The 72,089-nt window shown below is 36.4% G+C and overlaps 1 protein-coding gene across 1 annotated transcript; it reads right to left on the bottom strand.

Annotated features, from left to right (window-relative positions):
* Positions 1–1,522: 1,522 nt before the first annotated feature.
* LOC105219307 (carbonic anhydrase-related protein 10) lies at positions 1,523–47,373 on the bottom strand. The gene is made up of 8 exons (XM_011195350.3): positions 45,242–47,373; positions 13,461–13,508; positions 8,875–9,011; positions 8,003–8,194; positions 7,700–7,862; positions 5,807–5,961; positions 1,770–1,901; positions 1,523–1,662 (listed from the first exon to the last, which is right to left on the bottom strand). Exons 1-8 carry the CDS (start codon positions 45,324–45,326, stop codon positions 1,576–1,578), a joined length of 999 nt encoding a protein of 332 aa, XP_011193652.1. The 5' UTR covers positions 45,327–47,373; the 3' UTR covers positions 1,523–1,575.
* Positions 47,374–72,089: the final 24,716 nt, after the last annotated feature.

Genomic DNA, 72,089 nt, shown 5'->3' on the forward strand with positions numbered 1-72,089 from the left:
TTTGAAATAACTGTTGCATTACTGATAAATTAGCTGCATTACCACTTTAAAATGAGTACATTACTTTTTAATTACTTCGCATTACATTTGAGGTGTGGGTAAAATAACGTAGATTTTGAAATAACTGTAGCATTACTGCTAAATTAGCTGCATTACCACCTAAAAAGGGGTGCATTACTTTTAGATTACCTCGCATTACATTTTGTTGTATGGGTGATAGTGAGTATAGGTCAAGCAGAAGCGGTTAATTATACATAATTATAGTTCTGACTAATGAGTAGATTTATTATTGAGTATATAAGTAAGTATGCGTAGTGCACTGTTTATTGGAGCATTTTTTATCATTTTACTTGCTTTTTTTTATCTTATACTTCATATATGTATGTATGTATGTGACTATATATGCATGTTTGTATGTATGTTCTATATGTATTTACGGTGTCCATTAATTAATTTTTGCTAGTTATTTTGTAGTTATTGTCCGCCCATACAGTTTGCATATTAATTTATTATTATGACTTCTATTTAGCTATAATTATTGTATATTTTAGCTGTGTGTGAGTGAGTGTGATTCAAGTACACACTCACACTCATACGCACAGTTGCTGCTTGGTATTCATTTATCTTGTTTTTTTTTCACATTTTAATGTATGAAGCTTTGAGTGGCGCGTAGTATACCTGATTCCAGAACATATTTTTTCATGTCTATAATTTGTTAATTTTTTTTTTTCGTTTTTTCCTTTACACACTGTTGCCAAACTGAATCGAATTACAATTTAATTTAATAACGAAAAGCTTGGCGAATACATTTAAATCGGTTTTACACAAGGCAGACATATGCGCAACCACACCACACACACACATGTATATATATATATATATGCAATTGCATCTGCATTTGTATGTGTTTGTGTGTGTGTCCGTTTGCATATCGCCAATAATAATGACAAATGTGTGAAATTAAGCATGGAAAAGCGCGAATTCGGTGCGTGCGCTGGGCAACGCTGCAATTGGCAGCAACAGTTGCAGCTGCCGCACTGGCGCATTACCGCTTGTATCTTCGCGATGGCTTTCGTAATAACGAATTCGATTATTCTGGTGTACATTTATTGCCGGGCGCAAATTGCCGCCACTCACCGCAGCGCAGCGCAAATATATTGTTGTTGTTGTTGTTGCTGCTGGTGCTGGTGGTCGTTTGCCATTGTTGCTACAATTAAAGTTGTCACTTGCCATTGCCGTGTTGTCGGTGTTGTTGTTGTGACCACAACTGCTGTGTTCGTAATTATTTTGCATACATTTGCAAGCTCGCAGCGCCGCACCACTGCTGCTGTTGTTGTTGTTATTATCAGTGTTCGCACCATTGCCGCTGTTGTTGTTGTACACCACACGATGCTTGTAGTAGTGTTTATTACCGTTGTCTTTACACTTATCGCAAATGTAGTTACTCTTGCCACTCTGACTATTACAATCACTAACGTTATGATTACCATTACCATTACGATTACGATTACGATTACGATTACCATTATTATTATTAATATTATTGTAATTTATTTGCATGTGCCCTGTATTGGGTCAACGAATCAATAAGCCAGTGTCCGGTGACCAGCGATTCGCGCGGTAATACATATCCTTGTACATGGTCGGACATGAATTTTGATTCTGCAAAGAGTGGTAAGCAAAAATTGTGGCAATTGCATTAATATTTCATCGCTTTAAATATATTTATTGCAGTATTTGCGTGTATTTGTTGTTGTTATGTTGCTCACCTTATTACGCTTAAAGTCTATATTTGTCCTTACTGTTCTATGGTGTAGTCCTTGCACGGGCCGCGCATTATTACCTAGTGGCGCTTTCGGTGTACTCTCGGAGCCTTGCATCAGTCGTCGGAGTTGGTATAACTGCAATGAAAAACCAGAAGTGTAGTTATAGTAAAATTTTAAATTTTTTTTCAAAAAGTTATAATCTTTCTGGAGATATTATATATTCTATCTTCGATATATTTATAGTCAATTGTCAATTAATGGGTTGTTTCTTTGATAACTATATCTCAAAGAAACTGAAAATGTTCAGATTTTCGTATTTTGTTAGCTATAAAAAATGATATAAAAATCTTGACAATGTGTCTTAAGAATCTATAATTAAGTTGACATCAGCTTGGAAACCATAAGCTTGGATTAAATCTTAAGCAATGATCGATCGTGATTAAAACGGGTTGCTGCGATGGTTTTTATGTGTTCCAAAAAGATTTTGAAATTAAAAAATAAAAAATAAAAATGTTTGTTAAGTGTAGAGCTTATTTAGGTTGGGTTACATTGGGAAGTTGATCGGTTGATTGTTTTAATCGATTCAGAAAGCATTCAAATACTGGGCAAAAGCAAGTAACAATCATTTGAAGTCTGCTCAAAGCTTGCAGTTCCCAGAATCTATGGGTCACACCGTGTGTTCAACATCGAGACAGACACCACAAAAGGAAGGAGGGGTTGTGTTGACAAGTGTTTAGTGGTGGTCTAAGCGTCAATGCCTTTCTTTGAGTGTCGACTAACATCTGCAGTCAGAAGTTGTCAATATTAAAAAAAAAAAAAACAAGTAAAGAAGGACTAAGTTCGGGTTATAACCGAACATTTTATACTATCGCAATTTATTTATTTAACTTTATTTATATTATATAATACACAATTTGACCCACATATTCATCATATATATTGTATAAAGTCCATTGAAAGTTGGAAACCATAATATTAGGTTAGAAGCACCGAGGTCCTCGTGTTCGATATATGGGGCCTTAAAAACCTATGGTCCGATTACGGCGATTTTTAGAATGGGGCTGCCACACTATTAACATAGTATTTGTGCAAAGTTCTGCACCGATATCTTCACTAGTACTTACTTTATATTGTATTCATATTGTATTCTTATAACGATTCAGATCGTCTTCAAAGTTCTGGTATATAGGAAGTAGGCGTAGTTGTGAAGCGATTTGGCCTATTACATATCATATGGATGTAAGGAAACTATTACAAACCAAGTTTCATTGAAATCGGTCGAGTAGTTCCTGAGATATGGTTTTTGACCCATAAGTGGGCGACGCCACGCCCATTTTCCATTTTGTAAAAAAATCTGAGTGCAGCTTTCATCTGGCATTTCTTATGTGAAATTTAGTGTTTCTGACGTTTTTCCTTAGAGAGTTAACCCACTTTTAGTAATTTTCAACCTAACTTTTGTATGGGAGGTGGGCGTGGTTATGATCCGATTTCTTTCATTTTTGGACTGTGTTAGGACGTGGCTAAAAAAACGACTGCAGAAAGTTTGGTTTATATACCTCTATTGGTTTGCGAGATATATACAAAAAACTTAGTAGGGGGCGGGGCCACGCCCACTTTCCCAAAAAAATTACATCCAAATATGCCCCTTCATAGTACGATCCTTCATACCAAATTTTATTTCCATAGCTTTATTTATGGCTTAGTTATGGCACTTTGTGTGTTTTCGGTTTTCGCCATTTTGTGGGCGTGGCAGTGGTCCGATTTTGCTCATTCGAAAGCAACCTTCCTATGGTGCCAAGAAATAAGTGTGCCAAGTTTCATCAAGATATCTTAATTCTTACTCAAGTTACAGCTTGCACAGACGGACGGACGGATGGACAGACAGACAATTGGATTTGAACTCCACTCTTCACCCTGATCACTTTGGTATATATAACCCTATATCTAACTCGTTAAGTTTTGGGTGTTACAAACAACCGTTATGTGAACAAAACTGTAATACTCTCTTTAGCAACATTTGTTGCGAGAGTATAAAAAAATATACATATATACAATAGTCAATTTACTTAAACATCCATTTAAATAGTTTAAACATAAAATTCAACTTAAAAGTGAATTATATGACACACATTTTTAAAGCAAATACAGCTCATATACAATTATTTAAATTTTTTATTGCTTCGTTAGGTGCATAATTTATTCATTACGATTGTTTTTTTTCTCGAACTGTTCGAATCACTACCGAAAGTGTAAATATTTAATTTTGAGCTTTTATCGGCCTATACCCCACCAACAACAAGCACTTTTTTGCCAATAACTTAATTTCCATTTAAACACGTGTGTGCTCATTGGTCTGTGCTTCTGTGTAAGTGTGAGTGTATTTTGCTGATTGTAAACATTATTGAAATTGTAATTGTTGAGACGAAAGTATGAAAAAATCCGCAATAAAACGCTTTAAACAAATTACAAGCACTTAACACGTAATTACGTTTATATTAAGCGCCAGCGTTGATGTGGTGAGTGTGAGAGAGAGCACACAGAGTGTGCCACTACACGGACACACTTCCCGCCACTTCACCACTTGGGCTACCCTCGAACGGTTCTGGTCACAACTGTTCGATTTACCTACTGAATTGGCATCTTTTATTCATCGCAAAAATTTTTGCTGCAATAATGCAATTGGAAATATTATATAAAGTATATAAACATACAGTTACGGACCTATTGAAGTAGAAAATGGTTGATTGAAAGCGAAAATACTTCCACGAACCAATGAAGGTTCGGTGAGGACATGGTTATACGTGTCTTCAGGTATTCTTTTCAGATGTAAAAAATATGTTAAAAGTATTTTACAGTGTTTTGGATAAAGCTTTCTTAGCAGAGCTTTCGAGCAATGCAATCGATTATGAAACGTTCAACTCTAGAACCTTGAACTCAATCAGCTTACATCGAAAACTGTAGTAATTTTCGAATATGAATTTCAACTTAGATTTCATAGACCTATTGAGCTACGAAATAGACCTTATCTCGGCAATACAAAAGGTTTAATATCACAAAATTCAAATATTTTAGAGCTGACACTTGAAAATGTATTTCCCGATTGTTCCATAAAATTTATGTCCAATCTTAGGAACAAAATAACTGGTATAGAGCTAACAGAACACATCTACCATATCTTTATGGATTATTGCTGAGAATTCTTTTCTGAAAGTTTATGGAATAATAATGGTGTGCCGACATAGACAAAATACAACTTTCTTCGGGATGTAATGTAGCTCTTATGTATTCGAAATAATCCGATCCGAATTTGCATCTCGGGAGTCCAAAACAGTATGTCGAACTCAGAGGTCGGTTTATAATCTATTGGCTAATACGATGGATATAGACTTAAAATGGATCTTTAAGAGCTCTCAAATGCTAACATGACGAATACGGAACTATGTATTTATCTAAAACCACGTCTGTATTTCTTCGTCTTTTTCAGATTTTTTTACAACTGAAATAAATATTTTTCCAGCAAAAAGAGTGAGTTCCATTTTCAGGCAATTCAAAATAATTGTATTTCCATCAACCAGCTTAAAACCAACTAATTTATCGAGCCACAGCTGACATTAGTATTAAGTAAATTAAAAACATGATATTATATTAAGTATGATACAAAAATAATTGCATTTACTCGCTCAACACCATATAAACACCATATACATACATACATGAGCACGCACGTAGCAATTCGTAGTTGCATTTATCGCCAATTTATTTCCAATGCGACAATTAAAATTATACGCAGAATTCAATTTGTAATTTAACCACCGAAATAAACAAATTCGCTGATGCGGTTAATTAAGTTCAATTAGGTTGTAATTATGCCTTCATTGCTCTTTTCCCCACATACATACAAAAACTCACACATACATGCTTGTTTTTTTGCGGCGCTAGGTTTTGCCATGAAATTATTCAATTTAGCGTAAATTGCATACATATTTAGCGTTAATTATCGAACTAGTGTAGTTTTTGGGGTGCTCAAAGGGCATGCTCACCTCTTGCTTTGTAATATAAATAGGTTTGTTTACAATTATCCATACGGTGCTCTCCCAGCAGCCGGGATGCGTTGTGGACCCCTCGTAGGTGATGTAGTGATCCGTATTTGGCAACAGTGATCGCACGGATATGTGCCGGATGGGTGTGGAGAACCCTGTAAAATATATAAGATAAATAATGATTAATTTAAGAGATAAAGCAATTGTTTCATTGCTCAGAGGAAAATCAGTTGATATAGCGAAATATTTTTATACACTGGAAGAGTCGATATTTAATTTAATTATATAAGAATACAATCTCACAATTAATTAATTAAGATAATACATAATTCGTCCCATATATTCGGTATAGACTAATGAAAATCCTTATATATAGAATATGGGGGCCAGCTTGACCTATTTCACTCCTATTATAACGAATATCGAATAATACCTAACTTATTAACCGATATGTTAAAAAGTTCACCGGAAGTATGAAAACCTAATATTTGGAATATTGAAGCCTGGGCCCACTTTGGGGTTCTCTAGCGATTTTCCTTAGTGAATTAATGCACTTTTAATGGTTGGAGGCTAGGTGGTTATTATCCGATTTAGATATACACTTACATATGTATTAGTTCAAGTTCAGGTTAATTTTTGGGTCGGAAAATAAGTACGGTCTCGGATTTTCATCCGCCCATGGACTGTCAAGTCGGAATCTTCTTGAAAATTATTTGGAGAATATGAACAATCTTCGTCACACAGCTAGTTTCTTAAGAATATTTATTGCTATTTTATTTTATTTTTTTGTAGTTTTCATACGTCGGTGTTGCCTGGCGTGACGGTGACTGTGTGGCAAGATTGGTGTTATAGAAAAATTTAACTGCCACTTTGCTGTTTGCAATTCTTAAAAAAAAACAACAACAACAGGCCGACTATTATCGTTGATTGGCTTTTCTCGCTTCTTCCCGTTTTTACTTTCCACTTTATTGCCACTGAAGCCAAGCTAACGCTTGCAAATGACGCGAGACGCTATGCTAGACCAGCCAGAAGACGAACGCGGACTTGCCAGCCGTTTGAGTGGCAAAATGCACAGCGGAAGGCCGAGTGGCAATTGCAATTGTTGCTGGCCCTGTTATTACATTATGAGCGGGCGTTTTTATTGCATTTGGCAGCGCATAATTTTGCGCCAGCTCTCGAGGTGGTCAAAGGTGAACGAGCGTTAAGACGGTGTTGTTGCTATATTTTGCGCTGTTGTTGCGGTTCTTCTATTTACACAGGCGTTTAGGGATGGCGAAGTGTATTCGTAATACAACCGAGACTTGAAGCTTTGCTTGTTGTAGTTGTTGTTGTGTGTTGTGTGTTGCTTTGAACACCGAAGAGGCAAAAACAAATATACGCGTGGAAACATGCATAGAATTGTCGCTTTGATTTATTTTTAGTATTTTATTTCCTTTAAAAGCCGACTTGTTTGCTTTTTCACTGCGGGTCGCCTGCAGTGAGCCGCGTCGTTTACGGATCGTAATGGCTGCGGTTCAGGCCGTTGGTATCCACCGCCACCATGATGATTTAACCTACGAGAAATGGGAAAGTAAAATTGCCTACAGAAATAATAACTGCTACCGGCCGGCCTATATTTGGCGCCGACCACCTCACACCCACGCTCAACACACTCCTGTGGCTGCCGTAGGGGGAATGCTTGCACTCGTTCGTACTCGTATTTGAATTTGCCTTTGCACTTTGTTGACCGGAAATAACTTCCATGTCTTGTTAATTTCTTTTTTCGACACGCACACTTACACACACACGGTCGCTGCGACCGGTGGCGGCGGCACATTTGAAGTGCATGTCGTTGACATTTGAAATCCACACACACCGCCGAGGCAGTGGCAAACACAAATAGAACACACTTACCTCGGTACAAAACCTTGTTGAAGGTGGTGGTAATAATTCGTAGTTCGGGGTTTGGCGTATCACCAATTTGCACCATGAGCGAGAGCGCCACAATGCCCTGCGACTTGTGCTGCGCCTCGGACATATTGTGATAGAGTTCCTTGTTGAAGCCGTAGATTTGTATCTGTGGAAGAGAAAGCGCATGGATTAGCGGTAAAGTGAAAAATGCTTGCGTAAACCAACAAGTTGTCACTAGTCAACTGTCAGCTGTCAGTGGTCTCAGTGTCTCATTTACATATACGTTACTTGTATATATGTACTTACCTCGCCGGGGAAACTGTAACCCTGTATGTAGTGCTCTGACCCCCGACTGTTCTCGGTGCCGTAGTGTATGTAAATCTCCTCGAATTGATAGCGATAGGCGAGTGGGCCTCCGGTGATGTTCACCGGCTGCTTTGTGTCCTTGTCCACGCGGAAGACGAGCGATTGACCTGTGTTGTGTAGTGTACCGGAAACCTGTGCGATAACAGCCAACCAAAGAATCAACGAACAAACGAATCGACCGATGCCAAGAACACCCGCAATCGGTTAGCCAAACAAGCAGTCAGTCCAAACAGTCAACCGGCGAATCAGTCAACAAAGTAAAACATTCAAACAATCAGCCAGTCGAGCGCGCAGGCAGTCAGCAAACGATGCGACGAAAATGGAAAAACGAGAAAGAAGACAACTTTGAGATATTGATTGTACACATGGTTTTTGAACGATTAGCAGGTTGTGTCTCTGTATCTGTATGCAGTATGTGTTTGCCTTTATGGGAAACAAAATGGAGAGGATATCACCATGTTTATTTCTCAAATATATGCATATGTTGAACTGGTAGAAGAGTAGGAAGACTTCAAAAAGAGGCTGTACAATTTTAGGATCTTTTAGAAGGAAAATTATGTTGCACGAATTTGAGATTGGTAAGTGACTTTGGTATTACGTTTTGCGAATTTCGCTTTGGCTAATGTGTTGCCATTGGTTTCGACTTTATCACAGTATATATTGACGTTTTGTTATGAACGATGAATAAATAAATATCTAAATTATATCACCTTTTGGTGTTGAACGAAATGCATTAAACTCGAGTTTATGTCGAGGCGTGAACGGATGATATATGTATGTGTTTGATGGACCAACTCCAAAACTGATCTTACCTTGTGCTTATCGATGTGTAATGGCCGCAAATATGGATCGAAGAGTAATTTGTCGGGCACTATGTCTATTGGGGACTGACGCCGCCCTTTGTTGCACATATTCCATTGTGGATTGATAAGGCCCCAAAAACTTGGTCCTACAAAAAAAAATGAAATAAATATGATGTAGGTAATTAGAGTTCTTTCGTGTAATATAAAAATATTTAAAATAATTTTGATTTGATAAAACACGAAATTGAAGCGAACATTTCTCAATCGCTGCGGAGCTCTTCCAAAGACCTCATTGGATTTCAAAATGAACAGAACAATTAGTACAATGCGGAAACCTCCGTTAATCATGAGATAAGATGAAGATTCCGTTGAGATCAGAGCTTCGAGCTTTGAAAGTGCTTAATGCGGTATCATTTGATGATAGTAGCGGTAGAGGAAGGTTTCCTATCTTTTTGGAAAACTGTGGCGGAGATGGACCTGACTTTATTTGAAACACCGAATCGGCGTCAATATTTTAAACGAAGTAACGACTGATGAGTTTTTGTGGACCCGACTAAAATTTCTGAAACCATTATAACGCCAAAAGAAAGAGGGAGGGAGAGGGCCTCTCTTCTCAATAATGCCAAGAGTTTTCAAAATATTAATTCAAAATGTATGAAAATAAATACTATCTCTCACATCAGAATTCGTATTCATAAATTTAGTACTTTAAACCAAAAACACAAAAGCACAAAAAGCAGAAATGGAAGCCATATTTTAAATTCTTATCAGAGCGAATTAAAGTGAATTCGCCTTTAAATAACCACTTTTAATTACTTCCAGTTTAAATGCAGTCAATGGCAATTTCAATGGCGGCGGACATGTCAAGGCGGCAATGTGAAAGTCAGTCACTCGCACGGCGCGGAAGTTTGTCCAATGTCAGTTGCCGGATTTGCAGGCCACGAACTGCAATTCACTCGCAACACCGCTAACTCCCAACTTCGGTGACATCGGTTAGGTGAATGAAAAGCGCGGCTATATTTTATCCGATGCCATCAAAGTGAACACGCGCTCGGCAAATAGAATGCTGCGTGAGTGTAGTGGTGGGAATGTATGTATAGCGCTGCGATGGAAAAGTTTGGTTATATGCCGATTGGACAGGGTTTTTCAATTGGGATGTGCTGATCTTCGATATTTGACTGAATCATTTTCGAATAAGTAGCCTCTTCTCAGTCATTGAAGTTTTTTGAGAAACTTTTCAGCATCGAAAAGACTAGCTGGTGTCTTCAAGTGGCAAACTCAAACACTAGCTCAATCATATCAAACTATCAATGTTCCATAGCCATACCAAAAAAGCCCTAATACAACACCCTTTATTTAAATATATATAACTCCGTTTCGGCCTTTCAGTGTGAATTTACACGAATGCATTTTTGTTCTTTTATGCCGGAAATATTAATTTTTTTATTCATTGCACGCATATCCAGCTGTCATTTCTATATGAATCCAGCGACATTTGTCGCTCATATTTTCGTCAGTCTCTGCACTCCACCACTCAAATGGCCCACCTGCCACGTTGTGTTGCTCTTTCACTTTTAAACACACCCTCACACAGAGGTATACACACAGGAGCGCAAGTAAACAAATAATTTTGTCTGCACGCAAACTTTGCGACAGGTCACATGTCACTCACGTCAATTCAGCTGTGGCTTAGCTCAATTGTGGCAAATGCAACTGCAACTCATATACATACAAACAAACTTGCTCATACATACATAGATGTAGCAGCATTCACAAACAGTCGCTTATATTTACCATTGTAGGAGGCAACTTGCCGCTATAGTGACTTGTCAAAATGCGGTTGAATCAGTCGCTTAGCATACCGTTGTACGGCACATAGTGCGGGCGTGCGGAATGTCGCATTGGGCGGTTGTTGTGGTGCATGCAACAATCTGGTATGCAACAATTTCGAGTTGCCGCGCTTATTACTTCACGTTTGTTTATATGTAAGTATATATTTATAGATTTCACTTTGACTTCTGCCGGCGGTTTAAATTTACAAGCTATTAGTATGTGTATGTATTGGTTTTTTAATATTTCCTGTTATGTAAGGCCTGTTTTAGCACGGTGGAGGGAGTGTATTTCTTAAAAATCGATTTTGTATTTTAAATATACCAGCTTCGGCTGTAGGTATTCTAGTTCAAATATATTTCGAATTCAAATCAAATCTGATCTCAGCACCATCTACTTATAAAGGAACTAAAATTATTTTTTTTTTTTTTAGTATGGGAGTTGTATTTATATTTATATATTTAATTCTCACTTAAACATTTTAAGTTTTTCTAAAAAGTTTTTATAATTTTTTTTATAGAAAATTTTTAAAGTATTGTTAATGAAAATATTCGAAGACAATCGATGTTATTATATCATTTAATCTATATTATGCACGAGACTACAACTGTATTCAATTCAGATATATCGACCTTATATTTTACTTGTTGAAATTGAATTTTTTGATGAGGAAAACTTACTGTCTTCCCTAAATAAAAGCGTTGGCGGAACGTTTTTTACCGCTCAGCGTTAACGTCGTTGCGCCATCCCTAAATAAAAGCGCAACTTTACGTCAAATATCAAAATGTTTACTTGAATTGTTGTTGTGACATTTTATTGTACAGAGAAACTTCGTTTTTCGTAGCCATTTCAACCGCTCAGCGTCGCCGTCGCGTTATTTCGGTATGCGCCATACAAATTGTATGGGCATGAGAATTTTTTGACAGTCATTTGCCGCTGACGCTTTTATTTAGGGAAGGCAGTTAACGAGAAAATATGATTTTGAGAAATTTTTTGAATATACATATATTTTTTTATAATTTATTAGGTCTACAACTTTGCTTCCGCCGTTTTTGTTTTTGTAAATTTAAGGCTTTTTTCATTTAGGACAGCCTCACCGTACGTATCCGAAAGCATTCAATTAGCCTCAGCACTTTTCTTGGAATTGAAAAAGAAAAGCTCAACGCGGCTCAAAAAGTGACATTTTCAGTTGAGAATAAGTTTGGAATGCAAACAGATCTCTACAAATATTTTATTGGGTTAATGTTGACACAAATGTCCAAGATCGATATAAAAAAATCGATTTAATCGACCAGAAATGGCGGAAGCAAAGTTGTAGACCTATCATGTCTGATTCGAGTGTCGTAACAATTGTCTTCTGCTGAAATTCTCGACGCTCATCCCTCTCTCATGATGGTGCTGAGGATGTGATTTAGATGGTTTGTTGTATAAACATAAAATCTGTAAGCATTTGAGTTATAAATCTTTAACAAAACCTTTATATTATATAACAACCGACTACTGCTCATAAGCAACAGCCCAATTCAGTATATTTGAGAATATACACTCAGGGTTGTTAACTGTGTTTTCAAGTACAAGTAATATCAACAGCAATACGCAATATAAAATCCTGCTATAGTCATGCCTAGTAAATCAGCAACTATACACCAATTTCCTTACATAATAGGGTAGCAAAATTTATCGATTTATATACATTAAATAATTTTTAGACAATATTTTTTGATTTGATTTTGATTCATTAGCTACTACATTCAATAAATAATACAAATTTTGTTTCAATTCTCAAAATAATTGGGATTTTATTGAAACCCTCTTGGAAGCTTTCCCTTTCCTTTCCTTTCCATTCATCATCATTTCAAAGGTTTGTACATGTATACAACAACTGCCAATATTCGCTCCGCTAGTTGGCGAGCTGTCCCGCTTGATTGGTAATTTTTGTAACCGCACATGCAGGTTGTGATTATTCTCAATAACTGTCGCTTTGGATTGGACGTTAATTGATTTTGTGAAATTTGCGCGAATGCAAGCGACAGCAAGTCCGTTATAAGTATCGCTCACCTATATATTTATGAGTATTATGAGTATTTCTAGATACAAAAGGGAACAGAAAGCGCCGGCGGTCAATGGACTTTGGACACATTGACATTCCTAATTGATTGAATGGCAAAATTGTTTGTAAATTTAAATAAATGGATATATGTAGACATATAATATATATAGTGTGTGTTGTTTGAATAGAAATAGTTTCAATATTTACATGTGTTTGACTAAATTTACTTTACGATCAGATAACTAATATTACTCTGTATGACTTCATTTAAAAATGTTGCTGATTTACATTCATTTTTCATTTGAGGCGAATTATATGTGCAATATTTGTTGAATGACGATGAGTGATGATTGTATTTAATTACAAGTTTGTTTTTATAAAATTTCAATAAATGTAATAACAAGTTTTTTTTTAGATTTTCAATGAAGGTGAAGTAAAATTATCTCTTTCCGCTAAAAAAAAACCTTCTAATGTTTTGAAGGTACACTGTACAACACTCGGCTGGGTATTGGACTAAACTATTTTTCCGGCAGATTGAGTCATATTAAAAAAAAATTTATACTCCGATTTTCGCCTCAAAAACGAAATATTTGAATTCGAGCGCGAATTTTTTTTTATTGTTAATAGCTTGATTCAGTACCCAGAAAAAAAGTAAATATTGCCATATAGTGTTATTATTCTCATATTTCTATGAGCTATCTTTAATTTTACTTACCGGATATGCCATCATATGTCCACCATTCTTCCCAACTGGCTTTGATTCCTGCAAATGAAAGTGAAACAAATTTCAAATAAAATATTGCAAATATTTTTTTATGGTTTTGTATTGGATTTTTGGTAGAAAATTGGTTTTAAAGCGAAAGTATATATGATATCAAAAAAATCGACAACAAATGCCATCGGAAGGTTAAATACTTTTCTGAGTCACTAAATAGCGCATAGAAGCTACCAAATTCTTATTTAAATTATCGAAATATTCGAATTATTGAACTATCTTTATATTGAAAAATCTGAGTTATTTTTATCTGCGATTTCCTTAATCTTCTTTTCTTGTTACAAATAAGCGGAAATTCACTTGAAGCCACAATAAAACCGCAGTGCGCTCTGTCTCATCCGCAGTCATAATAAAGAGTCGTAATAAAGAAATCCATTTAAAATTAATGCCCCCCACCGCTTCGCGCTCACTGCATTTGCACACAAGCGTGTCAACAAGATCATTAATGAAGTACAGTGCTCTGCACCGTATGAAAAATGAAATCAAAATGGGCAAAAAATAAAAATAAAATTTAAATAAATATAAAACCGAACGCAAAGCGAAACGAACTTCAGCGAAAGCCAATTACACTATACGAGTACGGCGAGTATTGCTGTCACAGGGCGATAAAGTAAGAAATAAATATTATGCAACTTTTTTCCATTTTTTCCTCTTTTTATTAATTTGTAAAACTCATTTTCAACAAGCGCGCGCGCGCCTTTCAACGCTTGCAACGCTTTTAATGACAAATTTTACTTCAGTGTGTGTGTGTGTGTTTGTTTGTGCGCTATTTGTTTGTGCACTTTTGCCGGCTGTGATTGCATGCGTTATTGCCAGCCGGAATTACAAAAGCGAAAGTAATCAGACAAAAGTACGCGCGTTTGTGTGTGTATGTCTGTCTGTCCGCTTGTCAATTGTGAAAGTGAACAGACGGCAGCTGAAGTTGGCGGCGCAGCTGAAGTGCAGCTTAATTTTAATGCCGAAATGAATTGCAGAAAATTATTTTCACAAGCAGCAAGTTATTCGCGTGTTAACAACTATGTGTGAGTGTGTGTAATTTGTCATGTTTACGACGCTAAATATAATTTATGGACCGCTTTTTACAGCCGCCGCAATGCCATAGCTTAAAGCTTGCTCAATAAAAACACTTTAAAGTGGCGCTGTGAGTGCTGATAAGTGAAAAAATGCGCATAAAAATTTAGATTTTTTTGAAATTGATTAAAAACATAGAAAAAAAAATAATGAAAAATAAAAATTGAAAAAAACCGTTGACAGCAAACACAGCAAAAAAGCGTGCGCAATTTTTTCCAAAAATCATTTATTATTTCATTAATTATTAAATATTTGCATTTTTCAACAACTTTTTTCTGTTGTTGCAATTTTCTAGCTGCTCGCGTAAGTGGCGTGAATGCTTTAATTCAATTCAAGCGCCCGCGGTGCGCACAATAACAACGCGGCGCGCAGTGACACTATGGCGTATGAGTGACGAAAGCAAACACACCGACATACTGGCATACAGCTGCCGTGCGCTGGGCGTGCGCTGCGACGAACATTTGCATTCTTTGTTTGTCCGCTGTCATTGTTGTTGTTGCTGATGCAAATGGAGTCGATTGTAAAACCAAATATTTGCACAGATTTTGTGAAAATTCAACTGCATGTAATTCATAGCGCAAAGCCAATAATAAAAACAAAAAGAAAAATTAAAAATAAAAAAACACGTTTTGATTTCATTGTCTGTCGGGTTCAAGCGCTTTCGTCGCTTGTGAGTTTTACACATGAGTTTGCAATTTAAATAATCTATTTTTGGCTTTGTTGTGTTTTTTTCGCTTTTGCACTCAGTTCAGTTTGTTTTTGTTGCTGTGTCGTTGTCGTTTCGAAAATCAAAGCGAAATTAATATTTTATAATTTCGCTGTACTGACATTGAATGCGGAAATGAAAGTGTTTACACAGTCATAAACGCCAACAACAACAAATAGTGTTGTCATTGTGGCTTAAAGCATTTGGGTATATTTTCGTGTATTAGAAATGCGTTTGTTGTTGCTGTAGTCATATCAGTTGCATTTCAATTAAAGCTAATGGCACTTCAATGTCCAGTTGACAATTAATGTTCAAACTTCAATGACAACTTGTTGTTTTGATAAGTGCTTTCACATGGAAATTGTCAAAAAATTCAATGAAAACATTTTGAAATGAAAACAAATTGTTACTAAAAAAGCTTAAAAAAACTTATGGTGAAATAAAAAGTTAAGCAAACACTTTGCTATTGTTTTATGGTATATAATATGAGTATTGATACAGGCTGTAGCCGAGAATAAAACATTAATCAGGCCGCCAACAAGATTCAACCGCCAACAACAATCAGCTCAGCTCTTTCCTGTCTAAAAGAAGATGGTCTTGTATTGAACAAGGGTAAGACCAAGTACCTGGAGGCCCCCTACAGAGATTGCTCGCGTCTTGGGAACTACGTCACTGTTGACAGCTATAAATTTGCAAATGTCCACCAACAGTCTAAGCCTGGAGATCAAGTTCAAGTAACTCTTTTCAAAGGGTTCAACTTTGGAATTGCTAGGCAATTGAGAAACTTATCCATCTGAGCTCTCTAAGTTACTTATCATTCCGGTCCCATTAAATAGCGTTGATATATGAAGGATGACGAACAGATATAAGAAAGAACTGTTTGCCACAAGGTCTTTGGCATGAAACGATTGTGAGTCGTTAAAGCAGTAGTCTGCTTTACAGGCTTCAAAAATTCGATTTTTTTGTTTTGTTTTAAATCTCTTCCAAAACTATCCAAGAATATGTCTTTAAAATTCCAGAGGCCAATTCGACATATTTTCGAAGCTAGAGCAGTTTTAGTGGCCGACCGCCGAGCAGGTGCGAATGCTCAGGCAGACCTTTAAAGCGCGTTTTCTCGAGTTTTCATTTTCACAAGTGTTAGAAAACGGTGCCGGCGATAGCAAAAAGAATATATACTGTGCCCAAAAAATAAGGTGACATTTGAATTTAAACTGCGCGCGTCGAAGGATTTTGAGAATTATTTTTTTTTTTTAGGTTGGTAGTACTGTCAGTCACATTTATGTGAAATTTCAACAAACTTCGAAAAAATTTGGAATTTCATAACTTCTTCTTAGTTTACAAAGAAAAGAAACCTATAAAAATTAAAAAAAAAAAAATTGGTTCGACTGTTTCAGATGCATCGCACGATCTCCATCACCAGCACTGTACAAATGCAGACTCCAGGCGCTCCAGAAAAATACTTACAACTTTGAAAAAACTTCAATATTTTTTAATAATAAATATTGTTTTTTAAGCCTTAAACATAGTACACTATCGTCTTAAAATTCCGTTTACCGCAATAATTTCCTTCCCTTTAAACAAAAATTGCTAATAAACGATTTTTTCGGCTTCTAAAGCAGACTACTGCCTTAAACATTTAAAAATCCAACTAATGCGTTGGTTAGGCCACATTACGCATGGAAGACGATGTTCCAGCGAAAAGCTGATTTATTTTCTAGATCCCATCCAATGGATGGAATAAGTGCTTTTGATATTTACAACTGGAGTGACCTCACACAGTGTGAAGGCAACTAGCGTAGTTTTGTGTTCTCGGATCAGACCGACAGATGGTTGTAGTACCTAAGTAGAAGAAGAAGAATATATACTCATGCTTTATGAAACTGCATTGTATGATAACGAGGTCTAGGCATAAAGCGGCGTTTCCGGCAAAATTATAATTGAAAAAAAAAATTAGGTTTTCATGGTTACTGCTTTCGACAAGACGACCAGTCGTTAATCAAAGAGTGATTTTATTAACTGGGCATATATATCTCCAGATATGACTCCCACCCAATTTATTTGCGGGGTTATTTCAATAAAAAAGAGAAGTCAGAATTCTTCGGGCGTCTGCCAAATTATCGAAAAGTAATCTAAAAAGCTTCAAAAAGAACTAATTTTGTTGAGGTTAATACATGGACCTCCGTATGTATGTTGTATTCTACAAATTATCCAAATGAAATGTGAACAGTTAAAATCCATAGCAATTTTTCTTAAATGAAAGGGATTTTTTCTTTTATTTTTCAATATTTTTGTACTGCCATAAAAGATGGAGACAGTCCTAAAACCATATACATATGTATATTTTGTTTCTTTATTCGCATTTATTGTCTTCGCATCAGCTGATCAGCTTTAAACATCCACTCAGCACTTCGCCAGCTTTAAGCCAAGCAAATAGTTAATGCATGAATTATTAGTTCAGAAAAACAGAGAAAACCCCGAAATAAAAACTAACTGTACTAAAAGTAAGCACTGCATTATTTACGCTGATGACAAGAATCGTCAAAAAACAGTTAGTCAGCCAGTCACCCAGCCAAAGAAGAAACTCTGAAATACACTTCCATTCATTGCGAATATTTCACTGAATTTGGCAACAACAACATGAGTTTAACTTCGCAAAAAAAAGAGAATATAATAAAAAGGAAAAACAATCAATTTCAGGAAGATGTTGCCAAAGACAGCAGCCAGCCCGGCAGCATGGCAGCTCAGCAAAGTGACGCGTCAGAAAGTCTGGCGCCAGGGAAGTTTTTAAGTTCTTCCGCACAGAGCCATCGACAGCGGTGTGGAAGGAGAGATACAATTGCGGCAATAATACAAAAGCACTTAAACACACACAAACAAAATGTGGATATAACCTGGCAGTAAGACTTCGACATTCTCAGTAGATGGTGGTGACTTGTCGAACGGACATTTGTAGAGAGTATTCGTTTTTTCATAACTGTAGTGAGTTGAAGTATACCGTTCTTATATTTCACTTATAGAAATTTAAATTTTTGGATGAGGAAAACTTAATAAGGCCTCAAAACCTCGATACAATCACAATGGTTCAAATGATGTAGGTCCATGTAGAGGGTTTATTAGTCAGGTATCGGTATAATTTTAGAATATGAGATTGGTCGATTTACCACCATTGTATCCATGAGTCCTCCGCATTAATCCATATTCAATACACATTCATATATATATCTACTACAGCAGGGAACCACACATTACCTCGATTAGTTGGCAAGCGAACCCTAAAACTATACTAAACAAGTAGGAATGTTGTAAACTAGAAAATGGCAGCGCTGCTTTCGTGTTAGAAAACTAAAGAAGAAAACAGCAGCAAATGACAAATAAGTAGTAGCGACAAAAATTTAGCAGTTGAAATATTAATAGCGACGAGATGTAGCGCACGACAAAGTAGTGAAATCTAAAAATTGCACAAACGGAAACACAAACATCGTCGGTGGCACTTCCGCAACCGGCAGCACACAGCAGCCGACTTGTCACCCGACTGACTGCGGTGGCACTATGCTTTTGTTGTTGTCATAGCACGCAATTGTGGCGCCTACTGTTGACGCAAACACACTGTGGATTTGCGCCGCTGGCTGCACTTGGCTGGCAGTGAAGCCGGGAGCCACAGATAAAAACAAAAACATTTTCCTCGCTCGGCTTGTGTAGGAAGCTTTGTCGCTATTGAACAGTGGTTGCTATTGTTTTCGCATGGCATAGCGGCGGTGTTGTGATTGTTTTTGTTTTGCTTTGCTTTGAACACACATTCTTTCTCACTTTGTGCCTGGCTGCTTAGCGCTGAAAAGTATGCTATTAAATTGGCGACTAACTGACTGAGGAAAATAAAAAAGAAGAAGTGAAAGAAGATGCTGCGCCAGAAGCAAGAAAACAAACACGCTCCACACACCAACAACAACAACAATGTTGCAAAAATAATAAAAATTTATCAGCGTCGAAATTGCTGTGAAATGGCACTTAGAGAAGCCATGCGAAGAAGGGCGAAACGGACGCTGATAAGGAAGGGCGCCGGGAAAGGTCAACTCGTAAAAGCGAACAGACGTTTAGTCTGCGCGACGTTGAGCACTGGTTGGGGGAGGGGAATTGGTTGCAGGGGGTTTACATTCGTCATCAATTGCTGCTTCTTCTTCTCCGCCGCTTCTCCGCACATATTTTATTTCTATTTTATCCTGCACACACACACACACACAGACAGCTGAGTATTTGTTGTTGTTTGTCTTAGTCTAGTTATCATTTAAGCGCTCGTATCGCCTCGTCTAATGGCAGCATCGATGGCTGACGATAGCTGGCTGAATGGCTGGCAGAGTTGCTATTTTATTATTGCTGTTGCTGTTGTTGTTGTTGCCGCTATTTATTTGAGTGTATCAGGTTGCACACTCCATTCAATTGCTTAAATGCATTGCGTTTATTTATGTTCTCGTACGCCCTGTTTGTTGTTGCTTTTCTGTTTTTGTGTGTTTTCGACATTTTCAGCCATTTGGCTTAGAGTGTGCGCCAGCAACGATGACGCCAATGACGCGCCGATTTGGTGGCATCGATTGCTTAGCGCCGCGCCGCCGAGTGTTGGGGCCGAACGGTGAATGGGAGCTGACGCCTCTGTGGCGCCACTTTTCCGGTTATTGATGTTTTTCTATTTTGCAATCGTCAACAGTGTGACTCCGTTCATTGGCGCGTTATTTGCCACATTTGGCTGCAGCAGCAGCATTTGTTGTTGTTGTTGTTGCACACATCGCTCGTTTGCGGCATCGGGCGCACCACACACCAATAGTTGCAATCGGTTTGCGCTGCCAAATCGGTTTTATTTGTCGCCGGCAATATATTTTCACAACAACAACAACTCTAGTGTCGACAATCATTTGTTGTTGTTGCACTTTTTTTTGCGTTTGTGAAAATGGTAAATACTTAAAGCGCAGCGATGATTACGCCATATACTCGTAGTGCTCTTTATATTTGCAGACTATCATTTAAATAAATTTAAATGCGAGTTTTATGAAGTGGCCGCGGACTGCATAAATGGAGCGCTTGACGCGAAAGCAATTAATTAGTTTTTATTCCGAATTTGTGTCAATTTGAGTGTCGTTATGCTGGTGAGTGATTGACGCTATTATTTTGCGTAAAATATTTTATTAATTGGAAAATTATGTGAAATAGCGAGCAATATTTTGTAAAAATTTAATAAAATCTTTTTTTGTTAATTTTGAGGTTATGTTAATGCATGGAGAAACAAATTGTCAGCAGTTAACTTCATTCATATTTTTAGTGAAAATGTCAAGATTTCATCTTTTTTATAAGATTTCGAAATTGTTATACAAAAAAAAAACAAAGTTTATAACTCTAGAAAGATTTGACTGACTTTATTCGAAATGTAATCCGAAATAGACAGAAAAAAGTCCAAAAATAATCAAATCGTTTAATCTTAGTGATAAAATTTGTTAGATGGTCACTGGGCCAGGTAATGTTGTATGGAAGAGTAGATCAATCTGCAAAAAAAATCAAAACTTATTCGCCTACCATCGGTCAACCGGTTATCCTTTGACAAAGCGCTTGAAGCAAATGTGGATGTTTACAGATGCAAGCGGTTTCTTTAGTGGCACGCAATCAATGGCCATGAATATAATTTTTACAGATGAAAAAACGTTGACCTTTGAACAAGTTTTTAATAAGCAAAACGTCATTAATTTCCACAAAAAATCTTATTTAAAAGGTTCAACGTGGTCACCATCCAGTTGCTCTAATGGTTTGGTTGGGAGTCTCCTGTAAACACGTTACTCCTCTATACTTCTGTGAAAACGTGTTAAAACTGAGGCAAAAGTGTACAGCACAGGATATTTTAGAAGGCGTGGTAACTCAGTTAATTAATACTGCTCCTGGAGAGCATTGATGGAGAGCATTGGATGATTTTCGGTCTAAAGTCCAGATTCATTGGACTACAGTTTGTGGTTAGAGCTGGAGAACATGATCTGGCGAATACCCAACAAAGAGTTTCATTGAATCTTTAGTTCGAGCACCGTCTTGCAAACCTATAAAAACTGTGTCTGCAACTATTGATCAACGATTGAATAGTTTGAAGGCTTTTAAGAAAGCAAAATTTTACCATTTCGAATAAAATTGTGTACATCACTCATTTAATAGTTTCATTTTTATAGCGGCTTGAACATTTTACAGAACTTGTGTCTTGGACTAAGTATTCGTTATTTTGTTAATTGTTTTCAATAAGTTATTTTAAAATTTAATAATTGAGAACTTCGAACTCTTTCTTCAACAGATATTTCTGTATCTTATTGGTAATTCGACTATACCTCCTAACAACAGCACATTATTTTGAAAGAACTCAACATTCAGGCGACTGAGATTATCTTACACAATATTCCTTACACAACGTTGAGATTATGAGAAACGAAAGAAACTTATACATTTTATTAAGAGGAGCAAATATTACGAGTAAAGAACTTAGTTGTGTTTGGGAGAGTCGAACTGGCCACAACTTTCAGTGGCACATCTAATGTATAGGCACTGAGATGCTACAAAACAAGAAGATAAAATACTAATTTGGACTGGCGCGGAAGGAAAGTTTCAGTACTGCTAGTATGAGCAATTTTGAATGTTTGTGATTGGCGTTGCAACCGTTTAGCCGGTTATAGCCGAATCGACGATAGTGCGCCACCTCTCTCTCTCCTTCGCAGTTCGGCGTCAGTTGGAGATCCCAAGTGTAACCAGGTCGCTCTCCACCTGGTCCCTCCAACGGAGTGGAGGCCTTCTCCTTCCTCGGCTTCCTCTGGCGGGTACTGATACATCAAACACTTTCAGGGCTGGAGTGTTTTCGTCCATTCGGACAACATGACCTAGCCAGCGTAGCCGCTGTCTTTTTATTCGCTGAACTATGTCAATGTCGTCGTATAACTCGTACAGCTCATCGTTCCATCGTCTGCGGTATTCGCCGTTGCCAATGTTATGAGGACCATAAATCTTGCGCAAAATTTTCCTCTCGAAAACTCCTAGTGTCGTCTCATCTGATGTTGACATCGTCCAAGCTTCTGCACCGTAAAGCAGGACGGGAATGATAAGCGACTTGTAGAGCTTGATTTTGGTTCGTCGAGAGAGGACTTTACTGTTCAATTGCCTACTCAGTCCAAAGTAGCACCTGTTGGCAAGAGTTATTCTGCGCTGGATTTCGAGGCTGACATTGTTCGTGTTGTTGATGCTGGTTCCCAGGTATACGAAATTATCTACGACCTCGAAGTTATGACTGTCAACTGTGACGTGGGAGCCAAGACGCGAATGCGCCGACTGTTTGCTTGATGACAGGAGATATTTCGTCTTGTCCTCATTCACCTCCAGACCCATTCGCTTCGCCTCCTTATCCATGCGGGAAAAAGCAGAACAAACGGCGCGGTTGTTGCTTCCGATGATATCAATATCATCGGCGTATCGGAGCAATTTTGTATGTACATAAATAAGACTCTATTGTCTTCTTTATATATTAGACATTAACACACATATAAATATAAAGATATTTAACGCTTCATATATGCGTTGTCTGTATAATACAATATTAATGAGCATCTGCTCTTGCCCTCACAATCTCCACACGCTTTGTGCAAAGTTCATAACTCATTTTCGTACCCAAAAATAATTAGTATGCAAAAAAATTAAGGCTTTCCTCCTAGACAGACAGAAAGACAGATAACGTGCTAGAAGTAAGGAAGAACAACTCCACAGACGAAGCTTAATAGAATAACACAGTGGAAGCCGACGACTAGCAGAGAGGAAATGGCAGCGACGAGAAACCAAATGCGACTAAAGAATTAAAAACCAAAGCGAAAATGAAATTAAAATTCAGCAGACAAGCATGGACACAGATACATACACGCGCAGCACTGCATAATGCAAATGCACAAACAAACATAGAAACATGGAAACATATATAAAAGTACGAATATATATGTAAATGCTGTCGCAGCGCGGAAGTCTGAAGAAGCGATTAAGAAATGCAAAATGAATTAAGCCACTGCTGCGACGACGGCGACGCTGGCGACGGCAGGAAACGCGTCTGTCTGCAGAGGTAGAAGCGTCTCAACTTCTGCAGACGTGATTATCTTTGAAAACAAGCAGCGACGCTGCGACAAAAATACACAGCAACAAAAGAAAGAAGTCAATGAAAACACACAGACACACACATAGATGCATACTTATTCACACATACACTCACAGACAAATAGCGCCTGAAGGCTGCGATTCATAAGTCGCAGCAAAAGTCAACAAAGTAATTCATCACCCACTTTGGAGTTGCGTTAAGGCGCTTGCGATGCTTATCAGGCGACGATTAAAAACGGAAGTGGAAGCAATAAATTCAAAGCACATACACACACACGCACACACACTCATACATACAGTGGTGAGTACGTGCGGGGAAGACACTATGCGCCTAAATGTAAGTAATAATAAATAATGGGCTGCGACAATTATCAAACGCCCAAATGTATGCTACGGCAGCGATTGAAACTATTAGGCGCTGTGTCACCGCACCAGCAAGCGAGCGAATAGTGTGTGTGTGCGTGTATACGTGTGCGCGTAGAAATTTTAATTAAAATCGATGACATAACGGTAATTCAATATCTAAATAGCGCCTATTAATTTCGTTGAACATTTCCTATCAACCAACGAATCGAACTACCAACCAACGGCAATATCCAACACCATAACTCAAAGCAGACATGTGCATATATATCGTATCTATGTATGTATGGCTGTCGATATGTAATATCTATTTAACTGATTTGTAATGTGTAATAATGAAAAGCCGAAATGGATTGATGGCATTAATAGATGGCATTTGCGATGGCTGGCGACAGGCGGCGTGCGGGTGTGAGTTCGTCAATGGCGCAGTGCAGTGATAATGGCGCGCTCATAATAATATACTATTGATGGTTTTCCTGTTAAAATGCCAATAACGTCTGGTCAGCTGTGATGGATTTGTGTGGCATGGCTATGTGGCAACCAAGTCGTTGTTGTGTGGGTGTGTGTGCCAGAGCGCTTATAATGACGACAAAAATAGGTTCGTTTTCAATATATGTGCACTCGAACACACACAAACACAAATTCATTTCATTTACCGTTTACCGTTCACCGTTGGCGTAGACATTGCGTGCCACATGTATTCACCACAGTCAAGTAGGTGTGTCCTGTGACTGTGTTACGCCTGTTCGTGGTTTTGTTTGTCATTTCTCATTTTGAGATTTGTTAATTTTATTGCTGCGGTGGCTTAACTCAGCAATCACAGCAAGCTAAACATATATGTTTACATTAGTTGTGTTGTCTTTTTGTGACTGCTCGACTGCTTGGCTTGTCAACTTTCCTGCAAATGCGTTTATAAATATATATTTGTTTATTTTTTGAAGGTTGAAGGTATTTCCTTTAATATGCCTGGGTTTTGTTGCTGTAATTGTTGTAGGTGAAATTAATATAGCTTGAGTGTATAATATTTCTTTATTTAATATTAAATATACGACTATTTGCTGCGCCTAAAAGATAGCTCACAGACTATTGCTTAAATGTATAGCCCAGTAAACGAAATGCTTCCAATATTCTTCGTTTTTATAACAGAAAGTTTTGCTTAAAAAAACGAAAAATCTGAGATCACCTATTCTACTAATAGAACTTTTTGTTCACTGGGTAACTTAATTCTCTCTCATCTCAGTTATATTTACTTCTTGGTAACTGCACTAATTTGTATTTGTAATTGAATATTGTCATTCAGTGTGAAAATGACTATCATCGCATTTAAATTATTGCAATGTAATTTGACACTCTCTCTCTGTGTGATGCAGATATATTAATGACGACAATAGATTACATCCTTCTTTGTCAATAACGGTATTTTCAGCACTTCAATTGAGGCAATAAAACAAGCATATTTATGGTGTACATAAACTCAACACAAAATTAAATGAATGTTAGTGACAATATCGATGAGAGATAATATCGCAATTAATGAAAATATTCCAAAATTTAATGAAAAGTTAAATCGAAATCCAATCAATACTCTCCACCCTTCATTATTTCTCAAATACTTGTCATTGTATATCTACTGTCTTAAAACCATATCATATGGAAATCTTCTTATAATGTCCTCTTAAATCTCCCACTCAAAGGTCGAGCTAACTACTTAACACAGTTGCCATCTTTGCAAAGTCACTTCTATGCTTGTATTGCTTGAGTTATGTGCCTTTATCAGATGAAAGTAACAAACACAATTATTCAACTGAATTCAAAGCAAGAGATCTCGCTGCTCCTGCGAGGAGTATAGGGCCGCAGTGAAACAGTTTCAATCATATCTGTCGCATGCCATGTCCGCTAACGAGGCTCTGTCGACCGAGCACATAGGCCGTATATGCCTAACGCGCACAGAGGAAATTCTGTGGCCCACGTGCTGACCTGGAGATCCGCTGGCAGACCCGGCATCTGGATCGAGCGCGATGTGGTTATAAAAACCACAAGCAAAAACAATTTAATGTTGCAACCCCGTATTATTCCATTTCTATTTTGCCATTGCTGTCTTTTAGATTTATACCTGTCTCTTCGTTTCGCTTTTCATCATTTATGCCAGTCTTTTATACTTATACCAGTTGTTTGTTCGTAAAACTGCACATCCATAATCGAATTTATTCGACATTTGCGGTTTCGCCGTTGGTGATAGCATATGTGTTCCAATTTTGTGTTGGACGTCAAAGCCTACTATTATATCTTATGAAATCGTAACTTGAGAAAATTAATTGTTTCATCTAGCAGGAATTTGAAAAATGTTGAAGGGGTTACTGTATCGGATACACATAGTTACTAATACTAGAAAACGAGAGAAACGTTGAGAACTTGTAGGAGCCTATATGCCTATGTATATGTCTAATAGTAGCAGAAGTTTGACGTTCGTCATGCAACAACCATTGTTAAGCATACGGAGGAAGAGTATTAGAAAACCAAAATACTTAAATTCTCTTAATCTTTATATACGAAAGCACGCATATTTGTTGAGAATTTATTTAAAAATTTTTTTAACAAAATCTCTCAAATTTTTATTTATACATATATTGCTTTCACATTCTTCATTTCAATTCGAATTACTTCTAAACTGCTTGAGCAATAAAATATGACTTGAAAAGTGATTTATCACTTTCGGCTTTCGCTTTAAATTTAACTCAGGGCAATTAGGAAAAATATCGAAAAGAAAACATCTGTTAATTTAAATATATTTTTCTGCCCTCGAAGGTTATTGCACATAAAATGTAATATTTTCACTTAAAAAATATTAATAAATAATTGGGATGTAAGGTAAATGCTTTTCCATTTTTACTAAATCATTTATTTGATTTTAAAAGCAAATCATTTGCATAACTGCTAAGAGCTTTAAAGCTTTCCAGCTTCCATTAAACAATTGCGGTGGTGAGAATAGAGACGAACAAAAGCAAAAAACCAAAGTGCACTTTGAAAGCAAGCACTGCCAATCAAAGGTGGAAAAGCGGTAAATTAGATTTCCATGTAAAAATCTAGAAAACCGACGAAAAGTGGCATTTGATACAGAAATGGCGTGCGATCTATTGTAATTACCGTTAATATATGCATATCCACTTTGCTACCATTATTGGTATTGGCATGTGGTTAGCCGCCTCGTGTCGCCTGATGAATGACTGTAGCGCACACGTGACCTTTTTCCACGACTAACGGTAATGAAAAGTACAATATAGAATGGCAAAATACAAGTAAGAATTTCAACAGCAATAATGTGTGCCAATGGCAACAACAAATAAAGTATCTAAAATAAAAGACTACCAAGTACCGTTAGTTAGTCGTCTGGGCCAAATAGTGAATAAAACACTCCTTGCGTACTCTATTCATCTCTCTCTCTCTCTCTCTCTCTCTCTCTTCCTCTAGTGTATATGCTTGTTTGTGGTCGAACAGTTTGCCTTCTATGCCTCGGCAAAGGGACACGTACTACAAAATGGTTACTACTTTTAATCCTCACTAAATTGTGCAACCAACAACATTTTTTTCGGTCTCCAGCTACAACAACATATCAACAACAGTGGCAATAATTCACAGCAACAAAAAAGTGAATCGGTTGCACAAAAACAAGCAAATAGTGCAAAAACTAACGGTATAAATGGTCAAGCATTTATTTATATGCGCTCCAATGTGTGGAGTGGTTGAGCAAGCGTTTGCAGCAGGGTTACCCCTTAGTGTTTATAAGGAAATTCATTCTTCGAATATTTGAATTTGTGTATTAATTAGGGCTCTGGAAGAAACGAATAATACATTAATACTAGTGTATCCGGAAATGGGCGTTGTCACATAAAGAACACTTGGAGAACATACGGTGAAGACAATGTCTTTTGTACCATAGATACTTCTAGAAGAATTTAATCGAATCCTATCCTTAGTTCTTTTCTGTATTATTGTTGCTTTGAGATTAATTAGATTCATTGGTTCGTCATAGAATCCACAATTAATATGTAGATAAAACAACAAACAAACAAAACCTTTGGCAACCCTTCTGACTGCTTTCCAAAATGGTCAGTCTAACACATGTGCAAATGTGCCTTGTACTTCGTACTTTTATTGCAACTAATACCCAAAAAAATGTGTGAGAATTTCGACTTTGCTGCAAAGCGCAAATAAATTGCAACAAAAGCTGCATGAAGAAACTCTTCGAGTGCAGACAGCGGTACAAGGAAGTATTTTCCCATTTCTACCAGAATAGATATACTATAGAAATACCTAGTGCATTCACATGAAAATAACTTTTCATTACAATTCGCCTGTGTTCAGTAATTAATACACACATCGAAAGTTTTTACTCCGCAACAAAATTGGTATCTTCCATTTAATTTCTAACTCATGTGGATTGGTAAGCTTGCATTGCACCTTGTATGCTTGTGCCGGTGGTCAGCAGCAATAGTTCAAGTCTCTTCTCAGAGAAACTTAGCAGAGTATTTTAGATGCTCTGAGATATATTGACGTTACTAAGAAAAATCATCTCTTACAGCTTCAAAAATTTTGATTTTAATAACTTTCACTTTTAATAAATATGAGGACTGAGGATGATATGTGTGTATAAAAAATGTTGACTTGTAGAATAAATAACCCCTTTAAACCTGTATTTATACTATACAAGGAATGATTTTCGATGATCAAGGGCAGTAAGACGTCGGAAGTTGGATGAAGAACTTTCAAAATATTCAAGATCCCTACGTGTTTATCACAGTGGAAAAGTATTAAAGAGATTGCTTCTACTAAATACTTACCGGATGGTATGTACCCGTGTGCAAGGTGTGTTCAAAAAATAACGGGAATTTTAAATGTTCAATTGTCAATATTTTATTTTTAATTATGTTGATATGAGCTTGGCCCTGAAAAAGTCAATGGCTATTCCAAAAATAGAGTTTAAGAGGTGTTTCGGCGATTAGAAGAAGCCACTTTGAAACTGGCGTAAGTGTCTAATATCGTATGGGGAATGAAGGCGATAACATTAATGTAGACGAATAAAATTTATTTTTTTAATCTAAAATTCCGGTTAATTTTTTCCGAAATTTTTGAGATTTTTCTTAAGAATACCCTTTTTACTTAATCTTCTCCTCATCTTTCGGTTTTTAAAAGATGAATCGCATTCAACTAACGAATCGGTTATTGAGCTTAAATTACTGAATGAGCTGGTTTCTATTTTAGAGTAAATTTACGATACCCCCGAGCACCGCAGAGTTGCATTGCAAGAGCCAGACATATGTACAGACATAGTTAAGCAAATGTTCATATATACTATACACTCATACATTTATAAGTTTTGTTGTAGCGTTTTGAGATTTCGCGTTGACAATTTTTCTTTTGTTGATATTTCCGCATTCACTTCGCTCTACTACTTTGCCATGCTTTGGGTAATTTTTTTACGAGTTTCCAGCAATTTAATTGGAAATTGATTGATAGTTCTCTCGCATTGCATTTGTATTTTGTCGCGCAGTTTACTTTATTACCAGAAAAAGTTGTTGGTAATTTAACATTCGTGTGGAGTTCATTTAATTTGATTAAACGATTTTGACTGATTATCAGCTTGTTTTCTGTCTGTGTGTCATTAAGGAAAGGAATATTGAGAGCAAAAGCTTAGACTCCTAAAAATACATGATTTTAAGTGTACTTTTTTGCTATCTTCTTTGCATATTTTCAGTTGGATTGAATGTGAGTGATCATGTACTACACTAAATGACTGAATTTAACAAACGAGGATATTTTTAGGATTACTTTTGCGAAATGAATTAATAAAATAATTAATAAGTTAAAATGAAAAAATGTTTTTAGGCTCAGAATGGTATTTCCAATGCTGCTCACTTATGGCTAATGTCAAATGTGACAACTGAAGACAACTCTTAGCAAAAATAATTTGACACCGTCTAAAATTGCTTGTCAACCAATTGCTGGCCATCAACAATGGCGCTTCCAAACCGGTTGCCAACTGACAGCTTATTTACATATGTCATTATTTTAATAAGAAGTTTGTGAAATGATTTTTCTTTTGTTTTAGCAAATGCTAGCAATTATTCCATAGCGCTTATGCAAACCTCGCTGCAATAAAGTGGAATTTGCAGAGTTTGTAGAACTTGTTTGCAAAGAAGTAGAAATTGAAAAAATAGACGGCAGCAGCAGCCATGCAGTGTATACATTTAAATTCAATTAGCTGATGCTGCTATTAAAAGTTTATCATGGATTTCACGCTGCACCATGCATACATACATACATACAGATGAAAGTGAAATTATTTTTTTTTTATTTTTTAGTGCACTAGCCATTGCAATATTGCAGAGCACGAACCCTGCGTCGAATGCTGGGGCGAGCGAGCACTGCAGGCAGACAATAAAATTTGCCATTGCAAGCATCCGGGAAAGTTCGCACTTAATTAATGCGTGAAAAGTTTCATTTTTTCCACACACACACACACGCACATATACAGATATGCATGGCATGAATATATATCTATTTACCTATGCAAAAATAATTGCGTTGAACCACAACGACTCGGAGGGAATTTCTATAATATATATGCCATGCATATGTAAGTATGCATATAAGTGTGTGTGTGTGTGTGTGTGTTTAAAAAATGTAATGTCGGCATTGCTAAATTTGTATGTGTGTTTGTTGACACATTGGTTGTGTAAACAATAAAATTGTATGGAACTTTATCATTCCGGTTCGTCAAAATAGAAAATTAAGAGCTGATAGTTTGTAACAAAACTAAAAATAAGTTTCGGCTAATTTTTTTTATTATTTTTGGTAAGGATAAATGTAAATGTTCGCGTGATTGGAAAATAATTTTTTTTAATTTTTCGAAGCCCTTTTAGGGAAAATAAAATGCGTTAATTGCAAAATGCATAATGCATAATCAGCAGGTTCTAGTTAGCTTTACACTTTCAAATACAGAATTAATTAATTACGTTCAAAAAATAACGGAGAAAATTCTTGTTCGTGAAATATTGTCCAATAACAATACTGACCCAGACTCAATATTCGCCAGACATGACTCCCTGTGGCTTTTTCCAATTTCCAAAAATTTGAAGTACCTTAAAGGGCTGTCACTTTATCAGCATACAGGAAATCGCTGAAAGAACCAAGGGCTATCGAGTTTAAGAAATGTTTCGACGATTAGAAGAAGCGCTGGCATAAGCGCCCATTATCGAATGAGGACTATTTTGAAGGCAACAACAATAATATAGACGAATGTATAAATATTAAAAAATAAAACGAAAATTCCTGTTATTTTTTTAACACTTACATACACAAAATTTCCTAACCAAGTAGATTAATGTTTAATCTGCATAAAGCTTTTCTGGCTAATTGTGATTAGATCTGTTAAATTTAACTACACAAAAAAAACATCGAATCAAAATAGATCGAGGAGGAAATAACGAAATGTAAATAAAAATTCCTAATTAAATAGTTTCTCGATTTGCTAATCAGTTTAGTGATTATCTAAAATTTGAAGTAACTACTCGGTTTAAGATTTTCTCGGCTCAATGGCATCTGTTGTTATATATTACTTGCTCAAAATAGTGAATTACCAGAGATTCTCAAATATTGAAAGGAGGCAATATAAATGCAAATGCAGACAGTGGTAATTCAAAGAGAGATGGAAGAGAGGTGGAGAAGGACATCATAAATATAAAAATGTCGCTAGGAAATGAAGAACATATCTTCAAGACGTTAAATGAATATATTTAAACAAATGAATGGTGCACGATTTAAGGCCTAAATCTCATGCTAAGGAACTACGGAGTGATAACGAAATATTGCAGACCGCATTTATTTTTCCGAATTCAAATTTAATGTCTAATTTATATCCAGTAAGGAAGAGATTGTTAGCAAATATAAGGGAGATATAATGGTAAACTTAGACCTTAAGTTTCTCTAATGTAACAGAATTGCCACTACACGCGAGTATTGTTTGTGTTGTAGCCAAAAAAAAAAAAGAACAAATAACGGGACGCCTTAAATTTCCCAAAATGCTCAATTATTTTCGATCATCCACATCCCACATTTTTGTTATTTTTGGTTTTGTATAATTTTGCAGCGAGGATGAATGGTAAGCCACAAATAACTGAATTAAGGAAGTGCAGTAGTCTGTTTTTTGGGATTTTATTTCTGTCTTTTTTTTTTCTTCTTTTTCGCTTGTGTTTTTACGGCTAACAATTTGCTAAATTGAATTGTTAGCGAGGGCGCTAAGTGTTCTAAGAGTTAGTGTGTGAGTTTGTCTGCGTAAATGGATGAATTTTGATGCAAGAGAGCGAGGGGTGGGTGACGAACTACGCGCATGATGGACGACAACTATCGCACTTGCAGTGGTTGTTATTGCTGTTGTTGTGGTTTTTATGCTTTTTGCACACACCAAATCAGCGAACTCACACACATTCGCACACGTCATTAGAGCTCCAAACACCAAACTCCAAACTCTTTGCACACTCTCTCGGCACTCAAATCCAACTTGAAATCCGGCGAAAATGGCACGAAAACGTAAAGCGAGAAACCATGAAATTGTTCTGTTGAACTTTTATGCATTTTTTCTAAATTTATTTGTTGATGTTTATTTTTTACTTACTTACACCAGTTCGGGTTTGCCCACTCCCTTGTCCTACAAGCGTGATGCATTGAAAAAGTTTTCATGTTAACTCATCGCGTGAGCAGTTTTTAATGTTTAAAACGCAATTACAGTCGCATCCATCCGACACACATACACACACATACGCACACAAATATAAATAATAATAATATTAGATGGTGGGACGTATGCAAGGGTCCGTGATTTTGGGCCCAGGTTCTGACACTGTTAAATAGAAAAAACACTATAGGCCAGCAAATACAGTAGCGCTCGCATCATTATCGTTGAACTCGAACTTCCAACTCTCGACTTCACAACTGAGTTGCCACACACGAGCGCAATTCCGCTACGCCAGCCACAAGTCAACGCCACGACGAGTCAAAATCACAGTGTTTGCGCTGCAGTGCTCTAAACAAATGTTGCGAAGAGTCAACGCACGCGGGTCCCGGCAGGGCTTGGCTTCGCTCGGCTCGACTTTAACTAAATAGTCGCCGGTCAGTCGCTAGAAAACTTTGTCCTCTGCGTGGCCACATTCCCTCACTCATTCACTCACATGTGTGGCAGTGTTTGTTGGTGCTCCTGTGTGGGCAGTTATATTCCACTAAATGGCTAAACAACCGAAGTGCCAGCGTCGCGCATCGCCGAGCTGACATGTGTATGTATGTCTGGGTGTTCGACCCCAGTCCCGTTAGCATTCCGAAAGTTAGTGGCTGATTGCTTGCTACGCTGCATTAAAGCATTTTGGCCACTTGGCGGTCATTGCGTTCAACTGTCTCTGACCACCAGGCATGTTATGAGGCAATCCAACGAACAGCAGCTAAACCCTCGAGGCCAGATATGGTCTGATAAAAAAGTTGAGAGTTGTGAGTTGTGGTTTCAGCGCGTCGTGTCACGCGTGTTTTGGGAGTATTGCTGTTGTGATTTCCATTTGAAAAAAATATAAAATAGAATAAAATAAATTTAAATGGAAAATTAAATCATTACTATTTCCCTCTTTTGTAGTTTGTTTTGACCGCTTACTTTATAATTTAATTAGAGTTATGAGCTGGCTTTAATTACTCGCTTAAAATTTCTTAATTTAGCTGAAATTTAGACAATTTGGTGAATTGATGGTTTAAAATACAACTTTTGTAATGTTATATATTCAAAAGAGGAAATATCATCTGGGAGGCTTAGGAAATATTTTTCTTGATCATTATTTTTCCAAATTAATGACTTCATTAGCAGTTAACATCGTTCATACCCTTTGGAAGATTTTCGAAATTAGTTTTAGTCCCGAGAGTAGATCAGAATAACACCATAATAACACCATAAAAAACTCCGGAAAAACGATTATTGCTGATGAAAGACCCCAATTGCTATAAAATGTAGTCGAAAACTTGGTCTCTTGGCTGGGATTATTCGAGTCATCCGCGGCGGTCACTTGCCAGAAATCATTTTTAAAACACATTGGCAACACTTTATTCTTATAATAAACTAAATTCTTGGCCATAATATTAAATTTTATGCGCATTAATTATTCTTGACAACCACATGTCAAAAAACACCGTTTAAATAAAAAAGATGAATACCTTCTCCCAAAAACTGAAAGTTCTACATATATGTACATTTCAGAATAGTAAAGTAACAGACTTTTCAAAAAAAATTGCATAGTATTTGTTCATATGAACAATATCTGTAAATTTCAAAATGGACCTCACGATTGTCATATTATAATGGATTGGTATCTTGACAATTGGTATCTAAGACAAGCTCCACATACCAACTTTATTATCCCATAGAACTAAGCTTCGCTTCAATAAAAAAAGGAGAAAAATTATAAGAATTTCACAATTAAATTCTGAAATTATAAGTTAAAATAGTTAAATACAAATATTACATCATGGTTTTGATCTACACGAGCAATATTCTTAAATTATTCATCGTCATTCTATACTATGGTTATCATTATTAAGGAGCAGGCTAATATACATACACATGCATATCTCTAAAATACTTGAACAACAAGTAAGGAAGGGCTATGTTCGGTTTTTACCGAACATTTTATACTCTTGCAATTTGACCCACATATTCGTCATATACATATATGGTATAAAGTCCAAAGGGGCTGCCACACTATAAATGCAGTATTTATGCGAAGCTCTGTTCTGATAGCTTCACTAGTGCTTTAGTTTAGTTTTTAGTAGTTTTACACATAACCTTTGTATGGGAGGTGGACGTGGTTTTAATCCGATTTTCTCCATTTTTGGAATATATAAGGCAGAACCTAAAAGAAATGACTCTAGTTGTTATAGTTGTTGGTTGTTATAGCTTTAGAAGTTTACGAGATATGTACAAAAACCTTAGTAGGGGCGTGGCCACGCCCACTTCTCCAAAAAAATTACATCCACTTATGCTCCTTCCTTGTGGGATCTTCATACCAAATTTTACTTCAATAGCTTAATTTATGGCTTAGTTATAGCTCTATATATGTTTTCGGTTTTCGCCATTTTGTGGGCGTGGCAATGGTTCGATTTTCGAAAGCATCCTCCTCAGGGTGCCAAGGAATATGTGTTCCAAATTTCATTAAGATATCTAAATTTTTACTCAAGTTACAGCTTGCACGGACAGACGGACGGACAGACAGACATCCGAATTTCAACTCCACTCGTCACCCTGATCACTTTGGTATATATAACCCCATATCTAACTCTTTTATTTCTGGGTGACAAAACTATAATGCTCTCTTAGCAACATTTGTTGCGAGAGTATAAAAAACGGGACCTTATTTTCTGTTGAAGACTGTCAAAAATTTATATTTCAAATATTTGAGTAAAAAATTTAAAATAAAATCTGCAATCAGGAACAAAACAAAAAAGACAAGAAAATGATGAAAGAATGCTCTCCAACAATTCTGTGCCGTTTTCGTACGCAAATGGTGAAGGCCATAATTTGACTAATGCAGTCTAGACGAGTAAATGCAGACTCTTTCATGGAAACACGTACGTGTTGTATATAGCTACGTGTTGAACACAAAAGGATTACTGTGTATTGTGTACTTACGCTAGATATACTCGTACACCTGTAATTACTACAACAAGCGAGCGAGCATGTTGCTCATAAGCTGAGTGAAGCAGAGTAGACTAGAGAAGTTAAAAACTTGAACAACTTCTTTTCCTAATGTGACAGTGATAATGAAAATGCTTACACACACACACACACACATATACATAAGCAAATATTAGTGTAGACGAACATATAGGAGCACTCATATAGAATGAGTTACAATTGAGTTGTTGGCAACCAGAAGGTGTAACAAGCTGCAAGTTGGCTGTGAAAAGCTAGTGTGAAGCGCAATTTGGATAATAAATGAGACGGAATTAAATGCGAAAACATGTCAGTGGCAAGCAGCAAATCATTCTTCAAACCAACTTCTACTTCTATGCTTGTGCATGTGTATGTGTGTGTGCGCATGCGAAAGGAAGTATTAAACTACAAGCGACCACTGCTAGCGGTGGGTGAGGAACATTTCTCAACGCTAATGAGCAGCAAATGTGATATTTAACGGTTGGGGTTTGCGGTGACGGTCGTCGCGACACGCTTTCATATTTAATTAAATTAGCGTTAAAATTCAGAGTTCAGAATAATTAAGCGTGAAAGCGGAAGTCCGACAGCTCAGTTGACAAATGCATGAATGAGTTGATTTTGGGGCATTCAAGTGTGTATGCTAAGCACAGAGTCTTTTGAAATACGGGTTTTCCACGACCTGATGTAATATCTCTACATCCAACATCCATTGATTCAAGCATTGCCTACACAACATTGAAGAAAGTCAATATAAAAATATTATTTATCTGTCATGAAGATATCATTTCCACTTAACTGGACAGGATCCGTAGACTTATCCAACCAAGGATCCACAATGCACCTACCTTTTGGCTTATAAAGTCTTTTAGAGATCTGAATTTTTGTAGACTTAATAACTTTTAAATAAAAAAATAAATAATACATAAAAAGTCGAGTAATTGGATTCAATAATAGAAAAAGTAAGGTGTGACTAAGTTCAAGTGTAACCGAACATTTTAATCAGTTTTGGACAATTTGCCACATCTCCATGACGGTATTTTTGCAAAGATGTATTCCGATATCTTTATTGGTTCCTATGATATATACTAGGATTTGGAATTTAGAATTCAAAATTGTGTTAAATGCGAAGTAGGCATGGTCATAACATCATAATGTCAGAAGCAAAATATATTATGGACAAAAGTTGGTTGGAATTAGTCGAATGTTTGTTGCGAGAGTATAAAAATAGATTCCGATGAGAAAAAATAATTCTGCATAGTTCTACATTACCCTTAATTCTTTAATTAATACTTAATTAAAACTAAAACTAACTTCTTAATGCCCCTTGAGTGCTTAATTGCCCAACATTTCCAGCTCAAGCGCAGTGAAGCAAACGCAATATTTGTTGAATTAAATCTTTAACAAAGTCATTGGCAAATGTGTAACGCATTCAAGTTTAAATGAAACGTGTGTGCATATATGTAAGTAGATGCATAAATAACGGACGGTAGTTGTAAATACATTGCCCGTCATGCCGTTCATTGCGCTGATCGTTAACATGCAACACACACACACACATGAATGTATGAACTTGCAACACTCGCCCCACGCAACGACATGGTCAGTTGTGTGTGAAAAACGAGTGAAAGTAGCTCACGTGCCGCTGAGTAAGTGGCAAATGCCTGCGGCTTGATTTCAGGCGCTACAAGCACACTCACTCGCACACGCGGGCGCAAAATAAATAAACTGGCGCGCACATCCGTTTAACTAAGTATATGTGCATGCCGTATCAAATGTCGACATGCAGGGCTGGGCAGAACTTACACATACAAGTGTCCATGATTGTATGGTGTGTGCGTGTGTGTGTGTAAAATATTGGATATGGAAGGCACACATGACGCCAATGGGTGAGCATACAAAGCGATGGATCACGACGCGACGCAAGGGGGAAAATAATGGGTGAAATGCCAGCGCGCGCATGCCGGCACGTCTCTGGGGCGAGTTTAACGCAATAATTTGCACAATTTGTCGAAAATACCTTTAAGCTAAATGCCGAGCGCACATCACCACCCACATTCACTTATACAAATATACCATACACGCTTACATATATGAGGTGTGTTCAAAAAATAACGGGAATTTGAAAATGCTTTCATTTCTTGCTTTGTCTACAGCAGCCGCTAAGGTTAGACGTTCTTTTATGTATGGGCTTGTTAAAATCACACTCTTCGTTGCTTATTCGTGAATTCTTAGCCAAAAACAATATGTACTGTGAAGAGGCCCCTACCTCCATATTCATCAGACATCAGTCCGTATGAGTTTTTTCTATTTCCAAAAATAAAGAGAACCTTAAAAAGTCGTCATTTTACAGGCTTATGAGAAATCGGCGAAACACCCAAAGGTTATCCCAAAATTCGAGTTTCAGAAGTGTTTCGAGGATTGGAAGAAGCGCTAGCATAAGTGCGTAATATCGGGCACTATTTGGAAGGCAACAGCATTAATGAATTTTTTTTTCAAAATACGGAAATTCCCGTTATTTTTTGAACACATCTCATACACCCACGTATACATATATGTACTGAGTGTGTGTGTGAGTGTGCTTGTGCACTTGCTATTGTATAACCGCACAAATAAAACGGATGTGCTTGCGCAAATACACCAACAAACAAATAAGGCAACAAATAAATATCCAGCAGATGTGGCTGTATGTGCGCTGGTGTGTGTGTGTGTGTGGCATTCACTAATATTTACATTTGTGTTTTTTATGCATGCTTGCTGTGTGTGTGTGTTTGTGTGCGACTCATTCATGGCTGCTGAGCCTGATTTGCAAAGCGACGAGATGATAGCGAAGACTGAGCCCCACAGACAGAAGTCAATTGTTTGCGGAGATTTTAAAGCAGATTTTCGCTTTGTTGTTGTTGTTATTGCAACATTTTCGTCAGTATGCCGCATTGTGTGCCAGTGTGTTGCCTTTGTTGTTACTCTCATTTTATTAGCATTTTTCATTCTTAATGTTAATGTTTCACTCACACTTTTTTCGCAATTCATAATCGTACATTTGACTTCATAGCATTTCATATGTTTGTATGTGCGTGCTCGTATGCGTGCTCGTATTTGTGCTCGTTTGCGTGCCTTTTGTCATACTTTGTGCTCTGACTAAAGCAGGGAGTGGGAAGTGTAGTGGCATTCAGATTAGCATGTCGGACATTCGCTAGACAAATGACGAAGAACAATGCATGCTTCCTGTATATTTGTATGTATTTTCGTTTATTTGTCATAATAATTAGACATTTGTCCTTTGGCCATTGTTCGCCGCGTTTTTAGGTGAACTCATTGTGGGGAAAGGGGGTAGCGGTGCTCCGTTTGCATATGCGTTGTCTCTGTCTCATTGTCTTTTAATGTCTTGCTATTTATTTACCTAATCTACAATTCTTGAGTGTGTGCGTGTGTTTTATACGTTCGCTGAACTCCTGAACTATTTACATGCCGGCTTTCACTGATATTTGTTATATCTTAAGCGATTATGGAGATAAATATGGAGCAACATTCTTTACTTCAACTCCCTCTTTTCACTTTTCATGTGGCTTTAAAGAAAGAATTTAAAATTCTCACAGATTTGACACATGGGAGATCGGGTGGGCTTGGAACATATTTATACAGGGCGACGTGTCTTCATTAATTAAATCACTTGCTGAATTATTAATGTAAATGTTGATATATAACTAATTGAATGAGCAATCTGAGTTAGCGGAAATTTTCCTCATTCAGCAACACAATTAAGTTAAAAAAATGTCCCATGACGATTTTGACTTTAGACAATAGTTAAATCAATAGAAGTTCAATAATGATTTTTAAGATTGAAACGGAATTAGCATACATATTAACCAGAAACTAAACCAAAATTGGTCATGTGCTTCATTATAACAATGCATGACCTAAAAACGATTTTCAACACAACAAATTTTTATTAGAACAGAAGGAACAAGAGTTCGAAAAAATAAAAAGAATCGCAGGAAGTTAAGCATTATTCATCATACTAAATGAAAACTTTAAAATTTCAGCTAAATCAAACAGTTCTTGAGGAGTCAGAACATCTACTTATGTGTATAGAAAAATTACTTTAGAACCGTTCATACTGACCCAAGAATGTTGATCTTTATTGACAATAACTGAAAAGTAAACATTTCTTCAATGATTTTTTCAACACTTTGACGACCATTTTCAATTTATTATACTCTCGCAACAAAAGTTGTTAAGAGAGTATTATAGTTTTGTCCAAATAACGGTTGTTTGTAACAACCAAAACTAAACGAGTTAGATATAAGGTTATATATACCAACGTGATCAGGGTGAGGAGTGGAGTTCAAATCCGGATGTCTGTCTTTCCGTCCGTCTGGAACACGTGTTCCTTGGCACCATAAGAAGGTTAAGTTCGAAGATGGAATCGGACCACTTCCACGCCCACAAAATGGCGATAACCGAAAACACATAAAGAGCTATAACTAAGCCATAAAAAAAGCTATGAAAGTAAAATTTGGCACAAACGATTGTTCTAGGATGGCGCATATTTGGATGTAATTATTTTGGGAAAGTGGGCGTGACCCCACCCTTATCAAGTTTTTTGTACATATCTCCTAAACTACCAAAGCTATATCAACGGAATTTTCAGGAGTCGTTTTTTTTCAGGCCTTTCCTTATATAGTCCAAAAATCACCTTCCACCACCCACCTCCCCTACAAAGGTTATGTTGAAAACTGCAAAAAATTCTTTAATTCAGTAAGTAAAACCAACAGAAACCTTAAATTTCATTATAAAGAAGGTACAGAAGAGCTGTTCTCAAAATGGTATACAAAATTGTAAATGGACGTGGTTCCGTCCACTTATGGGTCAAAAACCATATCTCCGAAACTACTCGACCAATTTCAATGAAATTCGGTTTGTAATATTTCCCTTGCATCCCAATTATATGTTGTGAAAATAGTCCAAATCGGTTCACAGCCACGCCTACTTTCCATATACTTTGAAGACGATCTGAACCGTTTACTTTGCAATCTATAAAGTAAGCACTAGTGAAGTTATCGGAACAGAACTTTGCACAAATACTACATTTATAGTGTGGCATCGCCCTCGGACCATAAATTTTCTAGGCCCCATATATCGAACATGAGGACCTCAGTGCTTCTAATTTTTTTTTACCGGAAATATAGGTAAGAATTAAAATATATAACATCTCTAATGTGTTCAAAACATGAAGACAGAAGTTTATTTATTATCAAAAGACAAGAGATAATTTTTATTACGTGAACCTAAGTACTTCTGTTACTATTTGAAGTTAAATGGCTTCATTTGTATCTTCAATAATATCTGACAAGAACACGAAGAAAAACTATTTTGTGCAAAATATATTATTATATTATATCACATAATATTTTAAGATAAAAAGCTCACTAAGATATATTTTTATCACTTTATAGAGCTTTTTTATCACTTCATGGAGCCTTATTTTAATGTAAAAAGTTATAAATAATTAATTACATGATGCGTAGCGGTATTGTAATGCAGACACTATTAAAATATTTGCACTAATATTAACCAAAAAATTAAGTACTGCTAAGGCTACAACACTTATGATTTATTCATAATCATTTAAAAGTCTTTAAAAGCATATACATACATACCATAGAACAACAATAAAGGTAATTGTGAAATTTGGAATTAAGGCTTTTAATTATTATGTAATAATCGATTTGGCGACTGTTGAAGAAAGCGTGTGTGTAGTGGTGTGAATCACTCTCAAATTGAAAGCGCTTAATTGTATAATATATAAATATGGTATATATGTGGCATATCTTTACACGTAGTATATAGGAATTATATATATGCAAACGAATAAGTGCCTAGCATTGTATAATATGCATATGAATTACTCTTTTCAATCAGAAGACGTTGAAAGTCTATCAAAAATAAAATCAATCAAAGCTTCTGTGAATTCTTAAAAAGCATTTATGGAGATTAACATCTACCATTTACAATAACAACAACATAATGCTACTTTCGTTCGTTCGATTGCTGTGATTTCTTCATTTATTTTATTTTTGCAAGAATTTAGGTGAAGTTTTAAAAATTGTATTGAAAATCATTGCTAATATATTTATTCGACATTTTTATTTTTTTCTTGTTGCGGAGCTTAGTTCTTTAAGCAAACTATTTAAAAGCTTAAACATATTGAATTTAAGTGGAGCGAGCAAATAAGAAAATACTGTATTTTCAGATATGATTGTATGAAATACAAGGAATGAGAGGGTATGTGGATATTTTGAGGTTTTACGTGGGTTTCACAACACTGTACAACATATTTATTCTATGATAAAACAATTTAATTTTAGATTCGATCCGAATAATAGTTTTGGGAATGCAGTCTAAAGTGATGTGATCAAGGTTAAGCACATTTTTCTCTAAACTTTGTTTTCAAAGCCGATTGTAGAGATTTCTCGAGAACTACTCAACTGAACTTACAGAATGGGGTTAGGGGTTGTCAGAGACACGAAAAAATGAGAATTTTCAGTAATTTATTTTGCTATTATATCATGTTATTTTACAAATGTTATAATATAATAATTTCAAAAAAGGTCCTTCCGGTGACAATCATAAGTCCTTGGAGATTCATCTTAAAACAATCGGATAAAAAAATTAGTTTTATAAATAGACTTTTTTTTTGTGATTTTCGGGAAAAAACCAACAGTTAATTGGAAATCGAAATTTTTGAAAAAAAAGATCCTTCGGATGAGGCCTGAGTTTATTATGTATTCAAAAAACTGTATGAATTTCATTAAAATCTATTGAGCTGTTATCGAGTTACAGTTGTCACCAGTTGAAAAAACATAGTTTTAAGATAAACGCATTTAAAGTTTGACACTAGTGTGTTGGAGTGCCTCTTTGTTATTTGTCGAATAACTCGAAAAGTAATTATCGGATTAACTTAAAATTTTCAGAGACTATTTTTAAGATTTTTCTCTTAACGAAATGCAAAGAAAATGATTTTTTGAAAATCCTGACTACCCGTATCCCCTTAAGTCAAGTCTTCGAGATACAATTTACAAAGTCTAAGACGAATAATTAAAAAGTTTTCAACAACTAATTTAAACAGAATACTTAAATTGTTTGCAATTTTTTTAAACACACAAAATTTCAATTATCATTTTGATTTTCTTCGTCCAAGTTCTAGTTTAAAGTCTGAACTCAGCACGTATTACGACGAATTATGCTGTCAACGCGGACACACCTTTTTCTGGAGACCTCGCCGGAAGTGAGCTCACAATAACTGAGTCTTTATTTTTTTTTTTTTTTTCAAAAATGTCATTGTCACAAAATATTTTGAAAATAAACTGTTCTTTGGCGGACGAAACCCATTTATAGACCTTACCCGGTGCACTAATGAGGTATCTATTTTATTTTCATATTTCAGTAGTAGTCAGTATTTTTATGTTAGTTATTTGTTCAATTCACCACTCTTTATAGTGGTTTGAAGACAGTTGTCATGCAGTTGTTGTCAGTTGCCAAGGTGAGTCTCTAGGTTTTGACTAAATTAGTTAAACTACAAAAAAACACAAATATTTATATTTTTTCAAAAATTCTAATTGAGCTATGATAAGCTTACAGAATATTTCCTAAAATATTTTACCTGCATTTTCTCTGCATAAATTCTAAAACCATAAATTTTCCAACAAACTTTGATCGCTGCGGAAAAAAATATCACATTTTGGTTGAGCAAAAGGGCAGCTCAATTAATTTCCGTTTTCACACATAGGAGTACACATTACAGAGGATAATAAATAAGATACAAATCATAAATGCTCTTATTTTTCGTATTTTCTGTTTTTCTTTTGGTATTTCGAAAGCAATGCACATTGTTGCATAAGCAAATACAAAGAAAGACAATAGAATTAAAGGAGAATAAATACCAACAGCAACTAATCGGACTAATCTGTAGAGAAACACTGCACACTTCTTGTACTACATACAAACATTTGATTTGAAAATATGGAAATTCCAAGTGTATGAAGTGGGGACCCAGCAGGAAAGACGGATGTATGATTGAACTTAAAATGTAATAGTTTGAGATTTGGAATTTAAATTAAAATAGATTATTTTGTTACACACAAAGAAAAGGGTAAGATCACTAACTAGTGACATATTAGAATTGTATTGAACTAGTTATTCACTTCCCTACAGGTCCTGTGCTAAAATAAAGCGAGTTGTTGCATTCCATTGACTATATAAATGCGAAAGCTTGTCCCCCTTACAAATATGAATCATAATATCTACAGAGACATACATAGGTATATATGTATATGTATATAATCAAGTAAGTTTACTGTGATGTAATCCGTTGCCTTTGCTGGCAATGAAAGTAGCAGAAGATGAGTTGAGAAACCTTTCGGTGTATTCTTTGTGATGAATAGCACAGAATACAGCAAATGAAGAAACGAAAAGCGACGAGTGGAAAGCAGTTGGCGAATCCATGGAGTTGTTAGCTGCAATGAAAGGCAGTTGAATTGAAGAAGCATAGTGGGGAAGACAGTCCGTCCATTGAGTGGGTACAAAGTTACAATTCAGTTTCATTTCTGATGCACCTCTACTCGCATGTGTGGCCGCAATGTAAAGCACAAATATACAGTGCAACAACAACAACAACAAAAAGTCATTTGTGAGTAAGGGACTTGTAAGATATATTCTTCACATAAATGGAAACCGAATCGGAAAGAAGGAAATGTCAAAGCGAAGAAGAGCTAAAATTCATATGTGACGAAGTGAATGGAAATGTTGAAGGCAAAGGATGAGTTGTGTTTGGGTTATTGCAAATAACGGTACAATATGTGGTATCTTGAATGGGTATTTACATAATTTCTTTAGAGTTGCTTTGGAGTTCAGTTTTTAGAGTGATCAATTAAATCAGCTGATCTCATTGATGAAACTGTTGTTATGATCCGAACGATTCACAGTACCCACCTTAGTCAAATTAAAATAACTGAAAGGGTCTAGATACATAACAGATCAAGAATATCACCTCAGAAGTATTTTCTATCAAAACTTTTCGAAAAAATTTACAATAACAACAATAGGCTCAAGGAGGTATCGTATCAGCCGATTTTCAACGTAGGGCGCCATACAGTATATATCGAACGTTAGAAAAATTTAAGAGCTATTTTTTGATAAATTTAAAGCACGAAGAATCTACTTTGTGGATTCCAAAGACCACGCTACCTCTTACTTGACAGCGCATGCTTGCTATTCTTGAGATATTTGCATATGTATAACCACTCAATACAAATTCAAGTTCGAGTGCCAATCTCGAAAAGGCCACGCTTGGCTTGGATGCATGTAATGCGAAATGTTAGTCAACGAATAGAAAGGAAATATGTAGAATATGTAAGAATAAAAGTAAAAAGTAAAAAATGCAGCATACTTCAGGGCGCACTGCATAGTTGGACACAAACACAACTGAAGCCGCATGCAGTCAATACAAACGCTTGGTTGCTTGCCTGGCTGGCTGACTGAGCTGCTGCATTGCTCATCTTCGCTGCCAGTGCACTATTTCCGCTATTTCAAGATTGTGTGTTGCATGAAATTCAAGTGTGCTTGTGTGGTGTGTCAGTATGTATATCTATGGTCCTCAAATGCTTACATGAGCTATGAGTGTGTGGCTTAGTGAATTTCACTTACCGGAAGTGCAAAGCAAAACGATTGCTGAATAAGCGATAAATCCGGAGGCGCATGAAGGCGCCGCGGCGGCCAACGTTGACGGCATGCTTTTGCTGTTGCTTGTGCCGCAGTCTGCTGGCGTTGAGGTGGGTTGTGGCAATAACGATGGCTACGGCTCTATATTGATGCCACTACAAGTAGCACTTGGTATTAGTGTTGAGTAATAGTTGCTGCTTCAGCAGTGGCAGCTGCATGCCGCATGTGGCAAGGCGCTAGTTTGTTCGATTGCTCGCTCCGCTCGCTTCGTTGGTTGGTTGTTATGCAAAAAATGTCTAAGCTGTAGTTGGTGTGGATAAGCGCTTACATGCGTTCATGTGGCATGTGGCATGCAACGCTCTATCACTTCGTGGCGCTTCGTTTCTTTTTTTGTGTTTTCGCTTGTTTGTTAGTTCTGTTATCTCTGTAGTGGCAGTGACAGTGACAGTGACACTCAACAACCGCGGCGCGTAGTGACATTCACTTGCCGCTTGCAAGATGGCGTGTGGCAAGCTTACTCACGTGATTTTACAAGCCACACGTCTGTCACATTTGCTGGCTGGCGTGTGTATCTGCGTAATTAATGCCACAAACCGTGTGCCGTTACAATTGCGGTCTACGCGCGCACGTGCAGTGTATTTACCGTTAACTGCATATACTTTTTAATTTTCCTTTTTTTCGCTCGCGAGTGTAGTAATAGAAAAGCACAATTCACTTATCACTCAACTCAACACTCGGCACTCTTCACTTTTCACTCTTTTCACTTAACACTTTCTGCGCCTCCGTTGGCTGCAGGGCAAACAAGATTGCCTGCGTTTGCTAGGTGGCGCCGCACAGAAATTGAAATTGCTGCTGGCAATGGTGTTGATTTGCGCCAAGTGTTTTGCCGTTACATTTGTTTTTGTTGTTGGTGTTTACAAAATTTTTTTCCAACTTTGCCTCTTGCTGTGGCGCCCCTCACATAAAAAACGCACTAAAAAGCCGGTCAGCCTCCTGCACTGCAAGTGTGAAATGCTCGCCTTTATTTTTATTTTTTTGCCTCGACAATCACACAGCAGATCCACACATTTTTAAACGCCGAGCGCCGAAAGCTGAAAGCGAGTGTGTCAGGCAGTCGACTCCTTTCACATGCAAATTTTAATTTCCTCTACTTGCTTCCTCGACACTTTGATGTGGCGCGCTGCTGGCTGCTGACTGTTGGCCGTTGCACTGTAGCGCTGTGGCAAGGAAGTGTCTCTGGCTTCAACTATGTACTATATGTGTGGCTGTGTGCGCAGCCAGTGTTGGCGTTGTAGGACGCGGATGAGCTAAGCTGTCGTTGCTTCAGCAGCTGTTGCTACTGATAGTCTCTTTAATGTCGCTGTGATCGCTGTTGGCTGTTGCCTGTCGGCTATTGACGACTGTTGTATGACTGTTTCTATCAGGCAACGCCAGCTATGGACACAAGTTGCATGCTTCATTTCCGTCAATAATTTCACATTCTTTTTTTCTTTCACTTCACTTTTAGTGTTCTCTTGTATTGCTGTGCAGCTGTGGCACGTTTTGGATAGAACAGACCCTTGCTTTTTTTTCTTTCTTATTTCCGCTATTTCCTTTGTATGCGTTCTGTACGCGCCACTTATTTGCACACGTTTGATTGCACTGCTTTTTGTGAAGTCTTCTGGTGGCGTCTTTTTTTCTTTAAGAGCGCACTATTTAAACTTTTCTCGACTATTTTTAGTGGCTTCCCTGCTTTGAGCCGTAAATGTGTAGTGTTGTAATTTCACAGCGCTTGTTGTTGTAGCTGGTGTTTGCCGGCTGCTGCGAATTTGCTTTGTAGCCGGTGTGGCAGCTGTGCAGCTGCAACGGCTTCGTGCAACCGCACTTGCGACCAACAGTAAATTGTGCTGCTGGCTGTGCGCAAAGTTGTGGTTAATGATGGTGGACGCGCGAAATCAGGAAAAAACACACTATAAAACAAAAAAAATATTAAAGGTTGATTTTTTTTAGTTTATTTATTTATTTTTTTTTAAGTATTTTTATTGTACTTTGCTTTGTGTTCCGCGCGCGCGTTCGTACTGTTTAACTGTCACACAAAGTGTCGTGATTTCCGTTTCGCATGTCCTTTTGGTCGTGCGAGCAACGTCAAACTGAATTTTTCATTGCCAGTCTTTGCGCCGACAAAGCACAACAAACCACACACACACACAGCCGCAGAACTACAGCGTGGCACACAGCGGCAAATAAATGAAGATTTCCCACTATTATGCGCCTGAAAGCGCGCTACATTCAACTGCAGTCTCCGCGTGCTCTCAAAACTCGACTTACTCTCCCTAAACCTACGCTGTCGCTCTCTGGCACTACGCGCTCTCTACATGAGAATCGCTCTCTTATACCGTTTGTTTTGATTTTGCACGCCGTCAAGCCGTAAATGACAGCCGAAAGCCGCCGGCCGATGAGCACAGCAACAACACTCCATGACGTGCCACAGCTGACTCGCTGTTTCGTTGACTCGTGTGTGGGCGCCGTTGCCTCGTGCGAGCGCGTTTTCTTTTTTGTCAACGGCCGCCAGTGCCGGGCCGACCGACAGCTGTTGGCAGTTCCGGTACAGCGCCTGCGTCATACCCAATTCGTTGCCAGCGAATTGCAAAGCGTTGCGTACACGTGCCGCTGCTGCTCCCAATGTGGGCTGGTGGTGGAGGCTCGTAAACTTGCGAAATTGTGGGCCTATGGCTGTGGTGCATACCGAGCTGGGAGAGCGTTCTTCGTCGTTCTTCAGCTAAAAGCGCCTTTCTCTGTGTGTGTGGGTGTGTGCTGACAGTATTACTCTCGTTCTTGTTGTTGTTATGTTATTTTTGTATGTGGCATATTTTTATTGAAATTCAAGCGTTGTTGCTGCTCTTATCAGCACTTCTAGCCGGTGGGTGTATGTGTTTGTTGGCTGTTTAGTGTAGGCACAGGCGGCCGGATCTTATTGGTGCACCAACAAGCCGCAGTTTTTTTGCTTTTCTTTCACATTCCCATTTTGACATTCATATTTTATTGAATATGCTTTGTCTTTCGCAACCAATTGTGGCCACAGAATGGATTTCTGTGTAAAAGGTGCGATTGAAGCCACGCTGCTTTCACCTTGTTGCAGTTAAACTAAATGTTGCAGACAACAAATTAGATTTGCGCGCTTTTTTTAATGTAAATTTGGCGCTCAATTCAATTTGCAAGCGTTTTATCTGATTTGCACACGCCACAAAAAGTTCTCAACTAAAATATCACTCATACGCCCCAGTCGACTGCCTTCAATCTTTCGCACCTATCACACGCCCTGCGCTCTATTGCCCAAGTGAGTTGCATTCGCAAAGTGTATAATTATAGTTTTGCCCAAAAACCGACCTATCAGACAGACATACAACGGTCATGTGTAAGCCAACACCGTAATTTTCAACTCAACACAAATTTAATTGGGAAGTATCGTAGCGTGTGTGTGTTGCTAAAGTAAAACAATTGCTAAGCGAAAGCAATAATTTAAATTCTATTATAGTTATTTTGGCTATAAAAACAACAACAAGGCTTAAATAACATTCAATATTTTGAACTGGCTGCCACGCCACGGTGGGACAGTATCACAGCAAGAGTATGGAAAATATGGATTAATGATTCTTTTTTCGAAAAATGAGGAGAATGGCTTCTATTCTGAAGAAATTTATTTTAGATTTAAAACCATTTTGCAATTATTTTTTTTTTTTGAACAAAATGGCTTCAACAACCCTTTTCAAACACTAAATAAGGTCCTTTGAAAATTAGGACTAATACATCAACCTTTTCAAAATTATTTTTTCGGATTTAACCCTTATCGCATATGTATAAGAACATTTAATTTACAATTTAAGCCATAATTCAAAGGAAGACCTGCAAGTTTGATACAATCTTCACAGTCTCTTCTGACGTTAAAGTCATATATTTTATATTCGATCTGAGGTTTGGTGTTTTCAGTTCTTAAAAATAACTAATTAATTGTAAGATACAAAGGTCTTGAATGAAAAATAGTATTATTCAATGCTTTTTAGATAAATCACATTCTACAATTCAATAAATCCGTTATACAACGTACGTCCCTTCTTCCTTCTTATGATCAAAAAATATAAGGGTCTTGGTGCAAGTTATAACAAGTAAGGAAGAGCTAAGTTCGATTGTAAATAAACATTTAATATTCTCGAAATTAATTAATTTAATTTTTTTAAGATAACACACAATTTGATTTACACATTTGGCGCAAAGCCCACTATAATATCGAACATCAATATATATGGTATATGAGAGCTGGGGTAATTCCTGGACAGATTTTTCTTATTTTCACCACCCATTTGCATCATATTCAAGATTTTACGTTGACTTCATTTTACCAAGATATCTAACATACTAACCGATATATACAGTATAAAGTTCACCGGACATAATGTTAGTTATGAGTTCTTCTTGTTCGATATCTGGGGCCTTGAAAAGTTCTAGTCCAATTTCGACAATTTTTAAATGAATATTGCCATACCTCCAATGGAATGCAGGTTCAGATGGTATCCAAAATTGTGTTTTATTGGAAGTAGACGTGGTTATTAACCGATTTCACCCATTGGTACATTTCTTTAAATGCATCCTTTACAAAAATTGTACTTTCAACTATAAAGGAGTAATTTAGTGCTACAAAAACCAGTGCCACATGTACTAGCGGTAAAAATAATAATAAAGAATTGACTTTCCCAATGCAATAAAAATTAATATAACGTTTATTTAGTTTAAAGGATAGATCAGATCAACTCGAATCAAAAAAGTATATATTTGCATTAATCTATATATAATTGTTAATTATATATATCTATGTATAATTTTTATGCACCACAGTCCCACTGTGCGTGTGTGAAATATTGTTTTTGTTTATATTTCACATGCACGCCCACCGACATTAGCATAATTAGTGGTTTCAATAACCAGCAGATTTTTTCACTGCGCTCTTGCACTAAGGCTATTTCTCTTTTTGAAAGCGTTTTAAATAAAATCAGAGATTAGTTGCAACTAACCACAGATAGCAATATGGTTATCTTTGTTATTGTTGCTATTCTATTTTTTTGCATATAACAGTTGTAAATGCTGTAAATCTGTATTCAATATACTCGCATGTGTGGTCTATTGCAACAATAAAACGATCCACACACACACATACACTCTCATGTAATGTAGGCATTTTCGCACTACGCGGATAAGCCAGGCGTGCAAATATGCAGAGCTTTAATGTGTAAAAAAGCTGAATTGTTTATTTACAATGGTAAATTGTGGTTAAACTTCGCTTTTGCATGCAAATACGAGTGTTGCCCAATTCACGCTCAGCTACACCCACACACACACACACGCCCATACACACTTTCATATTGTTCACTTGTATTTGGTTAAATTTGCAATTATATCATTTTATAATTTTCCACTAACCAGTATGCTCGGTTTGCATGCGCTTTTGTTTCGGATTTATTTGCAAATTTTTCTGTGGTCTGAAAATTACTTTGTTTTAACACGGGCTTACAAAGATACATAAAACCTATGGGCATTTATAATATACTTATATATGATAGATAGATATATATGGGATGTATAATGTTAAGAACTAAAACAATCGACTTGTTTGTAGTAAAATGAAAAAATTATAAATTGAAAATTTAAATTCTAAATTAAAATATAGAAAAATAATTTGAAAATTTTTTGAAACTAATTTAGGTTAGGTTTAGTGGTTTTCTGTCGACGCAGCTAGACCTTAGCGAGAACAAAGTTCGATATGTGCAACTTCCCCAACATCTGCACGTAAACCGCGCCCGATAGTTGCGATTCTTTTCCTATGCAGAGTCTTACATTTGCTCAGAAGATGTGTTGTAGTTTCTTCTTCTTCTACTTCTTGGAATCTAATGTAACAAAATTAATATAATACAAGAATGGAAGGGCTTAGTTCATCAATGGAAGAAAAATGTTTTTCATTCATTCTAATTTTTATACTTTCGCAACAAAGTTTAGTTTTGCTCACATAACGGTTGTTTGTAACACCCAAAACTAAACGAGTTAGATATAGGGTTATATATAAGTGATCAGGGTGAAGAGTGGAGTTCAGATCCGAATGTCTGTCTGTCCGTCCGTCCGTCCGTCCGTCCGTCCATCTGTGCAAGCTGTAACTTGATTAAAAATTAAGATATCTAGTCGTTTTTTTTAGCCACTTCTTAATACAGTCCAAAAATGAAAGAAATCGGATAATAACCACGCCCACCTCCCATACAAAGGTTAGGTTGAAAATTACTAAAACGGGGTTAACTCACTAAGGAAACACTAAATTTCACATAAGAAATGGCAGATGGAAGCTGGACTCAGATTTTTTACAAAATGGAAAATGGGCGTGACGTCGCCCACTAATGGGTCAAAAACCATATCTCAGGAACTACTCGACCGATTTCAATGAAACTTGGTTTGTAATAGTTTCCTTACATCCAAATGATATGTTGTGAAAATAGGCCAAATCGCTTCACAACTACGCCTACTTCCTATATACCAGAACTTTGAAGACGATCTGAATCGTTTACTTTACAATATATAAAGTAAGCACTAGTGAAGATATTAGTGCAGAACTTTGCACAAATACTATGTTCATAGTGTGGCAGCCCCATTCAAAAAATCGCCGAAATCGGACCATAGGTTTTTAAGGCCCCATATATCGAACACGAGGACTTCGGTGCTTCTAACCTAATATTATGGATTCCAACTTTCAATGGACTTTATACAATACATATATATGACGAATACGTGGATCAAGTTGTGTCTTATCTTAATAAAAATATATCAATAAATTGCGAGAGTATAAAATGTTCGGTTACACCCGAACTTAGCCCTTCCTTACTTGTTTTTATTTTATTTTTTTTTTGTTTCATAGAGTTTTCTGGAAAGGTTTATACTGATGATGAATTGCATTCATAATAATAAACTCACAAAACCATACAAACTCCTATTCCCTTTTTCCTTAATCGATAATTAAATTCCTCTTATGTTGGTCAATATATTTTCCTGAAAACTTAATTGAAAGACATTTATAAAATCATTTAGATAATTTAACGATTATGAACATTTTTGTCATGCCAGCATGGTATATCTGCTTCCTCGGTAGTGCTTTTCATCTGGCTGAGTCAACCTGTCTGAAGTGAAAACACTCAAAAAGAGATGTCTGCGTGTCTCTGAGGAAGTATCATATTAAATTTGCAATTGTAATTTCATTATTTCGTGATATCAGGTTGTAAAATTTCAACTCAACTATCGACTATCAATCAATGCCTAAAGCAACATTTATTTGCAGCTTCCACATTTTGCTTTCGAACATGCTTAATTAGACAAATTTACATAATTTAAGCTTCATTTCAAAACAATCAGTCAAAATTAGAGAATTTTCACACAATGTATGTATGTTTGTATGTGTTTTGCTAATAGCTTTGAAAATATCAAGAAAAACAAACAAATTTGTGAACATTAACAAAATGACAATGCATATTATCAAAATGCAAACAAAATCAGCAAATATGTTAATTTACATTTTATGAGTAATTTAATAGTAAATACGAAATACTATATATACTAATATGATAGAATAATATATAAGCTTGCAATTGTAAAACTAGTGTTAATATTATTTTGTTGGCATTACAGTAAAATTCACTGTTTTTCTGTTCTTTCACTGCTACAATATTTAAATGTTGTGTTGTTGTACCAGAATTTAATGAAATACATACATTTATATCTGTATTATATTTTCTGCCAACACTCATTCATATTAAGTGATTGCATGACAAATATTAGCTTATACCATTACTAGCTAATGACCTGTGGTGAATTAGTGAATTATTTGAAAAAAGGCCAATAAACTCAGGTGGAACATGCAGCATATGCAGAGTAAATTCAAATGCTTTGAATGAGTGGCTTTGTTAATGTGCCTACTAATTGTATTAAAATTGATATAAATGCCCGTTATTTGCTATATTCATACAGCCTGGGGTATTTTATATAAACTTATATAGAATTCGCATTAAAATTTATTTACATATTTCATTTATAAGCCAAGCTCAATAAAAAAGCGCAATTGAAATTATTTACATTGTACATTGATATGTAATCTAACCAAAAACGTTCCAAATATTTTGTTTTTGATTTTTTTACAAACATTTTATCATTTTAATTTTCATTAAAATACATTTTGATAGTTTAGGCCAGGATAAAAAAATATGCATACATATATAAATATATAATGTATCTGTATGCAAACATATTTAGAACATAATTAGAACAAAAAAATAGTATATTTATATAGTGAAACCAATAATGAATAATCATATCGAATTGTTCGAATCTTCAATTTTTATACTCTCGCAACAAAAGTTGACCCCAAATCGGTTATTTGTATATATCTCGCAAACCAATGAAGCTATATTAACTAACCTTTCTGCAGTCTGTTCTCTTACGTACCCCACCCTACATCATGAAAATAGTTGAAATCGGATAATAACCACGCCCACCTCCCGTACAAAGGTTAGGTTGGAAATTACTAAAAGTGGGTTAACTAACTAACGAAAAACGTCAGAAACACTAAATTTCACAGAAGAAATAGCAGAAAGAAGCTGCACTCAGATATTTTTACAAATTGGAAAATGGGCGTGACATCGCCCACTTATGGGTCAAAAACCATATCTGAGGAACTACTCGACAGATTTCAATGAAATTCGGTATATAATATTTTCTTGACACTCTGATGACACGTGTGGAAAATGGATGAAATCAGTTCACAACCACGACAACTTTCCATATAACTCAATTTTGAATTCCATCTGATTCCTTCACTTTATAAGATATACATAAGGAACCAATGAAGATAGCGAAATAAAACTTTACACAAATTCTGTATATGATCCGTGGCATCACTTGTGAAAAAATTTTGGAAATCGGACTATAACTCATCAATGCTCGGATCAAATATGTAGAACTCAGTACCTTATGATAATTTTTCACCGAAAATAACGGTAAATCTCTCAGATATCTCAATTTAATTCAAAGGAAATATTGTTCTTCTATAGAAATAGTTAAAATCGGGCCATAACTTCCCCTAGCTCTCATATATGTAGCTAATTATAAAATTTTCAAAAATACGATGGACTAATAGCTTATAAATTGGTTAATATGTGAAATATCTTAGCCAAATTAAGTGAGCATATACTCTCAGATATAATGTATGTTGCTGATGAAATTGAGTGAAATTGGTTCAGAAATTACCTCAGCCTATATATTATATATGATGATGTTCGTTATTCTATTCGATTTTATGCCGAATATATGGGTCAAATTGTGTGTGATCTTAATAAAAATATAGCAATAAATTGCGAGAGTATAAAATATTCGGTTCCACCCGAACTTAGCCTTTCCTTACTTGTTTTTTTTTATTTCATATAATGTTAATAAAATTTTTGAACTTCAAGAAGTTGTTTGATTTGATTTGATGATTATTTACATTTTGTTATTGTTACATAATCAGATTTTGGTTTACAATTTGTTATTCTATAATAAAATAACACCCTCTTCTTCGTAAGAACTCGAGAGGTATTTTTTATAGCTCCATGGTAAAACATTATTATTTTAAAAAATCCAACAGAAAGTAGGTTGCTTTAGGAGAAATGACTTAAGAAACTTAAGTTTTGGACGAATTATTTCTACAGATATGAAATACATATTTGATGAGTTTTGACTATTGAGAACAATTTTTTATCAAGTCTTGCTTTTAATTCTCCACTTCTGACGTGGTAGTGCCTCAACTCAAATCAGATTTTTGATTAGCAAATTTACATTAATTTATTCTCCTTCCAGTTAAAAGTCGTGGAATATGTGTACTACAGCCAAAGAACATAAATTTGGTGAATTTTTTTTTCTTGTGAAAGTGTATTTCGATGTCTCAAACAATGTTTAACGAAACCATTAAGATAAGCTAAGATAATAAGCTGAGGTTGTGCACTACGATGAGCGGCCTATTGTGCCCTCCCCTGTATCTAGAACTACATACGTCATTAGTCCCAGTACTGGAACTCTCTTCCATTGGAGTGGATGCGCTCCTTGCTTGGATTTATAAAGCCCAAGGTACTACTGCTACTTATGTGAAGTGCTTCACATTCTGGCAACTATGCTCAAGTTGTATAAATGTCTCCCTTAATAAAAGCCTATATAAAGTCCCACTAGTACTCTGATGGTCCCTTCAACATTGGCAACGGCGAATACCGCAGACAATTGAATGATGAGCTGTATGTGTTATTCGACTGCATAGACATAGTCCAGCGAATAAAAAGACAGTGGCTACGCTGGCTGGGTCATGTTGTTTGAATGAACGAAAGTACCCCAGCTCTGAAAGTTTTCGATGCAGTACCCGCTGGTGGAAGCCGAGGAAGAGGGAGACCTCCACTCCGATGGAAGGACCAGGTGGACCTGTCTTCACTTGGTATTACGAATTGGCGCCAAACTGCCAAAAGGAGAGAGGCGTGGCGCGTTGCTGTGGATTCGGCTATAACCGCGTAAGCGCTGTCTACGCCATTCAAGAAGAAGTACTCTGAGTTTGTTTTTTAGGAGGTTTATTACATCCTTAAACTTTTATATCCCCTTCAGTAGTATTTATTTAGTATTTTACCGGAGATGGCCTTAGAATTTGACCTTAGAATTTCTATATTGAAGTACTGCATGAAAAATAAAATGATGAAAACAATTTTTTTTTCATTTTGTAAATTTGTTTTTTTTTTGAAAAAATATTAGTTTTTCTTTATAAAAGTAATTTTTCTCAATTTTACTTAAAGTTTCGAACGAAACGTATATTTTAAATATAAAATAAATTTAATTTATTAATTTGAACTTAAAAACTTTGCGAAAACTCAATGCTGCATATTTATATTCTTGTTTCTATAGGTCAGTTGCTGTTATCGTTTTGCCACAACGCTAAACTTAAAACCCATATTTTAGCTTTAAGACTACTTTTTCATATTTTACTGGCACATTGAGCTTATGAGTGATTTATTTGGCTACAAACACACTTTATCATACATTAACACACCACAATTTCACTAATTGTTGTTGTTTTAAATTTTTAATATCTAGATATTACAAAGGTAGCGAGTTGTATAAACTGAAAAGCAAATATTTAGACTTTTTATAAAGTTTGTTGCACGCCAATACCGAAAAAAATTTGTTTACTTATGGGAAAAAAATCGTGAAAATTCCAATTATGTAGTTGCAAATTGGTGATTTAGCATTTAATTGCAGGTATTAGTGAGTTTTCTTTATAAAAATAAAAACAAGCAAACCAAAATTGACCGCACTAAAGCGCAATTAAATTGTGTTCTAAGCCACAAAAGCGCTTTTAACGCGTTGGCCGAAATCACATACTCACACATACATACGTGTTCAAATGTAAACTCGGTTATGAATAAACAACGGCAATATGCATGCGGAAAACGCCACAAAATTCAAATACGTTGCTTACTCGTATTATCTGACTTTAAATTGTGCAACAGTGATTTTGTTGGGAACTTAGTGAACCCCTGAGAGGGTGCATACCATCGGCATATAGTTGCAACTCCACAATGGCTGAACACACGCATATGCAACGTTAAATGGCGCTGCAAGTTGCAAACCAAATCCACTTCAACACACACGCACTCACACATACACACACACCCGCCCGCATATGTCCTCGTGCTCCTGCATGGCTTTGTCACGGGAGTCAAAAGTTGCCGCAAACTTTTCCACATACACAGCATCGGAATGTGTGCGCCATTGCTGTTGTTGTTGTTGTTGCATGCCACAAACTTGTTGAAATGCTCGTTAAGTCAACGAGCAGAGGGCACCGAACACCGAACATACTCTAATTACATTTTATTTGGCAATTTTGACACCGGATATGCAAATGCCACATACACACACACACTGACGCCCCCCTGGAAGTGTGTAAATGCTGTTTAATGCTTTTTATTTGCTTATCGCGCTTGCATGTGTGCTCGCACAATGCCACTCAACACACAATTTTGGCGACTAAGTGGCAGTCATTAAAAGTTGCACGAGTAATGATGGAGTTAGATTTTTGATTTGAAAACTTTCCCAGAGACACGCGTTAGGGCTTATGCAACGCCGGCAAACACATAGTAAATGCATGTTTTGCAGCAAATAAGTTTAAATAAAATGTTGCTCATACGCCTACGCCGGCATCACTTGCCTCGCTACTCCACTCGCACCACCAGTGTTTATACATAGCAGTTAACGGTTGAATTTCGCACGCGTGTAATGCTATACAATGAAAATCGAAAACTTTTTTATTGCTCACTCTTCCACTTTGCGCATTCTCATCCGCGAGCAGATCAGCATGTCGCGCGATTATTGCCGCACCTCGGGCGGCAATCGTGCAAACAGCAACCGAACTGAACAATTCAATCAATGCAATTTCCGTCTGACATTTCAATTACATTTCCGTAAGCCTGCTGGCCGCATGCACCCTCTTTATAAACAACAACAACAGTTAAGTGCTAGTACGAGGGCTGCTATATAAATTTCTGGCCTAGGCAACACTAAGAGTTGCCAGGTGCAATCTGACATTTCCATTGGAACATTTGGACTGGACATTTCCACTGGACATTTCGTGGCCGTAAAAAAGGTTTGTTCTCGTTGGATCCCGCACAATTTGACAATCGCTCAAAAAAAGGCTCAAAAAAAGTGCTTCGAAAATTGGTTTGAGCGCATGAAAAAGTGTATAAATCTTGATGGAGAATATTTTGAAAAACAACAAAACCATTTTCGTTGATAAATATTTCTATTTTCATTATTAGGCCAGAAATATATACAGCAGCCCTCGTAAAATGAGATTTCGCACAATAAGCCAAACAAAACGCTGATCAGTTGCTCTATTACATCGCCTATTGAGTCCATGCTGAGTACACGAAGCAGTCCAGGTATGCCGATATACATTACGTTATATTATTTTCAACTTGAATACGGAATTTTTTTGCGCTGTGGAATGTGAAATGAACTTAACGATAGAATTCCAGAATGTGTTTGTATGTAGGAATTTCTTTATATTGTCATTTATGTGCCTCACCACTCTTTTATTTGACTGTTGCCCAGCTGTTGCTCATAGACCCAGCATTCAAGTACATCGGACGGAGTATTTTGATACGTTTAGTATTATTATGGGACCTGAAATGTAATGTGAGCTTCCCTTGAACAAAAAACCAGCACAAAACGAAATATCTGCCTATAAGTAGAAGGTCAGAAGTATTTAGATTTAGATATATAGCAGTATAAAATATCTTAATCATTAACTGCATTATTTAAAAACAGATGTATCGATTTTTGAATTGGATTCTTGATTAGTACACTACAAATTTTAAACGAAAAATCAAAATATAATTAGCAGTTTGAGAACATTATTTGGGTCTTACAAAAACATGACCAAAATGAACTGATCGAACATTAATTAAATAATATACCGACGTTTTAGTTAAATATAAAAAGGACTCGAAATGTCTTTAATTTAATAATATTTTTTACTAAAAACTAAAAGTATTAAATTGGCTTAAATTTTACAAATTATGGGCAAATAAATGCATAGTTTCAAAATATTTAGAACAGAACGACACCTACGAGGGAGGTTAACATCCCTTCCGGTAAGTAGATGAGAAATCGATTTGGAATTAAAAAAAAAAACCTCTATTTTTTTATTCAAATTGGGAACATAACACTTTTATTTAATATCTAATGCTGGAGCATTAACTCCCTCAAGTTAACTTATATAAAACTATTTTTGGACGTAATAGGTCTACAACTTTGCTTCCGCCGTTTTCCAATAGATGTCTCTAAGGTAAAGCACTGTCGATTAAATCGTTTTATATCGATCTTGGACATTTGTGTCAACATTAACCCAACAAAATATTTGTAGAGATCTGTTTGCATCCCAAACTTATTCTTAACTGAAAACGTCACTTTTTGAGGCGAATTCTCGCCATTTGCGGGGAATTTTGCTTTTCTTTTTTAATTCCAAGAAAAGTGCGGCTGAGGCTCATCGAATGCTTTCGGATACGTACGGTGAAGCTGTCCTAAGTGAAAGAACATGTCGTGAAGGGTTAAAACGTTTTAAGAATGGTGATTATGAAGTCGAAGACCGGCATGGTGGTGGAAGGGAGAAGTTTTTCGATGATGCTGAATTGGAAGAATTACTCGACTGAAACCATAACAAGAGATCGATACCGAATGCAATTGATGCGTTTGAGCCGAATACTAAAAGAAAAACGGCCACAGTACGAGGAAAGACACGATAAAGTCATTATCCAACATGACAATGCTCGGCCTCACGTCGCAAAGGTGGTGATAAAATATTTAGAGACGCTGAAATGAGAGATCTTACCCCACCCGTCGTATTCTCCAGACGTTGCTCCATCTGACTACCACTTGTTCCGATCGATGGCACATGGTCTAGCTAACGAGCGCTTCAGTTCTTATGAAGAAGTCAAAAATTGGATTGATACAGTTGATCTCCTTTTTACACGGTTTTTGTTTTCACGGTTTTTTTTTACACGGTGTTTTTGAACACTTCCCAGTTACCATTTTTACACGGTTTTATTTTTTTTACACGGATTTTTTATTTTAATTGTATACTTTTTTGCAATAAAATCAAAATTCCATCCGTCAATACGTCACAAATCCATTGCTGTTAATAGAATTTAACATTTAGGTTTAAACTAAAAAATACAAATCTTAGATTCGAAAGCCAGTGAAAAGGTTGCAACAATTTCAATACGTAAACAAATAAATGAAGCTGTATGAAGAAGTACGAAAAAAGAACTGACGGAACTTTGAAAATTATTATTATTTTACCATTCCCAGAATAGTTGTTGTTTGTTCCTTCTAACAGTAATATGTACATACATATAATACCAGAAAAGTCTATAACAACAACAACAGTGAAAAGTCTCACTGTACGAATAGATAGAATTTCATATAAAATTAGATATTTTTTACACGTTTTCTATTTTTTGCACGATTTTTTTCTTAAATTGGTCCCAATAGTGAGTTTTATATAAAAATTTGATTTTTTTTGCACGGTTTTTTTTACACGAGTAATTTACTGTCCCAGTTAACCGTGCAAAAAGGAGATCAACTGTACTTGGATCGACTCGAAAGATGAGGAGTTCTTTCATCACGGAATACGCATGCTACCAGAAAGACAGTCAAAAGTAGTCTAGCTTCGGCCAATATTTTGAATAACATTTTTGTAACCGTTTTTATACAATAAAGCCTTAAATTTACAAAAAAAAAACGGCGGAAGCAAAGTTGTAGATCAATATATTAAATTATTTATGTGGAGATATATTGACCGTAGGTATACCAATAATATCAGAAGCCATGAAAATTGAAATTTTAACAAATTTTCTATTTTAAAGACTGAATATAATAACAAGTTTTTTGATCAAAATATCGCTTACCGAAAAAATTCTACGATAACAAAATGTTGAGTGGTATAATGACTTCACTGTTCCACGAAAATTGTATCGTACTTATATGAAATTTACTTTCACTTAAGCAAAAATATATTAAGGTAAATCGTTGTAAATTGATAGCAATTTCCCATAAAACAATGAATGCATAGCTCTCAGCAAGAGATCACGTGCTACTGACCCACTTTCCAAAAATGATGGACGAAAGCAAAAACGATATGAAATATAAATTAATTGCTATTACACACATTGAACGTAAGCAAACAAGTCAGAGAATTTATATGCGTGTGTACTCTTTTATGTCTATATATGTACAAACCCACCTTCATTTTTTCTGTAATAAAAACAGAGATGATCAGGTATTATTAATTAAAATCTTCAAATGTTTCAAAACTAGTTAAAAACGACTGCCGAATGAGACAGTATAATTTATTTTTAAATTTGAATTTACATATTTATTTTCAAATATCCATGATACTTTTAGAACATGAGGTACTATAGAAAACCAGCTATCTCCTCAATGTTGGATGAATGTGGGTGCAAAATAGTATTAAACTCTCTCTGAAAATATAAATATTATTCAGTGATTCATATCTACTAATTTGAGCGCTATTGCCTTTTCCCATGTTATAAAATAGAGACCCAGTACTACCTATTAAAGATATAGTTCAGCACTAGTTTCAAACAAGCTCCATTTATGGCATATTAACTATTATGCGGGTATAACTCATGAACGGCAATTGTACATTGTTTACACTCTCCAGTTGATCACTCCACAACATTCCTTGCCAATTTTCTATTAAAATTTTTAATCTTTGCTGCTCTCCTCTTTCAGCAACAACTTCGCCGCCAGCACCAGTCACTATATATATGTGTACAATTGATTGAATACAACAAAATGCATAAATATACACAAAAAGTGCATGTTTGTACCACGAGCATATTTATGCAGAGCTTTCAGTTTCAGTTTCCATTTCAATCAGTCAATCAATCAATCAGAAAGCTATTACATGCAAAGCAGGGCAGGGCAGGGCAGCGATGAAGTTGAAGAAAAACACACAACAAGCTGAGTGAAGTGGATACAGTTGCATAATTTTGCACCAAAAGTGAGAAGTGCCGAATACTGGGCTACGGGGAAATTATAAGGTGAGATGAGTGGAAGCAGCGGAGCAGTGGTGAGTAAATGAATAAGTGAGAAAACACAAATATTCTTGAAAATAAAAATAGCTGCAGGGGAGATATAAATATTTCTCCCATTGTTAGAAATACATAGATCTGCATATATACATATCATATTTCTTATATACACTTACACACATATACATAAAATATATGTAAGGCAACTGAATCGACAAAGGATGCAAATAGCAAGTATTTGAAGAATTTATAAAAATGCAACAACAAAGTATTTGAAATGCAACAAAAATGCTGCAATAAATTCACGCATAAAGTAGATTAAAAATATATGTTTAGTAGCCATGAGAAATAACAATAATTTTTGCGCAAATCTTCGACTCGAATAGCACTATTTTCTATTATTTGTCACTTGTATGCTTAGCCCCCATCTCCCAGTGGTTGTTACTGTTGCCTTAAGGCGTTGCTATGCGATACCAGGAATTTTCCTTGAGTTGCTCCACTTCATTTCTGCTTATCAAATATTTGCTTGCGAGTGCGGAAAATTTGCTTCAACAACGACGGACAGGATAGACAGACAGACAGACCGCCCAGAAGCCAAAGACAGCAGCACACAGATATACACACACACACAACGCATATAAAACGAACTATTGATGTAATCGAAAGCTGCGCCCGCGATATTTTCAAAAGCCAAAATAAGCCCCCTCGCACATCCGCACCACCAACAGCAGCACACCAGAACTGCTTATTGCCTTCGCGTTCTCCTGTATGCGCGTCTCCTTTTTCACCCGTTTTTATTACAGCGAATAAACATGCATAAATTGAAGGCAAAGCCAAAGTCAAGTCTACCGGGGGCGGCGAATTGGCGTTGGAAACCTTTTAGTTATATTAGATTGGAAACACTAGCAGCGCAGTCGGCGAGTAGTGGCGAATAAAAAGTAATGTTAAGCACAACAACGCTTCTACAAACACACCCTATCATCCATATAAGATTGTTTGTGTGTGTGTCTGTATGCCTTGAGCGAAGGTCATCAGCTAACGCTGCGCTATGGCAATATTTCATAACAATCTACTTGGGAGTCAATATATGTACCCCTGCTTATAGCGTTTACACCGCGCATGGTGTTCGCGCTTCTTGTCTACTTACATATATACTTTCTTATTTTCTTAATTTATTCCATTTCAATAAGTTTCGGTCATAAGTAAAGGGATGAGTCTCTTTATGTGGCTAGTTTATGAGAATTTACAAATTTATATATACATACATGTATGTATATATACATAGAGAAATATATAAAATCGTATTATGTTTGCCTACATCAGTTTGAACTTGTGCTGCTAGCTAGGCTTCGCTATTTAGTAGTGTTGTTATTCTTTCCGCAACTCATAAAAAAATTACTTGTATTGTTAGTATTCGTTATTTCTCTATGGGAAAGGAATGAAATATTTGTGTTTATATAGTGAAAATCTGATACCGCCAGATGAAAATAAAATAAAATTTGGAAAGATTTATTGAAACTACTTTAATTGTTGTAGCAGAAACCTTTCATCTCATAAAATTTGAAAGATTTTTTTTTATACCAATTAAGACATATATATTCTTCTTAAGTCCATCCAAGTTCTTCATACACTTTTTGAGCACAATTGTTATTGGACCGAGTATATGTGAAAAGTGAGTTAACATGCTAAATGGAGTTGTGAGTTGGGCAAAGCCATCATCGAGATCAACATCAATTTTTTGGATCCATTCGACCAATCAAGATATTATAGTCATTCTGGCCTGGAATGACCGAATTTGTGACTTATGTATTCAAAGGTTTTGAGAAATTATTAAGAAGTAGAAAAGTCTGAAGACTTCTTTCCAAAGAAGTATATAAAAACATTGATAATAACGGTCTTTTCTTTTCTTTTTTTTTCAATCATTATGCAAAAGTTATTAAGCGACACACCTAGTGTAATGGCCTAAAAAAGGTGATTTTTGGGAATTTAAAAAAAATACTTTATCAATTATTTCAGAATTTTAAGAATATATTTATACATGTTTCAAGAATATACAGTGAAATTTTTGAAGAAAAAAATTAAATATTTTTTAAGTTATAGTCGATCTCCAACGGCGCGAAAAAAAGGTCCTTCACTGCTGCAGTGATTCCGGCCTTCTCCGTGGATGAAATCTAAAAAAAAAATTCTCGTTAAACTAAATAATATTGTCTGTACAATGACCTACGATAAAAAAAATCAAAAATTGACAATATGGTGGCGTTTTAAAAAAAATAGTCGAATTTTACCCAAAATTTTGGTCGTTTTTGGTCTGCCAAAATTCGATTTTTTGATCAGATCAAAAATCGATAGGTCATTGTAAGGAGAACTATAGAACATGTAAAAAAATTCGATAGTGATCGAATCATTTGTTTTTGAGTAATCACTGCAGCAAATTCGGAAAATGCTGGTTCGAGAAAAACGCATTTAAGGATAAAATGTTCGTTTTCACTGTTATAAGTGGATAGTGAAACATTTCTAGAAATTTCTAGAAATTATTATAATGATATATTTTAGTATACCTGAGAGCCAACAATAGAAACCGGAATTGTGTTATAGGGGCTGGAAGGGACAGTAGACTCTGAACAATACCACAGGTACGTCTCGTAGCTAATGAGACTCTCTAGCTGCCGAGCGGCTGCTCTTTAAATTGCTATAACTCAAAAACTATTTGAGATATCGATTTGAAATTTTAATATGTTATTTTTATAGGTGTAATCTACCGAAAATAATCGATTAATTTCACACTAGGTGTGCCCCTTAAAGTTGAAAATTCTCCATAAACTCTATAAACTAGGAACGAAATTACCCATTAAACGAACCAAAATATTACGAATACATATTGTCAATTTCAAAAAAATTTCATTGACAATATTACTCTGTGAGTTTTGGCAAATTTAACAATAGACCAAACCGAAGTGAGCAGCCGAGGCAAAAATAGCGTCTGCTTGACTACACAAACACATACAGAAACAGACGCTTGTGAAACAGTGGCTTTGGCCATAATACGATTATAGACTGACTATTTGTTAACATTCATCTTAGCCCCGAAATTAATTCACCGGAATTGCTCTAGTGAACCCGCTTAAACGAAAATGCCGCAAAACATTAGTTGCGCGCTGGCGTTTGTGTGTGTGTGAGTGTGGAACTACATGGAATGCGCAATTACATTCACAATTACACGAAAGTCCAGGGGTGGAGAGATGGGGAGGGTCTTGTGGCGCGCATCAACAGCAGCATCCATTTCAATTATTTCTCACCTGGTGGAATTAATTACAGTTAAAGTGAATAGCCACGAAGCCGCACTGCCACACACACACATTCACATTGAAGACTCGCAACACAAAGCGTTACATATAACGGCACCATTGTTACGTGATAATGGTCGCCGTATGTGATAGAGAGTCTCGCCACATTCCGTTATGTGTTTTGTTGCCCTTTTGGGGGTATTTTTCCACCGAATTTTCCATGTAGCGCTTTCGCAACACCGTTTTTTTTTCCTGGCGCTTTTGTTTGTTTCGCATTTAACGGTTGTTACCATTCGCCACTAGTTTTTGGCGTCGTGCGCCTTGTCCTGCGTGGAATATGTGCGCAGCGCACGGCGCACGGCTTACCACTTGTAATTGTTAATGGCCTTGGGACTTTTATTGTACTACTGGTGGCACTCTCACACACACACACTCAAAGCCATATACGAGACGGCCGTGCGGAAGTCCAAAGCGCATTAAATGATATCTCCGTTGCGCTCGCGTTGACCTTTTGCGCGTAAATCGAAAGTGCACACACTAAATTGTAGCATACTTCACGGCGCTTGTGGGTTATTAGTGGCAGCCAGCACCGGAGCTTTGCTCCCTCTGAAGGATGCTGAGTGCCAAACACACAATCACTCGTATATTAGAACTACGCTGATAGTTTGATTATTCGTGCTTTGGCTGAGCAGGAAGCAAGTAATCACCGTTACCGTAATTGGACATGCATCAACTGGCGAGTTGGGGATAGAGCGTGCAGCGTTCATTGGACCCACTTACAGGTATGTAGGTGTGTATGTAAGACCATGTATATGTAGTTATAAATTTCGACAAGTGTAAGTATCTTCGAATCTATTAAGTGCCTTGTATGGCTGCTGTAGCATGGCGTGGGAAATTCAAGCTGCCATAAATTAATTATATATATATATGGTTATATCTACGCAGTAATTGAGGAAGTGAAGGCGCTCAATGGCTATTATTGCATTTGTGAAGCTCACATGAATTCATAATTAAATTCTAAAAAGTAATAGAAATATTACACTGTGCAATAAAATCGATTTTTTTCTGAGCATTGGACTAAATCAATAAATATTATAAATAATGTTAAATAATATTTTCCAAGAATACTAGCACTATTTTTGAAAATTTTTAAATCTATATATCTGATTTTTTCCGTTTAGGTCCAAGTTAGGCGGCACAGATGAAAAATATATAGGTTTTTTGGACGGAAATCTGAGTTTCACATCCGTTTACCATCTCATTGGGCATTATTATTTGTTTCAGAACGGCTATTTGATGCTCTTGTTCAGGCAGAAATGGACTAAAGACAGGAAGACGCTCTAATTCGATAACAGTTGAGATAGCCAAATGAGTGATATCGTATTACAACGGTGCTCTTTTGAAAAAAAAAAACATAGACAATAACCGAGTTCCATTTGATGTAAATGTATTTGTACTTTAGACTTATTTAGAACATTTCGAAAAAGCATCGATCTTGATCTAAGTATGTTCTGAGAGAATTTTATGCATTTTCATTACTCAAACCTGTTCTGCGGAAGTTGAATCCTAAAATTCGTAAATTCAGTTAGAATATGAAATTTGTATGAGATGTGTGTTTCACTCTTTCCAAGAACCGTAAATTAGAATGAAATGTTGTGAGAGTCGTATCTCATTTATAAAATACCCCCACTTGGGATCGGTGCACAAAACGCTTAACTAACAGAGTGGTTAAAGCTGCACTCTTTATTGCTACTGTGTTGAACATCATTAATATTTTCTAATAGTATTAACACCATATATTACGTGTGTAACTATTCCTAAGGTAACTCTTATTGCTCCGCGAAGATTCTTCGCAACAAAAGTGCACTTAATAATATGCCTCTAAAAAATCAACTAATGAACAGAACTCTTATTTATAATTATTCAACACATACAGACGTATGTTGAGCGCTTCCTGCAAAGATAAAAGTGACAAAGTGTACAAGGTTTTTATATTGAATACGAAGATCTATTTTTCATAAGTATCTCGCACCACAAGAGCGGATAAGCGCCGCGTGAGAAACGTATCATTAACGCAGGAGCTGCGTGCGCCTGTAAGTATGTTACCAAAAAAAATCACTTCAACAATGAATCCAGAATCCACCGAGCATTTTAAGGGGCGAGCTCGAGTTGCGCGCTTCTAATGGGGGGTATGCGAGTGCAAAAAAAAAAGAATCTTTTTGGTGTTAAGTGCAGATTGTCGGAAATTGTCACACGCGTGAGTTGGTGATAAAACAAGCGCGCGTCCCACCTCCTGCAACGACCGCCCACCCAACACTTGATTACACACCAGAGTGGAGGTGCCGGTTCATCTGGTTTAAGTGACTTTGAATTTGTTTTAGGGTGCTGTAAAGCAACGCCGGGGGGCGGGTATGGGGCGCGCGGTTGCCGACGGCGATAAAAACAACCGCAAATGTGTGGATAATATTTAATGCCAAAGCAACTTAACTCAGCGCGATGCTCAACTCAATTTCGTAAATGAACAAATCATCAGCGAGTGACGTAAACAAGCGCGGGCGGTGAATAAGAGACATGTCTTCTTATATAAACACATATATATTTGGGAGTGTGTGTGTTTGCGTGCGAAAGAAAGCACTTAAAAGTTAAATCACTGATGAAAAGCGCAAATTACCAGCGACGAAGTCAGTGCGGCCATGGAGTGGTGAGGAAGTGAGTCTTAAGCCGAAGCAGTGTATCTTGTAGCTGTGCAAATTGAGGGGTGAATGTGCGAGCAGCAGATTGAGTCGTTGATGACAAGGTTGTAGCGCTGATGCCCTAATGACTCTACAGCTGATGGCGTAAGACAAACTGACACATTCTTCATTGATGGAGTCATCAAATTGAAAGTGATTTTTTGTGCAAAATTTTTTTCTGTTTTATTATTTTCTTGTTGTTGTTTTGCGGTAATGAATTTTAAAACGCCGAAATGCACAAACATTTTTTTTGGAATTTTTTCAATATGTTTCTGCTGTCGCTTAGTGGGGAATTATGCGTTGTTTTAGCACACGTTTGCCTGCGCTTAGACGTGTGTGCGCCGAAAAGCATGCTTCACATAACTTCCACCTCCTGAAATTAAATACATGCATTGTGTGTGTGTGTGTGTGTGCGCGCTGAATGCGCGCCTCTCTCGCGTGGCCTGTCATTTGAAGCGCATTTATTGTTGAAGCCACGACAGGTTGCACGCTTCAAATTGTCGTGATGCTTTGCAGCCGAAAGCAGCTGCTTGTCATCTTTTAGTGCCCGCCCCCGATGCCCCAGCGCCCTCCGTCGCAACACAACTTCGCTTTCAATTTCGCCACGCAAATTGCACAAATTTATCTTTAGCCAGCGCAAGAGTGCACGCGCTCACGCCCAGCACCCGCACGGCGAAGGAGGGACAATTCTCCGCTTTACACAAACACACACACACACGCGCGAACGTGCTCGCATTTGCATGACATATGCGGTGCCAACGGCAATTCTTGTGGCAGCCACACTCACATGAGCTCACGCTCTCATATGAAGAATAAACAGCCTTTCTTGCTTTTATTCTTCGCCTGCATGCATACGCACACTCACTGCGGCCACATACAACACTCACTTAAGTATGTGTCCGTGTGTGTGTGTGTGTGGGTGTGCTTGTGAGTTGCCTTTCGTCGTTGTCGTCATTTTTAAAATGTAAATAAAATATTGCGCCCGCATTAAATTTCCATTTTGAAGCGGTTTTTATTCGCTTTTAAAGATGATTGAATCACTTTCGTTTGAGTAAGTGTGCGGAAAATGCCATTTATTTCGCAGCGTCGTTGTCGCGTTTATTCCGTTGTTATTGCTTTTGTTGTTGCTTCGTGTTTTTTTCGCCGCTTATGAAATATGTTGTTTTATGGCTATTATATCTGCTTGAATTACCCAGACGATTTGTCAAAGGCAAATGCGGGCTTAGCGCCATAAGCAGTCGGTTTCCCATTCTTTAAGGATTTACGCGAAGTTAAAAGAATACAATTTATTTTATTGTAGAAACAATTAACTTTGTGGGATATACATATGAATATGAAGTATTTAGTTCGCATTTGAAATAGTTTTAGATTTTTTCGTAAAATATATTAAAATAAGTTTTTATTAATAAACAAGTAAGGAAGGGCTAAGTTCGGGTGTAACCGAACATTTTATACTCTCGCAATTTATTTAGTTAATTTTATTTATATTATATAATACACAATTTGACCCACATATTCGTCCTATATATTGTATAAAGTCCATTGAAAGTTGGAAACCCTAATATTAGGTTAGAAGCACCGAGGTCCTCGTGTTCGATATATGGGGCCTTAAAAACCTATGGTCCGATTGCGGCGATTTTAAGAATGGGGTGCCACACTACTAACATAGTATTTGTGCAAAGTTCTGCACCGATATCTTCACTAGTACTTACTTTATATATTGTAATGTAAACGATTCAGATTGTCTTCAAAGTTCTGGTATATAGGAAGTAGGCGTGGTTGTGAAGCGATTTGGCCTGTTTTCACAACATATCATTGGGATGTAAGGAAACTATTACAAACCAAGTTTCATTGAAATCGGTCGAGTAGTTCCTGAGATATGGTTTTTGACCCATAAGTGGGCGATGCCACGCCCATTTTCCATTTTGTAAAAAAATCTGAGTGCAGCTGTCATTTGCCTTTTCTTATGTGAAATTTAGTGTTTCTGACGTTTTTCGTTAGTGAGTTAACCCACTTTTAGTAATTTTCAACCTAATTTTTGTATGGGAGGTGGGCGTGGTTATTATCCGATATCTTTAATTTTTGGACTATATTTGGAAGTGGCTAAAAAAAATGACAGCAGAAAGTTTGGTTTATATAGCTTTATTGGTTTACAAGATATGTATAAAAAACTTTGTAGGGGGCGGGGCCACGCCCACTTCCCCAAAAAAATTACATCCAAATATGCCCCTTCATAATGTGATCCTTCATACCAAATTTATTTCCATAGCTTTATTTATGGCTTAGTTATGGCACTTTATGTGTTTTCGGTTTTCGCCATTTTGTGGGCGTGGCAGTGGTGCGATTTTGCTCATTTTCAAGATATCTTAATTTTTACTCAAGTTACAGCTTGCACAGACGGACGGACGGACGGACGGACAGACATTCGGATTTGAACTCCACTCTTCACCCTGATCACTTTGGTATATAATCCTATATCTAACTCGTTTAGTTTTGGGTGTTACAAACAACCGTTATGTGAACAAAACTATAATACTCTCTTTAGCAACATTTGTTGCGAGAGTATAAAAAAACTCAATCTGTTGGAATCTTTACCTATTACGTATAATATCATTTTATATATTTCATAATATATTTTGGTAATAAAAACTCATAATTCACATATCTTGTATTTGTTTTATAGCAAAAAATAGGTCTGTTGAAAAAATAACGAGAATATTTGCTGTAGCAGACGCTAAGGTTAGACATGTTTTATGAGCTTGGCGATTTTCATTGGTTTAAAGCTAATATCGTTGCTTGTTAGTGAGTTCTTAGCCCAAAAGCTATCGTAACGATGCCCCAGCCTCCATATTCGACAGACAAGACTCCGTCTGACTTTTTCTTATTAAAGAAAACTTCAAAGAAGCGCCGCTTTACAGGCATGCCAGAAATCGCCAAAAAAAAAACAAAGGCTATCTCTAAAATCAATAATGTAACCTAATGAATATATATATTTTTCATATAACGAAAATTCCCGTTATATTTTGAACACACCTTAGTAAATTTCGAGGAGTGTTTAAGTTGCTAGTAATTTTAGTACCAAAACCTGAAGAAGACGGATGCAAAAATGCGCTCACTGGTTTTAAGGGGGTATTCTGATCTAGACGCATGAATTTTAGGCATTTTTTAAACTAAGATGACAAAAAAATGAAAAACATTTTTACTATCCATTTTTTATATGTTTTTTATTGACATTTTAATAATATAAAAAATTGCAAGTAAACAACCAAAATTCGTCGAGATACGTGCCGGTGGAGTGGGGGCTTCAAAAAAAAAAAACGGTGCGTCCTGGTTGACGTGATTTCAACCTTGTACCCTTGTAGAGATCTATAACACAAAAAACAATAGGATTCTTCATTAGTAAGGATGTCGTTATCGGGTTTTCAAAAAAAAAAAAATATAATAATAATAACAAAATGGCGTCGACTTTTTTTTTTAACCGGTTTTTTTCGACCTTTTCAAATTTTTAAAAATTACTTCGAATCAAAATTTTTGAAAATCCAAGGCAGACGCGATAGAGCATTGTATAAAGAAGATATATGCTAAATTCGAGAAAAACGCGTTTAAAGTTTAGGAGACCGTTCGGCCGGCTCAGACGCCACGTCACAAAATCGGCTGTATATCCGAAAATAAGTCGAATTTTGAAAAATCCTTCCAAGGTCATATTTTTGAAAGTCTAAACTTTCAAAATATGCAAAAAAAAATCGATTTTTTTCAAAGTCCTAGATCAGAATACCCCCTTAAAGCAAAAAATAAGTCAGTACAGAAGAAATAACGTATATTCGTTTTAACGAAAACCGCTTATAATGAACAAGCAAATTTTCAACGTTGAGTACCTTAAATAACAAACATCGGGGATTTGTAGTTACTCGGTTTAACGAACAGTATGAAGAAGACATATGTAGAATGAGTTAAAAATCAAATAAAATCGTTGTAAAAAGAGTATTAAAAGAAAAGATCTTGAAAAAACTCAAAAAAAAGTGCAAATTTAAAAAATTAGTACTAGAAAAATATTGATTTTGATAAAAAAGTTTAAAATTATTGATAAGTACCTAATAGAAGTATAAAACGGAATTGTGTACAAAATTAATTT

Source organism: Zeugodacus cucurbitae, chromosome 5, assembly GCF_028554725.1.
Source record: "Zeugodacus cucurbitae isolate PBARC_wt_2022May chromosome 5, idZeuCucr1.2, whole genome shotgun sequence".
In the NCBI taxonomy this organism is placed as follows: domain Eukaryota; kingdom Metazoa; phylum Arthropoda; class Insecta; order Diptera; family Tephritidae; genus Zeugodacus; species Zeugodacus cucurbitae.

What these genes read in the sequence shown, in the direction of transcription:
- LOC105219307 (XM_011195350.3), bottom strand. Translation starts at nt 45,326, where the DNA reads ATGCCGTCAACGTTGGCCGCCGCGGCGCCTTCATGCGCCTCCGGATTT. An exon ending in GTTACAGTTTCCCCGGCGAG is followed by an intron (nt 7,863 to 8,002) that starts GTAAGTACATAT and finishes TCTCTTCCACAG; the next exon opens with ATACAAATCTACGGCTTCAA. An exon ending in TTTATATTACAAAGCAAGAG is followed by an intron (nt 1,902 to 5,806) that starts GTGAGCATGCCC and finishes TTTTCATTGCAG; the next exon opens with TTATACCAACTCCGACGACT.